At 48.2% G+C, this 69698-nt stretch overlaps 2 protein-coding genes across 2 annotated transcripts; both read left to right on the top strand.

The window, feature by feature from the left end:
* The first annotated feature begins 5056 nt into the window (after nt 1–5056).
* Nucleotides 5057–5605, top strand: Smf (small ribonucleoprotein particle protein SmF). Its single transcript, XM_077670874.1, has one exon. The coding sequence runs from the start codon at nt 5183–5185 to the stop codon at nt 5444–5446; it is 264 nt and encodes an 87-aa protein (XP_077527000.1). The 5' UTR covers nt 5057–5182; the 3' UTR covers nt 5447–5605.
* An 8514-nt stretch (nt 5606–14119) lies between these two features.
* On the top strand, nt 14120–21082 carry LOC144138536 (uncharacterized). The gene is made up of 2 exons (XM_077670873.1): nt 14120–14419; nt 20023–21082. Exons 1-2 carry the CDS (start codon nt 14269–14271, stop codon nt 20496–20498), a joined length of 627 nt encoding a protein of 208 aa, XP_077526999.1. The 5' UTR covers nt 14120–14268; the 3' UTR covers nt 20499–21082.
* The last annotated feature ends 48616 nt before the right edge of the window (nt 21083–69698 follow it).

Here is a 69698-nt window from a genome sequence, read left to right as displayed (position 1 = left end):
CTTGGACATACAAGTACATTTCTTGAATCGATTGCTGGATGCAATTTTCGATATTAGGCAAGCACTGGATTCTCGAATGGACACAACAGACATTTGTTCAATTCTTATTTGCAATTGCATTGTGCAGTTTAACCCGTACAAAACATTTCACCAAAGTCCAAAGCATTGGTTTAGGTAGAACCAAAAAAATGCCTGTGTGCCAAGATTTCGAAGCATGTCAAAGATTTATAGGTGGCCTGACTTAACCTATAGCCCTACACTGCAGTTACCCTTCATAGCTGGCCCAAGTTATGCTGAGCTTTTCCTCGTGAAACCTAAAAAGTTGAATTTTGATGTTTACAGCTACGCTGTGCAATGTATAAGCCTAGCATAATTTACTCTTCAGTATTTTTACTCTATCCAGGTTTTATGTTAATTACACCACAATAAAAGTTTGCAGCCAGTGTTCAATTGACGAGCGTCAACCAATTCAGGTTGAAAGCACAAAATGCTCTAACAGAAATCGCAGTCTTCACATGTGATCAAATACGTAGTTCTTTAACACTAAACAAGGCTACTGCAGAATGCTAGGAGCGTAAAATATACTCGAGGTGCAGTTGGCCAGTGTGTAATTTAAGCAGCATTGTTTTAAGACAAACGGGAATTGGTGAAACAGCCATGAGCTTCTGACAGCAGCTATCATCGTGACTGGCCAATTCACCTGAGTGGGGATGTTACGGCTATGTGCTGGCCTAATGAATTGCCAAGAAATTTAAAACTCATTGTATGTCGGGTTGCTTGTACCTGTGGACTTTTTTTCAGTTTAAGGTCATAATGCGCTCCCTGGGTCCACCTTTAGTCAGCTAGACCCACTGAGCTATAGTGGTGTCAAGGATGTGGTGCTGGACTAGCACTAGGGATGTCCTGGGTTTGATTCCCATGTGGTTTGAACTCTTCCCAAAGTTTTGAACTCAATCCACTCTTTGCACTGCCGGCCGGTTTAGGAGCTGTTGTGCTAGTACAGACAGCGGATAGTGGCTTCTTAGTCAATGGGCCACTTATTGCTTTCGCGTTGATAAGGTAGAGTTTTCAAGATTGTGTGTAACGGTCGGTTACACTTGCCACATTTAGGGTGCTTAAATCCGACCATGTGCAAATTGCAGGCCTGTGATAAATGGGTACAGGTGATTATCTAGATGCATAAAACTGCGCCTACTGTCAAGGCATGCCGTGAATTTGTTGGTGGAATGGACATTTACAAACATGTATTCGCATGATTTCCACTGCAGCATAAAAAATTGAGGTAAAAAAGGTGCATTGTAATAAAAGGTGCATTGTAATTTTGCAGCTCCAAAGTAGTACACTACATAAGACCAGCACTGCTTCCCCTTGTGGTGCTTTGGACGGCTCACAGCAAAGTCCACTAAGCATCAGAATCAGCTAGTGCTTGATGTAGTTGCTACATCTATTCCCTTTGAAACGCAAGCTGCTGGACACCAGATTTCCCTACACTAATAACATTAGAATTGGGTTAGAAAAGTGAAATGAACTGGAAAGCTGTGGGTGAAAAGTATGATCAACGTGACAATTCCAACAGGGACAAGACCACCCTGTTTTGGGAGCTTTACCCCAAAAGACCAAGGCACTTGGCAACGAAAGGAGCCCCAGCTGAAAACAGAGCAAGGCCTCATGGCTTGTGGAGGGTGCTTCTCGTGGTAGAATATAACTGCCTGTCATCATGCGATTTCGACTGCCCAGGAGTCTTCACCACCACTGTGGTGACATTGAAGGAAGGTGACAGGAAAGTGTCCGCAAAGTCGCCACATCAAGGCTACTATTCCTGTTGACACTGGACAGATAAGAGCCAAAATTACAACTAAACTAGTTTTCTGCACAAGAAAGAGGTCACTTTCTTGTTTTGCCAAAGCTAAGAACATGCCCTTAAATAATCCATGCATGACATATGTTCATCACAGATGGGTTTGGGTGTACCAAATTATTTGTTATACGGAACCTTTTTTCCCCGCACTGAGCAGTGCGAACTCGCAGGAAGCAGTTTTATTTCGTGTAAGGCATTTCTAAGAGCAACGCAATCACTTTGTTGTCTGTCTACTTTACTCATACTATCAATTCGTAAATTTATACCAGCAAATAGAAAACAAACAGAAAGAAGAACACAATTTAGCGCACGAGATATCCCCAGCTGTCCATTGCTTTGACACTCGCTGAAAGATTTGTAATGTTCAAGCTGGCATAGATCTGTAGATCGTTTGGTTTTGTTTTCACTGGCATTTCCAGTACAAACGCTGCTGTCTTCATGGCTATCCACAGCTGTGTTAGTGTAAACACTCGCTTTAAAGGAGTACTGACACCAAATTTAGAGGCCTAAATAACGATATAATTGGCTTCAGTAGTTTGTACAGATTACCCACAGAAATTTTTGGAGCGATCCGAGGCTGGAAACGCATCAAAAATCGATTTTAATTGCCCTGGCCGCGAACTATTACAAATCGGCAGCACTAGCGAAATCGCTTAGGGTGTGACGTCAGGCTATCCGCGATTTTGCGGCCGATTCAGCATGACGTCATACAGTTGTTTCCGGAACCGGAAGCGATAGCCTGCGCTGTTGTTGTGGGCGGTCTCGCTTCGATAGGAGGTTTGGCTTGGCTGCGGTACCGCTGTGAGCAAGGCTTGCGAAGTGCGCACTTCACGTTTCCGCGCAGGTATTGCCATCTCTCGACCGGTCGGCGCACCGCCCGCCGCGCGCCGCGGGGGGCCGGTCAGCGTATACGCTTGCATCGCGGCAGATATCTGATCGCCGCTTTTAAAATAAGCCCTGATAACAATCCCAAGCACAATTTTTCACCACACTAACACCTACTTTCTCGCATGTGGAACTTCATTTTAACGATCAGATTGATTCAGAAGAGCAGCGACAAGCGGTTGCTACCGTCTTGCTACCGTGGTCTGCGCCGGATCGAGCCGCTGAGTGTCCGAGCTGGCAGGCGCGGCCGGCGTGTGCGCGAACTGTTTCCGAAGGCAGGAAACGCTTCACGATTGCCTGCTTTATCAATTTCTTGCGAACAAACGCGCGGGATCTACAAATTCAGCTCAGCGATAGTCGTAGTTGACCATGGAGCAAAAACGGTGGGGCGGAGCGACGCCGACGACGCATCGCATGCACGCATCGGGTCATGTGTCTCAAATTCACGCGTACGACTAGTCGTGGTGACAGTCGTAACGATCAGTCGCATGCGAATCGAGTGTACAAATCGTACATGTGTCCAGCGCTTTAGTGTGAACCGCGTGCAATCCGTAGCAGACGATGCAGCGAACGTCCCTGACGTCACGGAGACCATGACGTCACGGTCCGACGTCACGGAGACCGTGACGTCAGGCAGTCCGCTTGCAGGCTCTCCTTCGAACGGCCATTTTCCCGCGCGGCGACCGAATTTGAAAGTGGTTGCAATAAACGTGCTATAATTAATTATATGTTGGTGGCTGACGCCTTTCGGTTCGATTTTCGTAATTACTGGGACCATAGGTATTCTTTACAGCATAAAAACTGAAAGCGAGAAATTTCGTGTCAGTACTTAAATGTATGCAGAGAGAACGCAGCAGTGTATCTGAAGTATACCATCAATTATAAGCCAGGCAAGGGCGGGAACCCGTTAGGTCGTGACAAGTGGCCTGCGAACATCAGTTCCCACTAGAATGGCAGGATGAGTGCTGCACGCAGGCTAGGGGCACCGTGACTGCAGTCAGGAGATGCTGCAAGAGAAAAATGAAACGTGAAGAATCAAACAACGTTCACGCAACAGTAAATAATCTACGACGACTGAAAAGAAGGGCAAACGACAGAGAAGACCACACAAGCACTGCCCCTGCCCTGCGTTGTTATCGGGGTCGTTCCGCCTGCATTTACATCAGTTATAGAACGCTGAGTGGTTCACTATTAAATATGAAAACACATAACGAAGCAACCATCCCTTGGCAGGCACTCCTGGCAAGCAAGAGTACTAGATGCAGGAAAGAGGTTGCAAGAGGCCAAAGCAGCGTGTTACAACGCCCTCACGAACCACACGCGCCCACGAAAACCTTGCCAACAGCGTTCTGTCACGCTCAGTTCGCACAGCAAGTTCATTTTCGTTACAACATTAAGATAGGTTAGCCCAAGGATAACAAGCGATGTTAATGACGCCACATTGAAGAAGAGACAAAGAAGCGCCACGGGCGAGACGGGTTCCCGCGCCGTGCAACAAACCGCCAACAGCTTGCGATCGCCGACAGACGCGAACAGAGCAGCATAAACAGCAACAATAATGCAAGACGGTGAGAACGCGCCGTTAACAATTTCGTAAACGTCGCTAATATAACTGCTGCAAGCAGAAAGCACGCTTTGCAGTAGGAGATATGCGAACTGATTGCAAACCCGCCAAAAAACACTCACCTGGTCGGCCGATGGTAACTGGTAACCGGCCGATGGTAACAGATAACTGCAAAGCTGTTGTGCCAGAAGACGCTGGAGCTGTTGAACGACGACTGACAGGGCGACAGCCATCGCCAGTTTATGAATTCTTGCGTTGACCGCGTAAGTCGAACGCGACTACTTGAATCGCTACGGCACGTACGCCGTGTAGGCAGCACTCGGAAAAATGTAAACATACCGCGCGGGAACGCTGCGAGCAAACGTGACGTCACATCCGCCTAGCGATGCTCCTCACCCGCCCAAGAGGTTGGTTAATTCCTCTCCTGAAGGGCAGGTCATCCGGTCCGTATGCAAGAAACTCTATGCCGTATGCACAGAGTATGCGTGTTACATTTCCGACTATAAAAAAACTATTAAACTATGTAGCCTAACAAAATAGCAGAGGTGGAGTTGTAGTTAAGATTGTTTTTATTTGATACTTTTCCAGTTTCGGAACCAACTTAGGTTTCAAAAAATTAAAAAAAAATTACCTTTTGTGTTTTTTTTTGTCTCTACGTGGTAAAAATAATTGAGACATATAGTGTGGTTTTAACATCTAATTCACACAATTTCAATTCGGAATTGTTCAGCTCGTCAATCCACTACATGTCGAAGCCCAAGCCACTCGCGCAGCCACTTGTCGCAAGAAGCGAGCACGAACCCGGCGTCTTTGTGCGTTTCGCTGACGTTCACTGTCCTGACGCTTTACTCAAGCCCGCCAACCGATCCCGTACGATGGCCTCGTTGCCCCTCAACCCGAAGCCGTTCCTGAACAGCCTGACGGGCAAGCCGGTCATGGTGAAGCTCAAGTGGGGCATGGAGTACAAGGGCTACCTCGTGTCCGTGGACGGCTACATGAACCTGCAGCTGGCCAACACGGAGGAGTACATCGACGGCAACTGCACCGGCAACCTCGGCGAGGTGCTCGTACGGTGCAACAACGTTCTCTACGTCAGGGGCGTCGAAGAGGAAGAAGAGGACGGAGAGATGAAGGACTGAGCGAACGCAGTCCCAGTTCTCGGGCAACTTCGTCGGCGCCCGATCATCATTGCCGTGGAGGTGGTCATCTTGTACAGACGCGGTGAAGGCATCGAAAGAAGACTCTTTCCATTGTACTCACGCACATTGTGTCGATAAATGTTCCTTTTCGTATTGAAATGAGACCCGTGTTGCTCGCGCTGTAGTTTCTTTCGAACCCCATAGCCGTGGTTGGTGGTGTTTATCCCGTGGCTGTGCGTGGGATAAATCGTGACATGAAATCATTGCACGCTTGTTAAAGTCTTGGGGCGCGCGCTGGACGGCAGCGGACCCTTACGTGGTTTGTATCTCGGCAATAGCAGCTTGCATCCTTGTTACTAAAAGGCCGGTCAAAGTTCTGTCGAAAATGTTTGCATTCAAATTCTTGTAACACTATTGCAACTGTGTTAACACGAAAAAATTCTCATTTAACTACTCAGTGTGCTATCCGGCTGTGGTTTTTTTGTCGGTTGCTGGGAAGACTAATTTAATCATATGATCTGAGCAGCGCTCGAAAACCCGCAGTTAAGTGCACAAAGACAGCAGGAGAAGACTAGCAGGGATATCAGATAAACCTGATTTTTGTTCAGAATCGTCCGTACCATCTATTAGTAAGTATCTAGCCTACTGACACACCGTTACAAAGATGCATGCAACTGTGTATTTTTTTCGACCAGTGGGAGTTACATAAGCAAAAAGCATCCGGGAAGCCTTTGCTGCTGCTTTGGGTGAACTGCTGTAAAGCTGCTTAGGTTTCTCTGGGGGAGGGGGGCTGCCGCCGAACTGACAAAATGCTTGCTCAAAGGGCATGTGTAAACATCAAAGCAGCATTAGCAGCGATTGATGTGTTTGTTTTCTTTGCAAGCACACTTGCTAAAGCTGAATGCATACCACGTTTGTTCATAAAATTGCTCTCGTGCTCTGAAAAATCAGTCTCACAGTATAGAAGCAATGGACAGCTTGAAACTGCATCCATTTGTCAAAAAAAGTCTTGTCACAGGAGCACGTTTTCAAAAAGTTATAACAATTTTTTCTTCGTAGATGTCTAAAGGTGTTTGCTTAAGTGGGAAAAGTGCCTGTAACAACCCGGCTCAGTGGTTAAGGCATTGTGCTGCCAAGCCCAAGGACGTGGGTTCGATCCCGGCCGCAGTGGCTGCTTTTCTTGTGGAGGTGAAAAGCAAAAACGCCCGTGTGTCGAGATTCTGAATGTGCCTCATAGCGGAGGGGAAGCTTCGGCATGCTAAATCCGAATTATTGAAGAAAAGAAATGGTCCTCAAGAAAGGGTGCCCTTGACTTTGCTAATAGGCTAATTTACTTCTTGAGGCAGAAAGCTTTCATCTTATACCCGTGCCACACGTACGTGAAAAAAAAAAAAGCTTAAGTTTTAGTGCCATTACTTCGCCGCTACACGCAAATATCTAATGCCATTCGTTCTAATGTCATTTTTGGGTTTAAGGAGTTCCGCACAACGCATTTGCCTTCACGAATGCCTCAAATCTGGCTACTCTCGAATGCGATGGGCACGAAATGGAACCAACGAAACTCTTAGCACCAGAGTACTGACATGGAAATGTAGCTGAACTTCGAAATAAGACAATTTTTTGTGCCCTCTTGGTGGCAAAGTTCTGGAGAAGACGAAGTTCAGTAAACCAGCGGCAAAATATGGCTACCTCTGGCAGGCTTTGGCAGCTGCTGAAGCCACTTTGAGAAACGGCTCTCACCATTCGTTTAAAAAACACTCGTTTCCCTTTACAAAAACATTTTTAACCCTTCTAAAAAGTTTTGCTCTTCTGCTTTAATTAAGGGCTTCTTAAGTATTAGTGCATTTCTCTTTTTGGTCGTTATCACCGTCATGCCTAACAGATTTAATGCCTTTGTGTTTTGGCGTGTAGCACGAACTGCCCAAATAATGTCATTGGGTTTCTAAAGTCCTTAAGCACTTGGTCATTTTTTGTGCATGTGGGTCACAGGTATTACACCCAAAAGGCCGCACAGGTTTTCCACGGGCCTCGTTTAATCTTGGGGCACAATTATCTCGTTGGTTAATTATTTTAGCAATATATGGACCCACCTGGCTAAATTTTGCTCCGCACTGCATACATCCAGGCCCCGCTCATAACTGCTAGGATTATTCAAGTGAATGAACTAAGATGAGCGTCTTGCCCTTGTTTCGTATGATGCTGGTCCTTGTTTAAGGCTCTACCATGACATTATTGTGATGGATGGCCGTGCATTTGAGCCAGCAGGAACGGCGGCAACGAGGAGGTGTGGCAGGTGGAGATAGGCCGAGAAAGCTGAAACGAGGACGGCGCAGAAGCCAGGTGGCCAGAATAGGGCATGGTGCTATGGCAACTACCACGTTGGACGCCTGGTCCCCGGGCAACATTTGGGAAACACCGTCACTACCCGCCGCCAAGGCTCGATCATGGCGCTAGTGTGGTGACTCTGATTTGGTCCAGATGCTCTTGTCCAGCTTCTGCAATCTGGCATTCCGGACTTTGCATGACCGGGCCTGAGGCGCACCTGAATCCCAAGCTTTGCCGCTGTCGTACATGCACTGCTCTTTTAAAGCGGCCATGCAGACAAAACACATGTTTAGTTCATTCGAAAGGCTGCCTTGTTAGAATCACACTGACACCGCTTTTAACTCACACTTCTCTCAGATAAGCTATATAATTAGGAAGACAGGGAATGACCATGCAACCCACTAGCTCGTGCCCCACAACAGAACCTATGATGTCATATGTGGCAGCTCTGCGATTGGCTGAGGCCGGCAAAAGCAAACACAAATTACCAGGGCTTACAAGCTTGCCGAACGAGCTATGTGCACTTACATTTAGGGCACATTCTTTTTGCAGCAGTAAGAACAGTGTGGTATATAGTGGAAGTTACGAAAGTACATGTAAACAAAGAAGTACCGATGTGCATTGCTGTTGGTTGGTAGTGCGCACACTATGCTTGTTTTAGCTGCACACCACTGCGGCACTTTGGGGTTGTCTCAGACGACACTGGCCGATTGGCGTAAGCAACGGTGTCTTACGTGACCATATTTGTCGAGCGAACACCATGTTTCGCGAAACGATTACTTTCTACTGTAGCGAAAGCAAGCCAGGTGTAAATACGGTCAAAAGCGAAGCAACGGTGGACAGCGGTCTGCAGCTCAGTATGGCAGCACCATCTGGGTGGGCTGACGGTAAGCAAGGCTGCAGATCCTAACAACGCACTAGAAGTTCGTTTCAACGTTTGCTTCCTTATGACTTCATGGCAGACGTCATGAAAACACACGATTTCACGGGAGAATCAAAATTTTGACCTAAATTGATTAATGTCTCGGTAAATATGACATTGTTTGCTGCCGGATAAGCGCTGAGGGCACTATAAAACACGAAATATTTCGAATAAAACAAACTTTTATTTTGTCTGCGTGGCCCCTCTAAAGTGACGCTTTCTATTCCTCACTGATGGAGTTGACGTCCATGTAAAACACTTCAGGAAAGCCAACTTTACGCAAAGAGCTTGACAGCTTTCTATTCCTCGCTGATGGCATTGGCGTACAAGTACAATGCACTGCAGGAAAGCCAACCTTACGCAATGGGTTTCATAAGGGGTACATTAAACATACACCACATAACAAGAATGGGATGTCTGCACACCTAACAGACCTCTCGCAATATTCAAAATATAGTTCAGCGGTACGCACGGTCAGCGATTGTGATGATGAAATAAATTCTCCAAGCAGGGTTAGACTTTGACTTTGGATGCATGCTGAGTCAAGGAGGACTTCGGCTTTGACTTAGGTTGCATGGCAGAAAGCTTTGCGTTTTAATCATCTTTCTCTTAAAGGAGCAATGAAGAGAAAATACAACTTCGTTTAACTCGAAAGAACTAGGATTCAGTATCTCACTCAGCTCCATTACAGCCACAAAATATGTTTTTTTAAAGAAAAAAAAGCAAGAAGTATTTAAAAACTTTCAAATTTTCCGCCACAGTTGACGTGTTATGAGCAAGAATGACGTCATATGGGCTAACAATAAAACATAATTTTCAGTGCGTTAACTGCACGTTAGCATTCAAGTGATGCGGTCAAATGGAACTAGAGGCCCTATTACAGACATTCAGTCGTGTCGTCGCAACAGGTCAGTTAGGCGGCCGCCAATCGCACAAACAAGGTTCCATGACGTCATAGAAAAGTTGCGGAAAAATGGCTAGGGGGTCGCAACTGCTTCACACGTTTTCTTCCATATCTCCATTATTTGTTCGAAGAGTGCGATATGATATTGGTATCATTATTATCGGGATTAAGCAGTATTTCTAATAAACCCAACTTGTATTTTGTCTTCATGGCTCCTTTAAGAAAGGGACTTTGAATATTTTTTTTTCATGGCGCCTTTTATTTAGCTTATTTAGACATCTATTTCGAGGGGTGGTTTGGCGAACAATTAAGATTCGTCTCTCATTTTCTGTTCATATTCGACGTGATCCTGGTAGTCACTAATTATCTACTTCATGGGACCAGAGTTGTGTAACTTTGGTTACCCACACCGTGTCCTCGTGTGTTGTTGACGTCTCATCCCAGGAGCATTCTGCCTTTTTTACTGCTGTAACATGAAAGGCATTTGGCAGCACACTACACTTCCCGTTTTGTCTAGCTTTACAGCTCTCATTGGCGTGTTCATGGGAGGTTGAACCCTTTTATCACTAAAAGGGTTCAACTTACTAAATTGAGGCCGACTCAGCGAGCAATGGAACGGAAGATTATAGGTTTAACATTAAGGGACAAGAAGATAGCGGAGTGGGTAAGGGAACTAACGCGCCTTGAGGACATATTAGGACATGCGTCTTGAGAACATATAATACATTGTTACCTGCACCTCAAATACTCATGTATCAAATGGACTATGGCAAACGATGCAGTTTACTGAGAAACCCCTTTGAGTGCTTGGGTACTGTTTCAAAACCTCCGTTAATCAAGCTTTTCCAATATTGTATCCACCACACTGCTTTGTCGTCTTGGTAACATGAACGGGCATCGGAGAGCTTTCTCAGGCTCCCTCTCTTCTTTCCGTTCGACCAACATTTGCGTGGTGGTAGACCAGGTTTCAAGACATTCCGTTGAATGCCATTTGGTAGAGCTTCCTTTGACATTCTGTATTCGCTTCTCTATAGGGTGGCCAGACATCCCGCTTTGGCCGGGACAGTCCCGTTTTTCAGGTCCGCTTATGCTGTCCTGTTGTTTTGTCCCAATAAACAATCATGTCCTGTTTTGGGGCAGGACTGCAGAGTTTCAAAAGTGGTGCCAAGCAAGTTGATCAAGCTAAAAGTGGGCTGGCAAGTATATTTTAAAAATATGACCTTGAGTACTTTAAAATACATACCAAGAGAAGAAAATTTAGGTCTATTCTGACCGAAGAACGCTTTGGAGTTTCTTGGCAAAGACAACTTTTGAAGAAGCATTATTCCACCAGCGGACCATTGTCAAGAAGCCACTGAAAAGTAAGTGGAAGATTGGAACTCAGGTATTTCGGTCTCTGAGAGATGGGTGCAAGAGATGACAAAAAGGGATGGACGCTGCGCTGATATTTCTCACGTTGCAGAACTGACTGTGTGTTTTCCTGTAATTACGGCTCAAGTGGAGCGCATTTTTTTTTTTCCATTGTGAACTCGACATGGACGTCAAGCTGCTGTCAATTTCGCGTGTAATGATACTTGTGTAGCTGAACTTTCTGCACAAGTACGAATAATTTTACAACCGAGTCTTGCGGCATAGCGTCGGGCTTGAAAAATGAAATCGTTGGCAAAATACACCCGGTCTCAACTTTTCTCCCAGTATCAATTTTTTTCTTTTGTACCCCGTTTTCTACCTCCAGGAATATGGTCACCCTATGTCTCTACTGTTTCGACAATGCATTAACAACGAGGGTGCCGACGATTCGACTCGCATACACGAACACCATGTACTATTATGAGCAGTATGAAAGGGAGCACAGGAACGCGTGGCAAACAGCCTCAAACCAGACTCGGAGTGATACGCGGATGGTGCTGTGAAAAGTAAAGGGGGAAAGGAGGGCGCTTTTCCACTAACTGTTGGCACTCCCACCATGCTGGCATTTCTACAAAGCAGCAGCTAACGTCATTTCGCTGATAATACGGTATCGTTCGACAGCCGATAAAACTGTAATCGTCGCAGTGGCTTTTTTACATTGATTCATTTTCTTTTCTTTCCTGCTTTTTTTTCCTTTGCAAAACCACTTGATAGCACTCAGACCGGTCGTCCTGCAGTAGTAGCCCACTGCAGCAGCCCAGGCAGAGCAGCAACTGTGATTTTGTAGCCTCAAGGTGCCTAGAGTGCTCTCTTAAACAGAGGGAAGATATGATAGAAATGTCGAAAAGAGGTTATACACAGTGCAACATTGCTCCCGTGACAGGCTGCCCACTGAAAATGGTAAACCAGATTATCTAGGCTTACCAAGACGAAGGACGGATAAACAATGCGCCGCACCGCAGATGACCCCGATCAACAACGAACGACCAAGACCTTTGCATCATGGCTGCCGGCAACGAGCAGCTCGCCCAAGGTTCGAACGCTACAGAACACCGGAGCTGGAGTGAGAGTGAGTGCAAGTATCTGATGAGTCCGCGTTCTCGAGCTGCTGGGACCAACGAAAGAGAGTGTGGCAGACCGAAAACACCCGCTTTAGTCCGCAGAATATCCAGGAAGTGGCCGCCAGCGGACGCGTGTCTGAGAACGTCTGGGAGGCGATTTCCCATGAAGGCCTAGGTCCATTGGTGAGGATTGATGGGAGGTTCACCAGTGCTGCGTATTGTACTCTGCTCGAGCACCAGATGATCCCCTATATGTTGCATGGGCCGCACCAGGGTGGGTGTTATTTTTTTCAGCAGGACTTGTCTCCTGTTCCCACGTACCGAAGGACGTGGCGCGCCTTTTGGAAGAGCGAAAGGTAATGCAACTTTAGTGGTGCGCGAAGGGTGCTGACATTAACGTTATAGAGCATGTTTGGGGCCGTATGAAAGTGAGCCTTTCGGAGTTGTCCCTCGAATTGGCAAACTCTGACCAACTATGGGAAGCAATAGCACATGAGTGGAAGCGCCTTCAACGTGATACCGCATTCATCGAGGCCCTCTACGTGTGTCTGCGCCAAAGTATGGAGGCCATCATTCAAGTCAGCGGTGGAATGACGCGTAATTAGGCCACGAACGAACAAAACAAAGGACAATTATGGGCTGGGATAACGCTATTGCCTTACTTCATTACCTTTTTTTATACATTCGGCAAGTGGCAATCTTACAGACCATTTTTTCCCGCTTTGCAAGATTTACCATAACTCAATATCGAAGTAAAGAACCGTGCTACCTTGTGTAAAGGATCGGCGCAAGATGCTACCATTTGAGCAATATCTAACAGCGTTATCACTGTCTGCTGGCGATATATGCATGGCGGTAATGCGAGCAGTTGTTAGAACAGCGACCCCCTACCGTTGTCAGATGGTGGGGCGTTTGGCACCGAAGTGCCGCACCCCGGAGCAGCAAAACTCAACCACCGATCATCATTCAACTCTGATAACGCTACTCATGGTAGGGTCTCCCCTGGAGCGAGAAAGAATCTTCTGTTTTAGAGTGGCGGCCCTTCCCCCTTGGCGCAAGGCTGGCGATGCTGTTGCAATGGTTGCATGAAATAAAAATCGTTAGCCAGCCTGCAAACAAAGAGAAACATTAGTATAACACCGTGATGTTTCCCACAGCCTCCTCTAGAATCACTGCCGGATTGCACCACGTGGATGCGAAACCCCGATACCCGAGCCTGCACTGCTCCCTGCGCAGGTGGAACCAGACCTCCTTCCGCATTTTCGCAAGCACTTCGTGGAGACTTGGCCGTGCACCGCTCAGAGTTAGCTGTAGCGCAGCGGGGCAGCCAAACCTGACAGGAACACTTCATGAGAATTCAGACGAACTGATTTATTACTGCGCCCGGGAGCGGGTTGAGGAACCGCAGAGTTTCGTAAGGAATTCCAGGATGTCGAATAACTGTGCCGTTTTCCGGTGTAGCGCCTGCGGAATTGTGCAGTCCCGGTAGATGTGCAACGTGGACTCGGACGCCCCGCAGAACAAACAAGGTGCCCTGCGGTACGCCGGAACTAACCCCACAGGGGCCTGCCTTCGAGCGGGAAAGATAGGAAGATTCCCGCGCGCAAACAGCCACTGAACAGATGTTCTGCTGGGCTCTAAAAACTGTGCCAAGATGTTCCACTTTATTTCCGACGGCAGCTGTTGCGTATCTGAAGGTGTTTTCTCGGCGTACCTGCGTTCCCTTTCATTTTTGTGTATGTCCAATGGAGCCTCCTGTGCGAGCGCCTAACTTTATATTTCTGTGCGCGTGGCTTTGAATTTTTCATGAAATTATATTTTGCTGCAGTGCACTACGGAAGAACTTTACTGTGGCACCACGGAACAGCCGTAATGATACGGTTATGGACTTAACCCCTGCCGGCGGTTAAATTCGCGCCATTTTTTTTTTTTTTCAAGCATTAGCTGCTGCTGAACTACAAAAAAATTAGGTTAAAACAAAACAATTTAAACAAAACCTACTTCGCGCCTATTCTAAAACTATTTAAGGTTAAAAATAATGTTATAGACTAGTAATAAATTCTTAAGCACAATCATTTTTTAAACTGCGGAGTTGTTTGATCACGTGATACCGCTTTTCTGGGTTATTTGAACAGCTCTTGTCGCGTACGCGTACTGCTCAAGCTGCCAAGCGGTGCTTTGGACCTCGAAACCTCGAAGGATGGACCTCGAACAACTAGAGGCCCAGAAATACGCCGAGCTGCTCGCCCTGGCGCGCGAGCTGGGCTACACCTGCAAAGGGAACCCGAAGAAGGCCAAAGTGGTGAAGTTCATCCGGCAGTCCGTTGCGATGGGCTTGCCCAACGGCAAAGGTGCGTTTTCGCTCACACAGTGTTGCAATCACTGTTCAATTCGGTACACATTTCGCGTTGTGTAGGACGTGCTTTGAGTACACGTATTGTCAAGTACGCTCCAAGCTACCGTACCGATGGAGGCGAAAAGCAAAAACGCCCGTGTGTACGAGATTTCGGCGCACGATAAAGATCCCCAGGTGGTCAAAATTAATCCGGAGCCCTCCACTACGGCGCGCCTCATCGCCTGCGTTGCGTCGGCGCGTTAAACCCCCACAATCAATCAATCAATCAAGCTACCGTACCGGTGTTAAAACATCGCGCAACCCGCGCTGCTGCAGGGACATCTTTGGGCAAGGCCCTCGGAGGCGTTGTCTGCCTCCGAGGATAGCCGAAAGTCTGCGCAAGTCAAAAAGGTTTTCGTCACTTCAATTCGTCAAGCGTGTTTTTTTAATTCTCTGCACTTGTTGACGTGTAATGCAAGCCTGCGGTGCGTGTCATCGCACCCCCATCGCCTAACCATGCCCAGTACCGCCCCCCATTGCCACTGGTGCCAGTAAAGGGAGCTGAACTTGTAGGCAGTGTATCAAGTAACCTGCTTGCATGCCCGAGCAGTATCTTTTTTGTACACGGCCAACCAAATTTTGAAACCCTGCATTAACGCCCATACGTTTTAGTTCTGTCCATTCACCTCGCGCAAGCATCGTGTGCTTATCTGTTTACAGAAGTCTACCCTGATTTGGTGGAGGGAGCGCGAGTGTTGAGAAGCGCAGTAGGCCTAGCGCTTTCTGGCACAAGGCGGTGAAGTGTGCCGACTTTTAACATAGCGGGATAGCGTACGCAAACGCTATGGCGGTGGGTTACCGGGATCGGACTGTAGTGTTGCCACCTAAATGTCGAAGAATCCCGCCAGAACAGGTAAAAAAAAATTGCCTCGGCTTGCACTAGTGGTGCAGGGTTGAGAGACAAAACTGGTGGCCTTAGCTAGGAAGTTTTTCGGGCTCGTTGTTCGTCTTGCGTGCTCAAACTTGCTCCTCGGGGAAGCACGTGGGAAAGTAAACGACTCCCCGACTTTTCTCGAATATGTCCTGACGGGATGGAAACCACGTGGCTCTCTGGCCTGACATCTCGACCGCCTTGAGCCCTTTGGGGTAACCCATGTCCCCGCACTTTTCCAACGGTTTTGGCCACAGCCTTCTGCAGGTCAGGCATTCCGTGTTTGGCCTTGTTCACGTAGTCGATGACATGCAGTGCACAGACAGTGATCGCGAATGACCATGTTGTAGTAGAGCACGGAGGCAATGTAGGGGCTAAATGGATTGATGACCACCTCTGATCGCGGCACCGCTTGTACCAGATGCAGGGATGATCGACTCCGGCTCTGAGAAATTCCAAGTAGTGACCCTCGTTGTGCACGCTAAAGTGGCCCCGGAAACTGTTCGATGTCACCGAACTCCGCACTTTCCCTGAAGTCGTTCATCTCTTCGTAAAGGTCCTTTAGCTTTTGAATGTGTTTGCGACTGTCTTTGTCTCCTCCATCTAAATCTTTGTCGTTTAAATGTCGCTGACGGCCATCGCGAACGGCGTTGGGTGGAGAGACTTGGTGTTACGCTTCTGACCCAGGTATATCTGCCGAAACGACAACTCCACACCATTATCGCGAAGCAGAGAAATCGGGGGCCCTGCCTTCTCCATGACAAACTAGTGGCAAAACAATGTTGCGTGGCGGCTGGATGGAAGGTGCGAACCATTGTGGATGAAGGGATGATTAATTTGGTGACCATATTAGCTCGAGCACTTCGGTATGCGCTTTTCTGTTCAGCGGCTTCTGATACGTCGGGCTAACATGGCGCAGTGCACCAGTGCCAGCTTCTTTCTAGCATTTTGCGCTTGGCATTTTCTTGGTATTGTTTCTGAGTGCTCCTCGCTTGTGTGTGCTCTGCATGTTCTCGGTTCTTTTTTTTTTTTTTTTTTTTTTTGCCTATGATCAGTGCAACCAAGAGCTTAAGCAGCTCTGCTGTTAAAACCTTAAAATCTGCCAAATATTTTCTGGAAACTGACAAAAAATTTACTGGCCCATATTTGTGTTTAAAAGTGTGAACACGGGGAAACACGAGTAGACCGAGCAGCCAGGCAGCAATTAACCTGCTCTCAAGTGCCCTGGATTATTTTATCAATATTTCTACTCGAGGGGAGGGGGGTTTGAAGTCTAAAGCTGTTGCTGCGGACATGTAAAGCATTGGCCCCAAAGTGAAGTGTAAAAACAAGGGTGGGCAGAAGACGCTGCATAAAGCAATTTTTGAGAAGTGTATTGCACTTGTGTAGAACGAACCAATTGATTTTACACGTGCCATAAAGAATATCGCTCCTCACATGAATATAAAACCTCTAACTAGAAGTGAATATTGTTGCGGTGCTTGATCAAGCCTAGGAGAAATTTCACTACTGCAGACACGCAGCAGTTAGGCTAATCCCTCCACATCCTGATGTATTTCAGCCCAGCTCTGAACAAGGCGTAAGTGTTTAGCGCGAGCCTGTTTCCCAGCTTTATTCTCAGTATACAAATGTTCAACCTACTCAACAATTGTTAAACTTCCCCGTTCAAGTAAGTCGCTTAACCGTAATTCACACAAGTCTGTAGTCTTTTTCAATGAGCTCTTGCCAAACTAGTCTCATCTAGCTCATGGTTCACACGAGACCTTGTCGCGTCCGTCCGCCTAACAGTCATGATGCTCTGGAGCTATCTACCACATCTACTGTACCTTGAGGAACACCAATTTTTCCATTATAGGGACCAGGCCAAACTAAACACCTAATCATTAGGGCGAAAATGAAGTCAACTATGTAACTGATGCCACCTGACTAGTTTACGAAACTGCACTATTCCTCTGTGAATCCTCAAACCCACTGAACTTTGACTAACAAACTCTAAAACTTCCTAATGAGAATTTTATAACCCACCTGCCGTGGTGGCTCAGTGGCTAAGGCGTTGTGCTGCTGAGCACAAGGTCACGGGTTTGATTCCCGGCCGCGGCGTCCGCTTTTCTGATGGAGGCGAAAAGCAAGAACACCCGTATGTACGAGATTTCGGCGCACGTTCAAGATCTCCAGGTGGTCAAAAATTAATCTGGAGCCCTGCACTACGGCGCGCCTCATCGCCTGCGTTGCGTCGTCGCAGTAAACCCTACAATCAATCAATCAATTTTATAACCCACTAGAAAACCCGCTAGCTGCTAAACTGAAAATATCCCCGCTAAACGAACCCAAAATCCACTAAATTTAGTGGGAAAACTTTTGAAATGGCAACACTGCCCGACTGCGTGTGCACACAGGAACGAGGAGGTTTGCCCTCACTGGAACGAATGCCTGCTCTCAGCGAGGCATGGGTGCCCATCCCCCCACAGAACGGATGCACACCTGCCAGTTGGGTCACCCGCCCATTGTAGCATTGGCATACGCAGCCCCTATCCTAAACCTCTCTAGTGTGCCACTCTTTCATTTTGAATGTTTCATCGTTGATGCTTAGCGCACACAAACTGGGACCAGAAAGGAGAACTCGGACAAGCCCTTCTAACAGCTGTACACAGCGCTGTGAGGCAATAAGTCAGTTTTTTTGTTTTGTTTTTGCAAATGCACATTGCCCTTCTGGTGCCTTGATGTTCGAAAGTATGAAATGTCACTCCGAATTGCTAAGCATATTGCCAATCCAGTGCTGGTCTTCTCCAGGGACCCTTGCCATGTTGAGATTCTACAGGCATTCTGTCGCTGCGATTGCGTGGTTGCACATCCGTCTTATAGCGCATTTCAGACAATGAAACTTCCAGAAAATGGTGGCAGCTTTTTCATAAAATGAAAACGCGCATAAACAATAAGAGCGCGCATCCCAACTTTACTGGCGTAAGACATGCTTCCAAATCAGTGTTTGGTGCAAATTTACAGCCACAAAGGTAAAACTTCCGTGAAAGATGACGCCCCACATACGATGCGTGCAGTGGTCGCGCATACAATAGATTAAGCTGTTCGCAGTGACGCTTCTTGCTTGCGAACATCAAGGCAGCAGAATGGCAACGTGTATCTGAGGGAAAGACCACAATGTGTTGGTTTGCAGTATCAAACCAGTCTCTCCAGTATCAAATCAAAAGCACTTAACTTCTTCAGTAGCACAATATTATTGTGGTTCACGGTGCTCCAAGCTTCAGTACCGCTGTTAAGCATTGCGCAGCGCACACTGCTGCCGTGGCATCTCTGAAAGCGAAAACTCGGCGCGAGGCGGAAAGGCTTTCTTTTTTCCATTTTCAATGGTCGAGCGCATGATTGTTTCATTCTGTGCACTCGTTGACATATATTTCAATCATGTACTGTGTGTCATCATGACCCTTTTAGCCGTGCCCTAAGAGTACTCCCCCCCCCCCCCCCTCCCATCCTGTGCTGATAAAGGGAGCAGAACTTATTGCCATTTTGTACGGCATTTAACTTCTCATCATAAGACTGGCAACGAGAAATGCAAGACAAATAAGAGACCAGGGGAGAAGGGAATGCAAATGAGACCATCCAAACTGCTCCAAAGCAGCTTGAGGGGAAATGGTCTAATTTTTTACTTGGTTTTTCAGGAGGCTACTGCATGTTGTCTTCCTTGTTCCGCTCAACTCTTGGAAATGGTAGCGTACACTTTATGGCCTGTCTTAAGTGGTTAAACCCTTTGCCAGTGACTGTCTCTAAAACAGTGTTTTTAATGTTTCGAGCAATTGGTGATCTCGTTGACTGCATTTGGTACCCCCATGGTAAATACAATGGGCACCCAAACTGTCTCTCTTACATCACTCACTCGCTGTTTCAGTCTTGCAGGAAAAGTTGAAGCTTTACATTGTATTCTCCGAGTTTTTTGTGACCTGTACGACACTTTTCATACGTACTGCCCTCATAACAGGGGACTTCCGGTGGGTGGGGCCATAACCACAATTTGTTAGTCGTGGCATTCAAACGCAGTGTTTTTTGTCTAAGCAGGCGCTTTATCAGCACTCTCCTGTACGGTGTGTGTGTGTGTGTGTGTGACACTGATAGCAAACTGATATTGGTGGCAGGTCCAAGCAAAGGCACGACAATGCAGTGCAATTCAAGCCGACTTTTTCCTTTCGGATGAAAGGTAAAGATGTAATAATTGGAAAAATTGAGTGCGACTTGACAACGACAAAGGAAGAACAACGGGACAAGTGCTCTTCTTGTTCCCTTGTGTCTGTGTCAAAGTAGCGCTCTATTTTTCAATCGTAATGCACCAACTTGTCCGACAGCTGTGTTTAGTGAAGATGTAGTCATGTTAGATGCTTATCTTTGTTTTTGCTGCAGAAGTTGCTTTTTAGGGAAGAACATTTTCATGCATCTACCATAATGACTTATCTGGCTTTCTTGTAATGGGCCACAATCAGTGGTGACTTGTAGACTCAAAGCTTGTGCACTTCTCGGCCCATAATTCCCTGCAATTACCAGGAACGACCACTCCACACTGAGAGGTGTGGCTGCCAAGTTGGATTACTCCCATGATCTGTGATGGTGCGCCACAGTTACATGTTCTTTATAAGCAGAAATCAGCCCATTCTGTCCCTTCTTTTTTTTTTTTTTCACCTCAGAAAACTCCGTGCGCTTTGCCATGGCGCCGCCTGATGACCCGAGTCCTCCGGCCACGCCTCCATCGGCACCGCCCACAGAGTCGACTCCAAGGCCACAGAAGACTCCAAAGCCGGGTCCATCCAAGACACCATCCACCGCGGCAAAGTCGCGGGTGAAGAAAACTCCAAACTTCACCAAGCTGCATGCTGCGCAGTTCGCGAAGATGAAGTCTGTTGTGGACTGTGCGGCCAAACGCACCATCCTGCCCGGCGCCGCAGCCAAGCCGCAGACCCCCAAGCCGGTGGCGTCGCGGATTCCGCGGCTGCTGCTTGCCAAAGCCAAGACAGAGCCGCTGCGGAATCCGATACGGGCTCGAGTCGGGACCGGCGAGCGCACGACTGTGCGGCAAATTGAGGCACGCCGAATTCTGGGTGGGTCTCGGTCGAACCGCCGGTTCGACCTAGTCATGGCCCGAAGGGGCATTGTGTGTGACTGAGGGTTTATTTTTTCTGACACGGGTCCAGTGGCCTGGTATTTTATCCGAGACTGCAGCCTTTTTTATAAATCATTTTCTTTTTATGGTGGTGAAGTGTTGCCCGTCACTGATGTGCTAATTGTTGGCCCTGTAAATGGTAAGCATGTATAAGGGGTTCCAGATACCTGGGTGTGAATTTGTTCCACTGAGGCAAATGGTTTGTATAAGGAAGATTTTATTAGTGCGCATTGTGGTAATTTCACATTGCAGATTTTTTTCTGCCCATTTCTAACTTGCTCTGTAGTGCATTTGTACATAGTTCATCATAAGCATACATGTTTACGTGTAATTGTCTTGTGTGGTTCTTGCAATAAAGCAAAAATAGTAACTTGTCTAAGATGAAACGTTCTTGAATTTAATTCCGTATTGTCTGTTTTCAGCCTTTTGAAAGCTAATCATATAACTACACTCAGTTGCATCTACAAAATATTTTATTAAAATGTGACACAGAAGAGCACAGTGAAATATTTTGATCAGTATCATATGTTACGGTGGGACAAATGTTATTTCAGAAACTCGGCTTTTTCTCCGATGATACAGTACACAGAAAAAACGCGTAATTGCAGGGTAGAACAGACAGCCTTTTAAACCAGCATTTCTGGCGCTTTCATTATGGCAAAATCGGAGACGGCTATATCCAATGAAAGTACAAGGTGACTGGCAAAGAACATATGATAGCCAGGAAAACAAGGTTCCCATTCAAAAAGCTTAAGTGAAAGGGATTTTTTTTTTCTGGTTTTGTACTATAGCGCAAACATACGAGAACAAAGACAACTAGAAGACTGACAAGCACTTGTCTTGTGTTTCCGCTGTAACACAATACGAATGTAATCCAACTCTCCCAGATCACTACGTTGCTCAATTTTTTCCGCCAACAAGTTCAGAAAACAATTGCTTCCTATGGCATAGCTTGCCACATTGATGCTGACGCGTACCCATAATCCAATAAAAATGTTTATGAATGCGCTAACTAGTTAGTCGTGCAGAAATACTTAGTTAGTCTTGTCCTGTCGCGCAAAGATTCTCAGATATGTGGAAACGAAACCACTTCTCCTGAGAAGGTTGCTGAAAAGTCATTCCCGTAAGTTTCCACTAATCTCGCACAGCCATAGCCTCCGCATTCATATATGGCTGCCGATTCGAAAGCCCCAATATTCAGAGTACTTAGGTAATGGCCGTGTACCCTACATAAGCACAACATACAGAAACTCGTGAACAATTCAGAGGAAAGCGCCATTTAGCAAAGATTTTATGGTAAATATTAAGACAGAAAAGAAGGTACTGCCAAAATGATGTGTATTATTGATAGTGCGGCCTTTCGTGGTTTTTTCATGTCCTGAATTTCTTTGCAAGTGTCCACTTTGGGAGGATTTGATAAACATTCAGTACACGTTGGGCAGAACAAAAGAATGTTGGGGCCAGTGCGAAGGACAAGCAAGGTAGGCAAACCGCCTGTCCAGACTTTGTGACGTTGGATTATTATATGCATGATTGATTGCTAGAAAGCTCTTTTGCGAAGTTTGAACGGAACTTGAAATCTTGCTGCGTGGTCTACCATGGTGCAACAGAGATATAAGGCCTAACGGAATCGTCTCGCGACTGAATGCTCGAAAACCATAGTCTCCTGCAATTTTCTCGTGCCCAGTTAGAACCTAAACTGCAGCAAGATTGCAGCAAGAAAAAAACACTGTTGTACGAAATCGAACTGTTTCCAAAATTTTGAAGACACTGCCTTTACTCGGCCAGGTAAACCAATGTAGAAGCCGTTTGCCAATCATCTCTATGCCACTAGCGCCTTTATTTAGTGACGCTAATGCCACTCATACGTGGCGAAACTTTATAGTATTGTTATGTCCTGCTGAGTAAAGCGAGTGTATGGTCCTCTAATTAATGGGTAGTGTTATACCTTAGCGCACGTCATGGCTCTGATGTTTTACATGCCAGCGCTATACAGTTAAACCTGGATGTAATGAGCCTATATGCAACGAATTCCTGGATTTAACGAAGTTTTTCAATTCCCCGTTTCCAGCCCTGTTGGAACCCATGTATTTGCGACCTCAAGTAACGAAGGCGCTGCGATGGTAAACCTTGATGTAACGAATTTGGTACTCTGATGAGCCATTGTTTTATGCACTTTTTTCTGAAAAATCGGCTTGAGAAATTCACTAACTCAGCGAACTTCACCCGCACCACAAACTACGGTGCGTTTCCACCACTTGTGAGTTGCGGTGTCGGATATGTGCTAGGTCTGCCTGTCGCGTAGTCGCGCGTCTCCACTGCCATCTGTGGTGTCGGTTCTTCAGTGAGGAGTTCTGCTGCCAGAAAACGAAAAGTGTTATCTTTTCAAGACAAGCTCACAATGGTAGTATTTCGGCTGGCGTACCCGCAAATTTTCCCGCCATTTTTTCGCGGGACTACCATGGTTGCCAGACCAGGACTGCCCTCTGTTGATTAGCTCGCATCGTCCGTAAAGGCCGCGGATCTGTCAGCCCGCTCTGGTTACAAACCCCTGCGCGCTCGCCGCGCGGGCTCGGGCTCGTGCCCGGGTTTTTTTTTTCGCTTCGTCCCCACGGGCCCGTAAATGCCGCGGATCTGTCAGCCCGCTCTGGTTACAAACCCCTGCTCGCTCGCGCCGTGGGCTCGGGCTCGAGCCTGTTTTTTTTTTCGCTTCGTCCCCATGGTTGCCAGACCAGGACTGCCCTCCCCTTTACGGACTGCCTTTACGGGCCCCATACGTTTGTAGTACCTCCCGTGGGGACGAAGTGAAAAAAAAACCGGGCTCGAGCCCGAGCCCGCGCGGCGAGCGCGCAGGGGTTTGTGCGAACGCATCTCATTCACCCGCCTTGTCCCTGCATCCGGCGTTGTCGTCGTCGGCGTCCGCCCCTCCCCCCATTCTCCTCGCCGCGCCAGCTGCGCTCTCCGCCGCTCACCCCCTCTCCGATAGCGAAGACTCTCGCGAAAGGCATTGGATTTTATTCGATTGGATTGGCTTGGATTGGATTTGGATAGAAGTGGATTGTGTTGCGTCATAGCCGCGGCAGACGCACTGGCGCCGGCGCGTCCCCTCACCGTTATGCGCGCTATAAAACGCGGTGTCTACGCCGCTCCGCTCCATCGTTCCAGCGCCGTTCCTCCGCTGTCCAATGCTGCAACGTGAACCCCCTATGCGTTGCATCTACACAGGGGTTTCCGCGAGGGGAGGTGGGAGTTTTAAATGCCTCTCCGCCAGCGAGAATGAAGAAGGTCGGCGTACGGTACAGTATCCGAACTAGCACCCTCTCAACATTTTTGAGCTAGAAGGGGGGGGGGGGGGGGAAAGCATCAAGTTCGCAAAAAGGCGCTTTTTCAGCACAAGTTTGGTCCTTAAAACGGGTTAAATTAAGGCACCGGAAAGTGTCAAAAGGCGAAAGTTATACTTCAGCTACCCCTGTGCATACGGGGATAAGTGACCACCTTGCTTCTTTGAAGTGCCGAGTAGCGACAAAATTCATGGGAAAGCGGCAGACGCAAATCACGGAGTTTTTCAACATGAAATGAATAATTTAGGGGGAGTTCAGCATCACTTATGTGTAGCATCTTGGTTTCGTTCCTGCTTCATTCACGCGAGCCTTAACTCGAAACCTGCATGTAACGAATGCCTGGATGTAACGAAAAATTGGGGAATTTTTGTCAACTTTGTTCTATCCAGGTTTACCTGTACACCTACTATTTGAGAATTCAAAGTTGGTCACTACACACAGAACACAAATTAGCTTGAATGGGAGTTTTTTGGCTGCTATACTTCTTTGAAACTCCTCGTCTCAGACGGAGGGTCTCGTGGGAGGTACGAGCAAATTTTGTTTCTCTTGAGCGTTGGCGGCGGTAATTTCTAAAGACACGCATACATGCACACACTTTTATTTCAACTCTACTGATGTTGAAAATGGCGCCTATTGATAACCAACCTGCTCAAAATGCCTATCCAAGTGATGATATGTATAAGCTTCAGGTCCAAATCACGTTTCCAGTGATGTGCGGCTCTGGTGGTTGCCGTGCATCACTCACACCAAAACGTTTCTTTTCCATGCCTCGCTCTTCAAGGACACGGGAGCTTCGGGAGTTTTCGTTCGTGGATATGAAAAATACATGGAACCCTAGCAGTAAAAGCTTCACTTAGAACTTGCTTCTGTAATGGTTGTGGCACCCATAAAATTGCGAGAAGATAGGCAATTGACATGTGTATAAAATTTTTGATTTGGTTCCTTGTTTACGCTCTTACTTTTCCTTGTTTTTATTGTTGATTTCATTTTTTCTCCCTCCCTCCGTGTCCTCCTCCTCTCCAAACCAGGGAATTCATGACCCCTCGGACAATATAGCTATTCCTCCTCCTCCTTTCAGGTTTTCCCTGTTTTTTCCTTGGTTTACACCTCTTGTCATATAAACTACTGCTCCAATGAGCGAAAGGGTGGTAGGGTCGGTAGGGTTGCACTGTATTTTTCTTGAACGATGCTTCGTGTTAGGCTAGTAGGTGAAGCGTACTGCATATGATGACTCCTAGATAAAAGGCGTACGGGCACGATGCACCTGTATTATAGAGACTGTGAGTGCGTGTTTTTTGTAGCATTGAAACTGTGGGTAGTGCATATTTTTAGTTCATTTGTTCTTCGTTCTAGCTCTACTTTGGTACAGTTAAGGCAGAAAGTTGGGCTAGTTGGTTATCTGACTGCATTTTACTACCGAAAAGGAGACTCGGACAAAGCAGAAGTACACATGACACTCGCTAGACTACAACTGTAGTCCAGCGAGTGTCCTGTGTACTTCTTCTTCGTCCGCGTCTCTTTTTCGCTAGTAAAATGCACTCTACTTTGCGCTTGCATAAATTGCTTGCTATGGCGATGAACGAATTGCTTTAGCCTTCTTGAACCATTTCCTTTCACAAACGAATTGTTCCCCTTCCTTATTTATGGGCCCTTTTTCAACTGCACAGCTCAAGCCAAGATGATGGTCATGAAAATGGTACAAAAATTCTGAGAATAGTTGTCTGCTACCGCATAAAGATTTCTTTCAGCCACGCTGGTACACATTTAGCCCCTTAGAGGTCGGCTTCGCTACTGTACGAAAAATGCATCGCTGGGTAGATATTTTACATTGGGAATGTCAGCAGTATTAATTTCGAAGTATGGAAGCCCCTCGAAAGTTTACTCACCGATGATGATGATGATGATGATGATTGCTATTGGTTTCCCCTTGTAGCGGGGTGATGACATGTCATCTTACCAAAAAGGACTAATATACCCATGTTTTATACTCTTGGTTTAATACTAGCGCTGCTTAGAGCAGGCACAAAAAGCTTATTAAGCACAAAATACTTTTTTCTTCTGTTACAGGTGGTAACTGTCCTAGGCAATATTCCCCTCTGCTTTTCTTCCACCAGCATTCTAATCTTCTTTTCGTCGCCTCGACAGCCTTGGAGTTAATATACCTTTAAATCCCAGGGCTTCTGGCAACCGAATATTTCCCTCATGTAGATTTGGATGGACACCCTCACGTTCCAACACTATGTGCCGCATAGTTTCTATGTCTTTTCCGCAGACCACGCATACCCCATCATTTTGTGAATACTTCCCGACAAAGCTCTTAGTTCGCAAGAAACCTGCTTTAGCCTAAAAAAGCAAAGCACTGCCCTGGGAATTACCGTAGAAATTTTCCTTCCTGATGCTCAATTTCTCAGCCCTGTATACCTCTCTAACGACGTTTTAGCTTCCATTTTTTTCTCCATTTATTCGTTTCAATCTGCCTTGCCTCTTGTTTGGTTACCTTGGCTGTTTTTGGATTCTCCACTGTTTCCGTATTTCATCGTTAGCCTTCTAGTCTTCCTTAACCACTGCGTGTCAACGCTTTTCAAGTATAGGTACAGGTGCCGTCAGAAGTAATTGGAGCACGGGAGCTGTGGCCGAACTGTATCGGAGCGCCGTGTGGCTGCACCGACTGTGAACTAAAGGAGCAGAACACGCATGCGTGCCTGCCGACGCCGATAGACCCTCCATACTTTTCAACCCACTTCTTTTAACGCGGCTTCGAGCGTTGTTCGCAGCATACTGGTCTTGGCGATGACGCTGATAGCAGACCCACCTAAAAATATTAGAGAAGAAAAAATTTGGGCCAATCCACCCTGTGAACGTGGTTGGAAAGCAAAGCTGTAAACGGAACCCACAACTTACCCATGCGACATCACTCAAATTCACTCACGTCGCTCTACAAATAGTGAAACCAGAGAAGTGAAATGAGATATTCTTGATAAGGTTAAATTAATGCATGGTGCATGAATGGTGGTTAGTTGAGTTGTACTGGTGTAGCACATCAGGGCCGGATTAAGCAAAATGGGGGCCCTGGGCTACTGCGCTAGTGTCGGCCCTCGACTCCCCCCCCCCCTGCATCCCCTACGCCTTTTTTTACCCGAAATAAAAATATCTCTCTTCTCTCTCTCTCTCTCTCTCTCTCTCTCTCTCTCTCTCTCTCTCTCTCTCTTAAAGCCTCCGTCCCCACCCTCCCCCCGCTCCACTACTAAAATGTACCATTTTGTTTTATTTTAGCTAAAAGCAGTTTTTTATTTTAAAAAAGGTATTCCAATTACAAAAGAACAAAGTAAGATTAATGGGATTCATGCGATAGTGATGCATCAGATCTGTTTTTGCAACACACAACACAAACGCAGTCACTAACACGACCGTCGGAACTCGCGATACGTGTCCGTTCCGTGGCCGTAAACCACAGAGCGGCCATTGGTACAGTTTGGTCCAGCTCAAGAAAAAAAGAAAAACACCCAGTGAAAACACCAACAGCTATGTTTACTATGTGAATTCGCTTTATCTAGATATGTTTTCTTAAGCGTTTGGTTTTATGTGGGCCCCTAAATCTATAATCTCGTGAGGAGACATGCCGTTGTATCAAGAACAGTGTTTATTGGAATTCAACGGAAGCATCACAGTGCGGAAATTGTTATTCATGTTATGCAATAAGTACATAGTAGATTCGGTATATATTCATTTTAAGAGCTTGCAAGCACAAGAAAATGGACAATATACTTCAGATTAAATGACAAACTTTAATTATAAAGCATTTCTTTGATAATGGCTCAGTTAACAAACGAAGAAAAGAGGACACCAAATACACGTGGTGCGAACGAACGCCATTTGTAATGATTCGAGAGAAGAAAACAGACTACTATGGATGATTAAAAGCGGGAGTTACATTGCAAGAACAACAAACAAAGATGAACAAGAAGACGTACCCTTTTCTGGGTTACAGTTCAACGTTTACTCACGCAGGTTGGGAGAAGACACAAGAAAAAATCTCACGGGCACTCATGTATAGCGCTAACAGTGCTCTTTTAAAACGGCATCTTTCTGGCCTTTGCCTTGGCAAAATCCGATATAGTTTGCTCGAAAGATAGGTCTCTTACAAGGTCACATTCAATGGACATGATAGCAAGCGAGTTCAACTTGTCGTCCAGAAGGTTTGAACGCAGGCAATTTTTTATCAGTGACAACTTGGAAAACGATCGCTCGCTCTCACAGTTCGCCACGGGTATGCTTAGATACATTCTTAATGCAATGGAAAGGTTCGGGAACACGTTAATAAGTTGTCTTTCGTGTAGCAACTTTATTATACCCAGGGCACTCGTGTCTTGGCACACAGAGCTTTGCAGAAAGTTCGCAAACTGAACGATTTCAGCCGGAAATACTGGCTCCAAATCGTTTGGGTAGGTCTCCACCAATCTCTCCGCTTGCTGTGCAAGAGAGATCATGCTTCCATTTTCCGTCAGCAATTTTAAGAATCCGAACTTCTCGCAAAGATCAGCGTAGGCAGCCTTTCGCACTCGCAGAGCAGAGCCTAGACAGTCAAGTACTACATTATAGGTCTCTACAAGAAACTTTTTTCTACCACGCAGCGTACTATCGCTTTTCCCGTCCGGGTACTTACTCAAAGCGATACGTTTGCTTTCATCCTGATAGCACTGACTAGAACTCAGCTTGCGTGCTCTCGCCTCGAAGGTATCAAAAAGAGGTCGCAACGAATCAACAAAGCCTTCCAGGGAGCTCAGAAGGTCTACAGCGGTTGAAATGTCTAAGCCTGGTTTCTGAAGTGCTACGCTCGTCTTGTCAAAACGCTCCAAGATTTCACACCAGAAAATCGCCATGAATGCCGTCTCCAGTTTTGCCATTTTCTTAAGGAGCGAGCACGCTTCACTCCTAGTGTCACCGTTTTCTTCCTCGTTCTTCGCGATGTGTTCAAGGCAACGCAAAATTGCACTGAAATTTTTCATAATAGCCTTGCATGATTCAGCATGTCTTGACCACCTGGTCTGAGAAAGGCTTTTTAGTACGAGGTGTTCCCCAGTGGAATCCATGCTGTCTAGAAGACATTTCCACCGCTTGGGGGAGGCAGCAAAGAACACGTACAGTCTTTGAGTGACACTGAAGAATTTGACGGCCTCAAGGCAACTGTCAACGCTACATGCGCTAACTAAGTTCAGTGAGTGACCAGCGCACGGGACGTATACTGCCAAATTGTTGAGCTGTTTGATTTGTGCTTGCAGTCCTTTGTATTTGCCTGACATGTTACTCGCGTTGTCATACGCTTGCCCTCTACAGTTGCCAATTGAGATGCCGTTGGTTGTCAGTAGGGACATCACGGTATCAAAAAGGTACAAGCCAGTGTGGGATTCAATGGGAACAAACCCCAGAAAGCGTTCGTTCACTTTCGCATTTAAACAGTACCGTAAAACCACCGACAGCTGATCAACGTGAGTAAGGTCTGGAGTCGAATCAACAATTAGAGAGAAGTACTTTGCCCTTTTTACTTCGTCAGTGAGCCTGTCCTTGACAGCCTTGGCCATGAGCTCGACGAATTCGTCACAAATTGTTTTTGACAAGTAAGATGGGTGGCCTTTCGCCTTGTTCCCATAGCGTTTGATGTGCTCCTCTAGGAAGGGATCAAACTGGGCAATGGCTTCAAGTACTCCCATATAATTGCCATTTCTCGGGGAGCCAAAAACCTCCTCGCTGCCCCTAAACGTTAGGCCACGCTCAGCTAGAAGCTTGATCACTACGACTACGCGCTTCATCACCTCTGTCCAGTAAGCGGTCTGAGTGACCAGGTGTTTAACCAGCTCCTTGTCAATTGTGCTGCTCGAGTTAGAGCGGGTTAGCCATGCTGCCACGCAGTTCCGGTGTTCGACACTGTTTTCATGCGCGGAAACCTTTTCTTCTCCTCTTTTCCAATCAGAAAATCCGTGCGTGGTGAAAGAACTCGGGTTGCTCGAAAAGAGTTTACACATGAAACAGTAAGCACAGCCTTTGGACTTCGAATAAATTAACCAATGTCGCTCGTATGCCTCCCCATTGACAGCCTTTCTCGCGAAAAGATGAGGTGACATATAGCGTTTCTGAGTTTTGTATTGTCTTTCGGAAGACGGAAAACTTTCTGCCCGATTTTGAAATTACAACGGCCCCTTCTCAATGCATTCGCCCCGAAAATTATCGGTAATAATGTCCGGCCACTTAGCTGGGTCACTTTGCAGAATCTCGGGGCCTACCTCTTGCTGCTGTGGGTCCTGTAGTTTGTCGCCACAAGACGCCAGCTGATCCGTCCTGTCGAGGCACGCGGGAAGATGATCCGCAGTCGAGCTACCGTAAAAAAAGTTAGCGGGGTCTTTGAGCGTCGTTTGCTGGAGCTCGTCATCAGCGGGCTGATTGGAGAGGTGTGGCGCCAGTTGATCAGAAGCAGTAGAAATCGGGTGGGGCAGAACGCACACGTGGAACTCCATGGCAGGGGTTGCACCGAGTGGCATGGATGTTGCTTGCGTAGGGACAGGACAGGGCTTGCTTGACGTCGGTTGCTCACAGGTAGAAACGGAGGAGGTTGCCGTCCTTTGCGCAGAACCCGGTGAACCAAGGGGAGTGAACTCTTGCTGCTCACCGGGGAATCGTTGTGATGGAGTCGATAAGTCCTCCACAGAAGCACTCCCGGCACACTCAGGATTTTGAAACGAACTCGTACTGGAGCAATGACACGACTTCACGGAAGCTGCACTCAACAGATATTTCGTCATCTTTGGCAGCTTCTTTTCACGCTCTTCTATTTCCAACTTTGCCTTTCGTTTGGACGCACCACTTTGATGCTTTCGAGTGGACATCTTCTCTTTTAGCTATTTCCTTTCGTTCACCAAGCTGGTGAAATGAGACTTGGATCGTGCGCCAACGCTAGGCCAAGGAAAACTCGTTGCTTCTATCTGTTGGCATCTTAACGAGACGACAGCGGCGAAGTCATTTATGTTACACCAGAAGTAACGCTATTTCCACTGACTTTACATACTATGTACATGACGTTACAAACACTTTGCAACATAAATAAACAATACTGTCCTGTCCAATCGTAATGCGAGGTTTTCCCTCTTCCCTAAAGTCCGATTGGTTGATTTCAAGATGTCCAGCCCCGGTCCAAATGCACCATTCACCTTCTGCGCACCCGTCTCTCCCATAGTGTCCGTTGGTCTGCTTTAACCACGCCTTTCACTACGTGCCTTCTCTCACGTAAGTCCCAGGGTTCGCGATGCCTGGCGCCAACCTGTCGGGGGAATGCGACGCAGGGTCTAAGCTCGCGCCGTCAAAGCGATCCGGCCTTGAAACGAATGGCTTGCCAATAAATAACGCAGCCGTCGCTGCCTTTAAATTGTTTCTCGGTATGAGCAGGGTGTCTATTCATGCCATGTTACTGGTGCCCCAGAGCCGGGGCTCGGGCAGTCCACTGGCGATGTCTATCGTACGTATCGTTCCTGCTTTGTTCCTCTTGCAGGCCGCCTTTTTCGGTATTTCGGGCACAACTGACGCGCCGCCTCGACTCTGGGCTTCTCGAATTTCGAGCAGCGGCGCAGCCGGCGCAAACAACCGTCAGATTTACACAGTCAACGCATCGGAAGCGTACTCACAGTGGTTGGCCGCCCGATGGATTCGGTAACGCTGGTCGGCCACCCGCTGCGACTTTAACGGCTTCGCGGCGCCGCGTTATCTTCAGCGCGTCTAGGTTTGTCCAGCCTGGTGAACGGTGTACCTTCCGTACGACGGACGTTTCAAGTCAAGACGAATGCGGCTTGCCGATGGCAGCTCAACGCATTGCAGCTGGCGGTGAAACAGAAAACAGACGCCGAGAAAGCAAGCATCCTCTGGAACGATGTACACAGGGTGGGCCGACCCAGCTCGCGGCTTTGGCACTGTTAGGGCCCATCCCTTCAGAGGAGCGCTGCGTAATCGGAAGCTACAACAGGAACGTGTGTGCCTCCTATGCTCCGACTCTCGCACGGCGTGATGAAAACTGACGAAAGACCCGCAGAAGCTGAATTCTGCGAACACTGAGAAGCAGCAGCCGAACACCGCTGCAAATCTTGCTTGCTTAGTTCGGCCCATTGAATTGTCAACTCGGCTGGCTGCGAGTTCGGACTCCACTTCCTGGGAGGCTGAGCCGTTCCCTTCCGCCGTCTACGGAGAAGAGACACACGAAACGGGAGACCCAAGCCCGCGCGCAGCGGCTAACCCATGTTTTTTTTCTTTTTTAATAGCGGACGCCCCGAGACCGAACGATCCCCGCAGGGTTCGAAACAAACTAACAACACGAGACACATGGCGCTTTTGGCAACCTGAACCCCCTCGCTCGGAAACAAGGGGCCGCGTCGAAACTTCGGCGGACAAGCCGCCGCGACCCCCCGCTGCTTTCTTGGGGTTGGCCGAGCGAAGTGGGGCCCCCTTTCCTCGTTCTGCTTTTCTCCCTGTCACGCGTGTCGCTCGAAGTTTCATTATCTGAGGTTCCGTACATTAGGCCAGTTAATGTGGCCCCCTTCCCCTGCCCTTGGAGACGAGGCCCTGGGCTGCAGCCTCCTTAGCCCCCCCCTTAATCCAGCACTGTAGCACATGAGTGGAAACGTTTTTTATATAAAATTAAAGCTCAAACCCGTTATTAGACGACCTCACTCCTCCGCCTCTGCCGTCGCAGACGGAGGCGACGAGATCGGCGGCAGAGACAGAGCAGGAGAAGGAGGAAGCGCAGAAGGAGGAAATACTTCTATTCAGATTTCTGAACGGCCAAGAGTACGGCCCAGGGTAGTGGATCCTTCTTCAGTGTACCCCATTATCAGTCCGCGCCTCCTGTGCTCTGTCCACCTGCTGAAGCTGGGTTGGCCGAGGGGGGCTGGAGAGCAGCATCTCCCATTGCTCTTGTTCGGTAGTTGACGCAAAGAGAGGAGGGTGCTCAAAGCTAAAGTCGCACATCCCGATTATGTGGCAGTGTTCCTACTTCTGAGCAAAATTTACACTCGGCGTCGTAGCGATTCGGGTGCATTAGGTGAAGACGCGTCGAGTGTGGGAAGGAGCCAGATTGTATGAGCCGTAGTGTAGTTTGTTGTTCTATGGAAAGGTCAGGGTAAGGCGAAGGTAAGGTCTGTCTCAGAAGGCGACAATGTTGGGTTATGTCCCTGAACGAGACAAGCGGGTGACTGTACTCGTACAACTCCATAGCACGGGGGGTAAAAGTGCAGGCTTGGTAGACGTATTCGTTGCCCTCTATGGAAGCGTGAACGGGTGTCCAGATGAGCTGAATGGAACCGTTTGGGGAGTGGTTTATTAACGCAGTGCAGGTCGGGACACCAAACGCGGCAGGTAATTCCGGTAGGCTTGTTGGGAATTGGTGACTACCTTACGAACCCCTGTTTGAGTGAGAGCCAAGGTGATGGCTGCCTCTTCTGCTGCCATCATGTCTTCGGTCTTGAGTGAGGTACAAGCAAGGACGTTGGTTCTGGAGGTAGCCACGATGATGGCGTACTGCTTCCCTCAATGTTGGGAGGCGTTTGTGTAGATAACTGCATTATCCCCACCGAGGGTGGTGTTGAGCGCTTGAGCCCGTGCTTGTCGGCGACCCTCGTTATGTGAAAGGTTCATGTTTCTAAGCAAAGGGAGCATCTTTATTTCTTGTCGCCTAAAGTCCAGGAGTACATCAAGCGGAGTGACATTCTGTGCTGCGCAGCTAATCTGGTGAAAGATGCGGCGACCCACTGCAGTTCTGCTCATTCGGAGCTTCTGGATAGAATGATGGTCCTCTATCAGCTCTTCCACCGTGTTGTAGATCCCCGTGCTAAGCAGCGTCTCTGTGGACGCACTCATGGGAAGACCAATGACTTGCTCAACCGCCTTTCTAATCAATATATAAAGCATATTTATGTTCTCCTTGCCGAGAAGAAGGCGGTGGTTGACGTAAGTGATTCTCGAGAGGACAAAAGCTTGAACTAATCGAAAGGTATCGGGTTCCTTGAGGCCTCGTTTCTCGATGGCAACTCGCCTGATCATGTGTATGATTTATATTGATGCTGTGTTTGGGGCGCTGCAAGGATGCGTCACTCTTGGTGTTGGCCTGAAGATGTAGGCCCAGGATCTCGATGCTTGGGCTTGGATTGATGGCCTGGCCATCAAGGAGTATTTGAATGTGTTCCTTAAGGTATCGTCTGGTGTGAGGGCGGACGACAAAGAGCTGAGATTTTTTACGTGAATACTAGAAGCCACAGGCCTATTAGCGTAGTAGAAGTGACATGCCATAGGCTGGTGTGAGCTTCCTTTAATCGCTATCGCGTGGCATTTAGCGGCAATGCCGGGGTTAAACTCGTAGATGTGATGCACAAGTGGTCAGTGCATCACTTGTCTTCCCCGTCTGCGCGTGTGCTCGTAGCTAAATCGGTAAGAGAACGGGCTCTGGATTTGTTACTCTATTAGTTCCAGGTTGGATTCCTGGCGGTGCAGTAAATTCTTTTATTTGTTCGCAGGAGTTTTCTGATGACACCAACGGTCGCGAAAGAATTGGGGGGTAGAGGTAAAAAGCTTTGCTTGCTTTAAAAATCCACAGACCGCGCTGTGCGAATCTGCGCCCGTGATACAAGACGCATACTGAACGCAGGCATTGCACTAAATGGCCATAGTTTCATGTGATTACTTGCTTGATTTCAACGTGTGCAGTATGGGGAGTGTGACATCCGGAATAAAATTACGTAGGTTGTAGAATGAGATTTTTTGTTTAGTTTTGTTGTAGAAAATGCAGAAGAAAATGTTTTGCTGAAGTTATAATTACTCTACGCCCGTACAGCAGCTTCCAGCGTAAGGCCAATGGAACTCAGTCTACATCAAATCTATGCACTTACGTTACATGTAGCGCAGGTGTTATCTTAAAGAAATTGGCTGCGTATCTGCTCCTTTCTTCGCAAATGTCGACAAAAGACTCATTGCGTACTAACTGCGTATTCTAATGGCGTACTCAACTGTAATTGCGTGCAGCAACTAATATCATACTGATTTACGGATGTGGAAACCCGCGGAATATGGAAAATACCACGAGATGGCGCTCCTGCCCATCTCGTAAAGCAATGCCCTCAACAGACTGCCTACGAGATAGCCAGAACAAAATAAGGAGAAGAAAGAAAGAAGAAATAGCGGCCGAGTTTGTGCCTTATGTGCCACACGCGTCCCGCGAAACATGCTGTTGCTGCTACTTGCTTACCCACCATTTTAAAGGTGATGTGAGCTCGAAGTAGGTGAAGGTTCCTCCGCTGTGTTTTCACAGTTCTCATCTGTCTTCTCATCCTGGGATGCAGATGATGGCACTATGACCGAAAGAAGCTCACGAAAATGTCCATGTTCAGAAGAGAAGGGGTGAGCCCGGGTGATGCAGCTTTTCCCAGTTGATGTGTCCCTTGCGGCTTGTTGCGCAAGTGCGTGGGCCTTGCCAATGCCTGCGATTCTCGCGTGAGCCGGTATCCAGAAAACGGTCGCAAGACGACCGTGGGTCCGCAGCGTGCTGACTCGTTGCCGGATATTTAAGATTACCTCGGAGGTTTCATCTGGTCGTTTTAGACGGCGAAGGACCTTGATCGCGTCTGTAAGAATCACCGATTCTTTGAAACGTTCTTGCGTCTCTAGCCATTGAACAGGTCGCTGAATGGCTATCAGCTCGGCCATCCCATGTGTCGTGTTGTCGAAAAGGTGTATCTTACGCTATTCATCGCATTCTGGGCACACAAAGGCAACCCCCCCCCCCCCCCCCCCCCCCGCCCAGTGACTGGGTCGTCAACTGAGCCGTCGGTGAAAACCCTGAGAGCCGGGTTAAATCCTCTTCTAGCCGTTTAAGTGCCAAAGATGCTCGGGCCAGTTTCCGTTGTTCGACCCTCCAGCCATGAAGGCCGGTGCGGTTTCCAGGAATTGGAGCACATGCGGGCACGTCTGCTATCCACGGTGCTTGCGGGAACTGCCTTCTGGGTCCTTGCGGCTGCTGCTTGAGATGTTGCTTTATGATGCAACGTCCGGCTGGTGTCATAGCTAGGCGATGATGCTGTGCTAGATGCCTGTCGGAGGTGAGGTCGGCAAGGGTGTTCATGCCAGCCTCCGTGTAGAGGTGCAAGCTGGGAGTCCGGGCTAGAAGGCCAAAGTCTATTTTTGTGCCCCGCCTGTTCAAAACCTCGAGCTTATTACCTTGGGTCTTAGTAGGGCAGAGGTGCGGTAGGACGTATAGTATCCTAGATTGAATGAGACCTTGGTGTCCGCGAAGGAGCATCTTGGTAGAACAACCCCACTCATGACCTTCGCACCGTTTGAGTATGTCGAGAAGTCGTAGGCAAGTATCTCTTAGCGCGCTAACTTTACTTTGGTTGCGTAGGTTCGCGTCGACTATGAGGCCCAGTATGCGGGCTGTAAAAACTGTGCACAGCCTGGGCATGAAGGTGGAGTTGGATGTCCGGGGGTCTCCGCATACGTGTACATACCATGTAGGTTGTTTTTTCTGGTGAGAGTTCAAGACCACGATTGCGTAGAAATTCCACTGTAACGCCAATGCCTTGCTGGATGGTTCGTTGTGTTATGATATCACCTTTTGTCTTCCAGAGCGTCACGTCATCGGTATAAATAGTAGTTCTTAGCCACGCACCCTTGCAAAGCACCCTGGGAAGGTCAGTGATCAAGATGTTGAACAGTACAGGGCTTAAGACGGCACCCTGGGGGACACCTCGCTCGAGTACTCGAGGGCTACTTCTCCCACCCATACCTTATAGGAACGTTCAAGCAGAAAGCCCTCCAGAAACCTACTTAGCCTCCCTTCAATTTCCCTTTTTCTCAAGACATTATTGTTGCTGGTGGGGCATTATCGAGTGCTTTCTTAACGTCCATAAGGATCAAAATGCCGACCCCACCTGGTTGCTTTGCAGCTTCAAGGTCATGAGTGATCATCAACAGGCTGTCGGAAGTTGATAGGTGTGTCTGAAAACCTGTTTGAACAGGAGTGAATACATGATCCTTGTCTAGTTGCCAACTCAGGCGGCGTGCAACCATGTGCTCGAAAGTTTTTGCTATGGTGGATGTCAGAGATACAGGACGAAGGGTCGCACGACCATTTGGTAATTTGCCGGGCTTGGGATTTGGTTTGACCCATGCTTCTTTCCATGTCAGTGGGACGTCTCCTGTAACCCATATGCCATTGTAGTCGTCCAGCAGAGCTTCCTTGCCGTTATGGGGAAGGTTCTTAATTGCGCTGTAGGGTATCCCGTCTTGTCCTGTCGCACGTTTGGCATTGCAGCGGCGCCGGGCGTCATCTAACTCCGCCAGGGTAAATAAAATGTTGAGGGGGACCTTGATCATCGGGCGGCGTTGGCGTGTAGTCCTGCATGTCTCGTTTTTGAAAAGAAGCTGTCAGCTAAAATTTCCCCAAGTTCTTAAACCGATACGTCCATGCTAATCATGAGGGATTGCAAAGCAGTGTGATAAGGCTTGGCACCAGCCATTGTATTAATAAAATTTCATACTTTTGCAGTAGGGGTGGCACCGTTCAGAGTAGCGCAGAACTCGTGCCGTTGCTCCCGTTTCAGGCCTTTTGAATAAAGCTGTAATTTCGCGCGAAGCCTGATGTGCTCTGGACGCCTAGCCGGGTCTGTAGGATTTGATTTCAATCGTTGTTGAGCTCGAAGACAAGCAGCTCGAAGGCCGAGATGTCGTAGGTTGGGAACAAGATCTTGAGGACGTAGTTTGATAGCCTTCGTAGCTTTGGCTTTCGCTTCTAGGACCCTATCTGTCACTGTTCCTTGCGCCAATGTGAACTATTCACGAAATTTGTCCCAATTAGTTACTCTTCGTACAACTTTGTACGTGTTAGTATAATTATCCAGAGAAATTATAATTGCATGATGATCACTTACCATAAGGTTTGGTTCCACATCTCATGAAGCGCTGATTTCCACGGAAGCCCAGGTGAGATCAGGCGCCATTTCCTAGTTTCGCTGCAGAACACACCTCGTAGGCGTCCCATCATTCAGCAAAATAAGGTTTGCCCGGTCAGTTACTTTGACAAGATTATTTCCTCGTAGAGAAGAATCAGCATAAGCCCACTTTGTATGCCTCGCATTAAAGTCACCTCCTATCAGCAGGGGGCCAGGTACAACATCACGGAGAGCTTCAATCCAGTCCATATTGGCGGCTGCATTGGATTCCAATAGAAGTCTCCCCCGTGGGCGTATATAGACTGACACCACAGTGAGGCGCCGTTTTTCAAAGACCACGGTGACAGCAACAACTTCGCGGTCGGGGGAAGCCAGATGAGACGTGTCCAGTTAGGAAGCGGGCAGGTGTTTTAGATGCAAAGCATCTCTTGCTCTCGGCTCCGTCGTCCGTCGTCCATCCATCCGCCGGCCCAGGAAGACACCGGCAACACTGCCGCTCCAGGAGCCCTTTAAGGCGAAGCGTGCTCGTCTCGTGCCGGCCCAGGAAGACACCGGCAACACTGTCGCTCCAGCATCTCATGGTCGGGGCTATGTCCCTCCCTTGTTGTGGCGCCGTCCACACCCCAACTGCGCATGCTCGGCTCATCTCGGGCCGGCCCAGGAAGACACCGGTAACACTGTCGCTCCAGGAGCCATTAAAGGTTAAGACACCACCGGGCGTTCAGCAAGCCAAGCATGCGCAGCGGGGGTGTGGACGGCGCAACAACGACAAGGGAGGGACATAGCCCCCTCGCATCTAATAAAATTACACCATCTTCCCGAAGGGGAACCCTGAGTAGTATGCGAAACAGCCATGGGCTCAACGCTATTTCCCATTTTGTAGTTCCGGTAAGTGAAAAGTGTGGTAGTTACCATGGAAACCAAACTGTAAATATAACGGCAGCTACGTACCTCAACCTGACGGAAACGACGAACTGAAAACTAATGGGCACTCGAATCGACCCCATGGCTGCTTTGCATACTACTCAGGGTTCCCCTACGGGAAGATGGTGTGATTTTTTTTAACGAAAACCACGGCTGACCCTCTTGAGGAGTTGTGCAGTGATGGGCATGAAAACGAGTTGAGTCCTGACGAAGTGCGCTGCTGCTGAAGGTTCGTTTCCTGCGTCAAAAGCACTGAGGCAGATACATTTACGAAGCCAGAGGCTGAGCTCGGGAAGTTTCTGCGTTAGTCCTCGACAGTTCCACTCGATGATCCTAAGAGGAGGATCCATGTCTGCTTGTGCCGTGGGTTTGCGTGGATGCAAGCACAGACTCTACGATCTGGGGTAGTAAGTCGAAAATGGTTGCGCAGAGCGCCTTGATAAAGGGATGTTCCTGCAGGATGTCGGTGTTGGCCTCGAAGGCGATGCGTGCCAGCCTAATGGCCTCGTAGAAATTTCTTGAGCATAGGTTAGACTCGGATGTGTTTTGACGGTGCGAGGTGTCATTGGCTGATATGGGGTTGCTTTGTTTTAGTGTTTGCTTGCACCTAATAATGTACTTTATATTTTTAGCAGCGTTTTGGCTTGTGCTACGAAGGTGTTCAGTCTGCGTAATGTCTGCGACTGTTCCAATGTTGCATGTTTCCAACTTTCACGCACTGCAGATGCATACGTCCTCTGAGTAGCCTCCTTAGCTTCTTCTCGCATAGCGTTGGTATGCATGGCCCGAAATCTGGCAGGTTTCCATCATTCAATCGTTCACGTCTACGTGCTGAACAATGAGGATCTTTGGCCCCGTGGGACCTCTTGCAATTGACTCACTGAGGTTCTTCATGGCAATCTCTGGAGTTGTGTTCACCGTCATAACGTTCGCAGCGTTCTCATCGGCTACAAAGATCCGCCGTGTGCCCAAACTTATGGCACTGACAACACTCTATAGCTCGCGGCTTGTATTCGTTCACTTTGTGGCGCATCGATCCGATTTTTAAATCTTCCAGAAGCGATATTCCTTCGAACACAACCCTCAGTTTCTGATGAGCGACCTAACCGGCGAGCTGTTAGAACCCGGGCGAATTTCGCTCGAAGAGCGTTGACGAGTTCTTCATCTGAAATGTTAGTGCCTACGTATCGCAGCACTCCAACGCAAGTATTTTCGGGGCGAGGACGCCGGCTGTAGACGGGTCCTTGTGATATAAACTTTTATTTGCAGAAGTGCCTGAGCCAGCGATTTTGACAGGGCATCCACAGCGAGGATGTTGTGCGCGCGATTAGCTCTGATGTCGTCAATCTGTCCTGGATGCAGGCATTCAAGTTAGGTGCTAAGTTGCATAGTCGATATTTCTGTGACCTTGCGCCCCGCTTGAGGCGTGAACAAAACTGTGTGCACTGATCGTTTAGGTTTTTTTGACGTGCCAGTAGTCCTACGTTTTGCTTTTACAAGCTCGAAGCCGTCTTCGTCAACTTCCGCATGTCGACGTACGCTGCGACCTGCAGATGCCGCGATATCCGAGTTGGTGACGTCCCTCTGCAGCGTCTTCTCTGGTGGCAGATGATGCTGGCGGCACACCCCGATCTTGGCGCGATTCGGGGCCTTGGAAGTACGGAGGCAGCTGTGCAGGTGGTGGCGCCATGAGAGACTCATGCGCAAGGAAAGTCGCTGGTTTGAGTATAGGATGTATTGGTGGAGCCAGTGCCAACCCAGCTGCCCCGTCAGAGGGGTAGAGCATTGCAGGGGCTTGAGAGCCCCTTCAAGGGTCGCCCGGCTGGTCTTCGAAGAGAGGCCTATCTAGAAGCCTGGTGAGTGGTCGGCGTAAAGCGTTCCGAGGAAGAAAGAGCTCCTGGAACGGGAAAAAAACTGCAGAGCAGCTAGAGCAACTAGGCGGCGAAGCCGATCTTCGTCGTCTTCCTCGTAGCCTTTGTGACGGCCGTTATTCTTTCCCTGGGTGCTTCCGTCATAGATGATGATGATGATGTCCTCAATATTGCCATAGAGATGTTGTGATCGCTATTCATTCCTTTTGTTGCGGCGACAGGCCGGATGCCCTGCTAGGTAGCTATGTCTTCATGCGCAATTTTTTCCCTGACAATCCTGTTCTATCCAAAGATTTCCTTTTCTACTCTCAATATATTTCTCGTACTCATTTTTTTCTCTCTCTAAAATAAACCGGGTCACAGCCTAATTATTGGAGGCAGCTTCTTGGACAATCCCCCGTGTGGGTACGCGCCATGACTTAGGATCCAACCAACCAACCAACCAACCCTTTCTCTTGGGGCGGGGTACAGCCAGGCGAAGCAGTTGTTTTCAATCAGCTTATTTGAGGGCGCTGCTTTACGAGGCGGGCGGGAGCGCCGTCACGTGATATTTTTCATATTTCGCGGGGTTTCTTTATCAGTCAGAATAAATGAGTACGCAGTTAGTTCGTCGCTGAAAATAGCGCAGTTAGGTGCGTCTCGTGGGTATCTACAAGTGCCTCATTGACACTATAAGGATTAGTAAAGTACTTCTAGAGTTAGATAATTACTTAAAATAATTAACTGAATCTCATTTACGGAAAAATTACTGTCTGCTTCTCCACAATACTGAAAAAGATTATGCAATATTGTTTCATTCGAGTAACGCCATTGTTCTTTTTTAAAACCCTGGTGCATGATAGCTGGGACACCCTGCATATCTTTGACGTCACAAATCGCGAATCGTGAATGGGGATCGGCCAAGCTTGTCTACGCAGCTACCCGAAGCAGTCATGGAAGAAGGTACGTGTAAATTCAAAATAATGTATGCGGAACTCCTGTTGAGCACATGTATATCAAGATATGGCATATGCTGTAGCGCTGAAAAATGATTATTTAGGTTGTTTTACAATTACTGGAAAAATTTTTTGCTTCGAGTTTGGTTTAATGTTTTGGATAGTCGCGTGCCTTCACCTGCATGTTTTGCAATAGAAAACTTGCGAGTGAACGAGGAAGCCATCGTCCCCTTTGAGTGCTCGTGCCTATTTAAATAGGTCAACCAGCTGCAAAATTAAAACATTACTAGCGTAACCTGCTAAACGACGTGTCTGGCACTTAGCCGCCATTGTGGTAAATAGCTTGATTAGTTCCTGCTGCTTCTCCTGGGCGTAAGTACGTACCTTGTGCAACTGCCTTGAATGCCTTTGTAGGCAGTCCCTACTCAGGATGTGTGACGTGATCTTTTGCGTCAAGTAAAAATAACTTGAAATGAAAGCATGAAATATTTATTTCGGAACAGATAAAGCCCCGTTTTCCCTCGAAGAAAAGTCGAAACAGCCTTAAATAGTGTGACCTTTTAGTTAAAACGCAGTCATTCAGACGTAGCAACCCTCCAAAATGGCCAAATAAAAAATTACGCCCACCTCCCCTCGCGGGAACCCTGGTGTGATGCGACGCTGAAGGGGGTTCCATTGTGCGTTTCCGTTGGGTCGATTACTCGAATTGCGTGAAACGTATGCGCAGCGCGCCCGAAGGAGAGGAGACCGCGGAGAGAGAGGGCGCTGCACATGCGCACAGCGTAGAGTTCCTGTATATAGCTCCCGCAGGGAGCTAAGAGTTGCGCGACCCTTTTCCACGCGCCGCTGTGATGACGTCACTCCGGTTATGCACGCCGCGCAGAGAAGCCCCCTCTACGGCTGCGCCGCAGCCGCCAACGCGAGCGGCACCGCACCCCGCCCAGGAACAGCAGCAGCAGCAGCACCGTGAGCGACATCGCAGGAATCCAGCGTAGCCCAAGAGCGTAGCCGCCGTAAGGCGCCGCCGACCGAAGCGCCCCCACCACGCGTCGGCCGCCGTCGGAAGCGCGGCGGCGTGGCTCCTACACGCGCGACGGGCGGCTTTCCCGCAGCAATCCGGATAACAAAATGGCGGACGGTCGCGCAACTGTTAGCTCCCTGCGGGAGCTATATACAGGAATTCTAGCACAGCGCGCTTGCTCCACGCGCAGCACCGCCCACCGGCGGAGTGAAAGAGCGCGCCGCTAGCCACCCAGAGCCGCACTGCGCGCGCCACATATGTTGGGGGAGAGGGCGCGCTATCACGGTGAGAGGAGGAGGGGCGCAGCTGTGTGGACAACGACGACGACGGACGCATGCAGGAGTGACAGAGGCGCCGGCAAGAGATGCTCTCAGCGTTGCATCTAAAAATGCATATCGCCTGACCTGGGCGACTACGTGAGGTCACAAAGGCGATTTTAGTTTTAATCGACCACAAGAAGTTCTGAGACAGCTGTTGCAAATGAAAGGGGCCCTGAAAGGCATTTTGAGCACACTAAATGAACTAGCGCAACCGTTAGATTGGGTCGTCAACGTCCTCTGTGCCAAGTATTACTCTTTTTCGCGGAGCGGAAAGCTCACACTTTTGTTGCAAAGTTTGTCGTTTTTTTCTCACCCTTTCCTTCGTGTTTTTGGACGTCGCCATCTTCACATGTCTACATCATCGATTCCCAGATGTTCGTCATGAGCTAGACATCCTGCTATTGGGCGGCTTTTTTAACCAACTTCCGGCAAAGAGATGAGTCGTCTGCTCAGCGTCGGCTCGCCGGCTGATCTGCCAGCAGAGTGCCGGAGTGCTTGGGCATTTTACGACAAACGAAACAAGTGTAAAACAAACGCTTAACCGTTTGTATTGAATGCAACACGGCCATAACACGACATGGATATTCTGTTACCTGAGTACGTTCCATAAAGCGTTGAAGCCCCGTGGCACTTCTTTCGTGCAATCGCACAGAACGCCCTGAGCCGAAGGCCCGGGTTTGACGCATACATTTTATTCACCTTCAAAACAATCCAAAGATGCGTTTCTAACGAACACAACGTCACAACATGCGTTGAAAGTCTGAACCACGATTGACAGAGGATGGGTTGCCTCCTGCCCGTCGTAAATTCGGTACTCACCTCGCGCGCGCTTTGCGGGGACGAACAGCAAGTCACTTAACCCTGGCGCCCAAGACGAGATGGCTTTTAGCCACGCACACTGCACATACCCCATGCGAGGTTGAGTCGTACGTCGCTCGAGAAAGATAATCCAGACCATGGGAAGCACTATCCACCCGCAGAAGCACAACGTCGCATTTCATCGCGAAACAAAGGCGTCCACAACACACACACCATCGCCTCCTGTAATGCCAAACGCATCTCGCACTTCCCAATGGGAGTGAGTGGTACGCCTGCAGTGCCCACATGTCGCGAGGTGGGGCCCCGAGCTGAACCGGGATCGCGGAACCGTAACTGACTTCTAGAGCGGTTTGTGCATTGTTACCAAGGCAACCGATGTTTGATATTGTCAAAGAAATAGCGCTCGGTCCAGCGCTAGAAAGCTCAGAGCCGCGGAGGAGCATGTTTTGCCAACGTTGCCGCTCTCCACCACGCGTCGCCCCAAGATAAACTGGTCACATGATTGAAGCGTTTTGTGCACGGGTTGTGTATTGGTTTAATATGACTTTTTCACATGCCGCCGGCAGGAATTACCACCACGGCAAAATAAGACCCGGCACCAAGCGGGGCCACATCTGATACGGCGTTTTTTGGATAAACAGTGCGCGGTGCATCAAGGGAACGAGCGCAAGACCCTCCCCGTGCGACTGCGAGTTCGCCGCCGATAAAAAGTCATGTGCCGCCAGCAACGTATACCGCGAAAGGGCAAGGCCAGGCCGCCGCATAAATGCGGCCAGATTGTTCGTTCGCTTTTCCAGCCTTGATCGGAGTGCGGGATTCATGGTGTCAACAAAGCTTGCCCGTAGCAGACGACAGTCTGGGCAGCGCAATAGCGGAAGTACGTCACCGCTGCGGAGCGCAGCATCATGGGAGGCAAGGCTCCTTCACCGTCAACAGCGGAGAGTAAGTCGAAAGGAGGAGGAAACGCGGAACGACGATAATACCGGTTTTTGATTTACGATTTCTCAACTAATACTCATCGCTTTAACAAAATTCTTGCGGGAGGAGATTTCAAATACATTGATTTATTTGGGTACATATACATCCATGCATCGGCGGAAGGTATTTCAGGACCCCTTGAAGTCGCAACGTCGAGGCTTCGGCTACATGGTATTTTTTTTTGTGTGCGAGAAGCCGAGTGAATAAAAACTGTGGACGTTTAAAAGAAGAGCCTTTTAAGCTTGAGCTTGATCCGGTGGCGCTCGCAAACGCGTTCGCAAAAAAACACTAAGAAAAAATACCGAAAGCACGTGAGCGTGCGCCTCGTGAGGAGCGCTCGACGTCATCCAGGCTTGTGCTACGTGAGGGGCTCGCAAAAAATACCAACAAAAAATCCGAGTGCACGTGAGCGTTGTGGGGAGTGCCCGGCGTCATCAATATCGTCCTTCGAGAACGCTCTGCCCAGCGTTCTCCCGCTGGGCTTCGCGTGAGCTTCCGCGGGCTCTTCTCCTCTCCAGTTCACGTGCGTTCGCGCCTGAAGTTGCGAACACGGACGCCGAGTTTGCGCTACAGACACCGAGTCCGCGAAGTCAGTTGCCGCGGGTTCCAGCGCGTACTAAGGCGGTCCAACTTTGGGAGAGATGTGAATGCCTTCGGACAAAACGGTCGGGGCCTGCCAGTCACGGAGAACTTTCAGTGGCAAGTTGAAAAATTTGTTCGAGATGCGACAGCCGGGTCTGGCACGAAGGGAGAGGGGCCGCCAGTCCTGCTGTTTCTCCAGCATTGCACGACTAGTGCAAGCTGCGCCATTTTTTTTTTCACTGACCGATTTACCGTACTACTGTTTCGTCCTCTGTGCGTCAGGGATTTCCATAAACTTCGTGCGGTGAATATTATCTGGATCACGGTATGAAACGACAAAAAACGAATTGGTGCCTGAAAGGGCTGCTGAAGTGTTTTTATTTTATCCTCTTCGTATACCCTGAGCGCTACCTGCGTAGATCGATCGGTAACCTTCATTTGAAAACAAAGTGGTATTGTCGAAAACATTCAGCAGCTCATCCGACATAGTAAGAAAAAACAGTATTATCTTGCTGGAAGTTTTGCACCGCCTACCCGTTCATTGTATTTTGGGACAAACGAGAACAGCGGAGATGACGAATCAACGTACAGCCTTTTCTTTCGTTTTGTTTTTTGTTCACTGGCGTCTTTACTTTGTTTCCCCACTAACGTAATGTTTACATTTCAGCCTTGAAAAGATGTTCCCAATAGCAACAGACCCCACTGTTAAGATTAAAAACAACTTGTACACAGCAAGGTATAACAATACATCACAATTTTTTTTCGCAGACCAACATGCCACACTCATGCGTGTCGAAACTTCTGTGCAGTTAAACAAGAGTTTTAAAACAAGCATTTCGCCTTCAGTGACATTATGTTTCCCCCCGTCATTCTCTGTCGAAAGTTTCGTCACGCAGTTGTTATGCCGTAAGAAATTAATTGATTGATTGGCTGTTTATTGGAGGAGGTCATAAGACCCTGAAGGGGATGGGGGAGATTGGGAAAAGGGAAAAAGTTATGAAAATAAAAGTTATCAAAACCATATTTGTACGTCTTGTCGCATTCGAAAGTCAGTTCGCACTTTTCACAACATCACAGACCCATACAGAGCTTATTCAATCACGAATGAAACGGCTTTATAGAGACCATTATGGAGGGAGAATTCTACAACTGTGTCTAATAAAGAGGGCTTAGCGCGAATTTGACGAATATGGTCCTGTCCATCACACGGGATGGAGTGTAGTGTTGAAAGTTCCGATCGTCCTTGTGAAAAGGCAGAACACGTGCAGGTAAGATGGTAAAGATTGGAGACGACTAATTCCCCACAAAATATGCACTTTAGATTATATGCCTTACAAGGATGGGTCCATTTAAAAAGAATGTCGGGAGTATATGCAGAGTTTGCGTAGATCTTGTTTGGAAGAACTCTTTTTCTTGGGACGATCAACGCCCGAAAGTGTCACCCCCACCCGGGGTAAGGCATGAGTAGGTGACGGAAGCCGAGTGGCCGGCTGACACGACGTGAGGCCGCGTCGCGTTTGCAGGACAAATAAAGATGTTTTCTCTCTCTCTCTCCTTTCCTGGGGAGACGTTTTAGAGCTGTGAGGAAACCAACAGGGGAGGATCCATGGAAGCGGTGACGACTGAGGATCTTTGCTTTGCGGTAGTTTTCAGGCCAGGTCGCGTCCTGTGGGGGTGAGTCTGAGAAAACCATGGGAGGATGTGAGAGACTCTCCCGGGCATCCATGTGGGCTAACTGGTTCCCTGTGTAACCCTCGGTGTGCGCCGGGGCCCAAACCAAACGAACGGATACGAATTCTTGCTAGCTCCTGAATCTTTCGCAGTATTGTAGTGGGAGTTGCATTTGGGGTGAAAAAACGATTTAATTCATGAAGTGCCACGTGGGAGTCTGTGATTACACGTAGTTTGGTTTGAGGAAGTGACGGGTGATTCTCTTGGATGCTTTGAAGGGCACCTAGAATTCCGAAAAGTTCGGCTTCTGCTACTAGGCCATGAATTTGTGAGATATTGCAGGACCCATTCAGGGGTGGAAATTCAGGGCAAGTCCAATCTACCGCTGCGGCATTGTTGGCCACTGCTGCCTTTGTGAAAACATCTAGTTCGTCAATGGCTTTGTCTTGCTGTATATGCCTAACGAGATGCTCTCTAGCCGCCGGGTTGGAGCGCCGTATGCGCCGTCGTCTGATAAGTCCAAGCGGTGGACGTTTCCACGGGGGGATAATACCTTGAAAGGGTGCCCCCTCTGATACCTGTGACACACGGCAACACTAGATCTCCTTTAAACTAAACCCTTTTCGCCACGTCAAAGGACATTTTGAGGAAAGGAGTGACGCTCCTGACACACAGCAACCCCCGATCTCCTTTATGTAGTTGGTGTAACTGACACACCAATAAAGTGGCGCTAGCAGTTCTGTTGAAAAAGCATACAAAAATAAAGTGCGGCTAAAATACCTTTTTTATTATTTTAGATAGGAACTGTGCGTTTTATTGTTGTCTAGAAAAAATAAATGGCTAATTTCACATATTTGTATTAAACAGCAACGATAGAGTGCTTTTTTCGCCTATGTCCCGTGCCTAATCTGGCAACAGTGGGTAGATGTTTACAAAAATACATTACGATTGGGCTTGTTTGGTGAAATTTATTTCAAGAGGCCCTGAAAGGCATTTTGAGCACACTAAATGAAGTAGCGCAATCGTTAGATTGGGTCGTCAAGGTCATCTGGGCCAAGATTACTCTTTTACGCGCAGCGGAAAGCTCACACTTTTGTTGCAAAGTTTGTCGCTTTTTTCTCACCCTTTCCTTCGTGTTTTTGGACGCCGCCATCTTCACGTGTCTACATCATCGATTCCCAGATGTTCGTCATGAGCTAGACACCCTGCTATTGGGCGGCTTTTTCACGCACTTCCGGCAAAGAGATGAGTCGTCTGCTCAGCGTCGACTCGCCGGCTGATCTGCCAGGGGAGTGTCGGAGTGCTTGAACATTTTACGACAAACGAAACAAGTGTAAACAAACGCTTAACCGTTCGTATTGAATGCAACACGGCCATAACACGACATGGATATTCTCTTACCGGAGTACGTTCCATAAAGAAAGCGTTGAAGCCCCGTGGCCCCGTGGCACTTCTTTCGTGCAATCGCAGAGAACGCCCCGAGCCGAATGCCCGGGTTTGACGGATACATTTTTTCCACTTCAAAACAATCCAGAGATGCGTTTCGAACGAACGCAACGTCATAACATGCGTTGCAAGTCTGAACCGCGATTGACAGACGATGGGTTGCCTCCTCCTGCCCGTCGTAAATTCGGCACTCACCTCGCGCGCGGTTTGCGGGGACGAACAGCAAGTCACTTAACTCTGGCGCGCAAGCCGAGATGGCTTTTAGCCACGCACACTGCACATACCCCATGCGAGGTTGAGTCGTACGTCGCTCGAGAAAGATAATTCCAGACCATGGGAAGCACTATCCACCCGCAGAAGCACAACGTGGCATTTCATCGCGAAACAAATGCGTCCACAACAAACACACCATCGCCTCCTGTAATGCCAAACGCATTTCACACTTCCTAATAAGAGTGAGTGGTACGCCTGCAGTGCCCACATGTCGCGAGGTGGGCCCGAGCTGAACCGGGATCACGCAACCGTAACTGACTTCTGGGGCGGTTTGTGCCTTGTTGCCAAGGCAACCGATGTTTGAGATCGTCAAAGAAAGGCGCTCGCTCCAGCGCTAGAAAGCTTAGAGCCGCGCCGGAGCATGTTTCGCCAACGTTGCCGCTCTCCACCACGCGTCGCCCCAAGCTGAACTGTTCACATGATTGAAGCGTTTTGTGCACGGGTTCTGTATCGGTTTAAAATGTCTTTTTCGCATGGCGCCGGCAGTAATTACCACCACCGCAAAATAAGACCCGGCAGCAGCGGGGCCCCATCTGATACGGCGCTTTTTGGATAAACAGTGCGCGGTGCATGAAAGGGACCGAGCGCAAGATCCTCCCCAGCGGCTGCGAGTTCGCCGCCGATTAAAAGTCACGTGCTGCACTGCAGCAACGCACACCGCGAAAGGGCAAGGCCAGGCCACCGCACACATGCGGCCAGATTTTTCGTTCGCTTATCCATCCTTGAGCGGAGTGCGGAATTCATGGTGTTAACAAAACTTGCCCGTAGCATACGGCAGTCAGAGGAGCGTAATGCGGAAGTACGTCACCGCTGACTAGCGCAGCATCATGGGAGGGAGTGCTCGCGCGCCGTCAACAGTTGAAAAGAGGAGGAAACGCGGCGCGACGATAATGCGCGGTTTTTTATTTACGATTTCTCAGCTAATACTCATCGCTTTAACAAAATTCTTGCGTGAGGAGATTGCTAATACATTGTCTTATTTGGTTACATGTACATCCATGCATCGGCGGAAGGTATTTCAGGACCCCTTTCATTGCAGTTTTAACAATTTATGAAAGTATTATGAAATCGCATTTGGTCTCACTAAGTTCTGAGAAGCTTATGATTTGCTAGCGCCTGCTTACGAGGCTGCGCCGCTAGCTGCTCCTTTTCGTCCGGGAAAGGAGATAGGCGAACACCCCTTACGGGAAATGCCCGTTTCGGTGAAGGACATTCTCCTTTGTCGTGTGTCACCCAGGCGAACGCCGTTTCGGTAGCAGTCTTTCTCTGCAAAGGCCTTTTAGGTGCCCGTGTGTCAGGGGTGTAAGACGCTGTTGAACGCGTCCCATTTTAAGAGTTCTTGTCTTGCGGCGAGCATTCCAGGCGCATTTGAAAACGTAGCTGAGTTTCCTCCATGTGTTGTCGTAGCGGGGGAAGAGGAACTGCCCATTCTAGAATATCATTCCTGGTTTGTCGAGGGAGACCCGTGATGGAGCGGATCATAGAACGATTTAGTATTGCTACATTGCGCAGATGTCGGGGGCTAAAATTATATATTGGAAAATCGTATGTTAGCCGGCCATGGGCCACTGCTCTGGCTAGAGTTTGACATGAGGCTTGTTGTGAACCACCGTACTTGCTTGAGATGCGAGTAATCAGATGCATCGTAGCACGCCAGGTGATACGAAGGCTCCGAATCCATGCTTGAGGGCAGCTGCTCAGTTGGAGACCGAGAAGTCAGACTGTTTCGTTTTGGGATGAGAGTGATGTACCGCAGAAATGAAGGGTCAATATATGAGAAAGATCAGTTTTGCGTTTGCCGTTGATGCTGTCAAATTCCGTCTTGTGTGGTGAGAGTTCCAGGTTGAAGGCAGACAAAGAGCGTTCTAGGCTAAAAACAGCAGCCTGAAGTTCTGACTGCATGGCTTCCTTGCCATCGTAGTCGACCGCTTCTGTCCAGATGACGACATCGTAGGCGTACAGTGCGAATCGAGCTGAGGTGTCCTTTTCAAGCTGTCGGGCCACACGGTTTATAGCAAGGTTGAACAGCAATGGTCCGAGTATGGAGCCTTGAGGGACTACTCAGTCTTGGTGACTTCATGGCCTGCAGAGTTCAGTTGTATAGGGCGATGTTGCAGGAAATTTCGGATCGAGGCTTGTGCTTTGGCACTGGGAAAAGCCCGGTACAGCTACTGTAGAATGCCGTTTTGGCAAACATTGTCAAAAGCTTTGCGTATGTCTAAAGAAACTGCGTTATCTGGGATGCATTTTCTGGATTTGCGGTTGATGACTCGCCGCAGGAGCCATAGGAAGTCATGTGTTCCGACATTCGGGTGCAAGCCAGTTTAAGCTGGGTGGAACCAGCCTGTGCGTTCCAGATGATATTTGAAATGATTAATTATCAGCCTTTCCATTATCTTGCTTAGAGTAGGAGTGAGTGCAATGGGTCGCAAATTTTCAGGTTTTCTAGCATCCTTTCCTACCTTGGGAATACGGTGTATGATCGTTATTTTAAGATGTTCAGGAACTTCGCCTGATTCCCATGACCGATTAATAAGCTCGTGAAGAATAGAATCTGCCCTTCGGGGGGCTGATTCCGGAGGTCCTGCCAGATGACTGCATCGTGTACTGGGGCAGACTTGGGTGGCTTCCCTCGGTTCAGTGCAATTTGGAGTTCCCCACGTGTAAAGGGACTATGTAGAGAGAGGTCAGGTTCTGGATTCTCAATAACAGAAAGGGCTTGCAGGCAACTGGCATCGGATGTCGCATGGAGGAACAAGGTTTTCAGGATAGCCTTTTCAACATCCGTGTAATTCATGTGTAAGCAGATCTCTTCGACGATTCAGAGCTTGGTCTTATCCCTGACACACAGGCCGCAAAAGGTTGCCCAAATGCGCGCAAGCCCTCTCTCCTGACCTAGTCGTTAGCAGTGATCGTACCATTTTTCATTTTGGAGAGTTTTCTGGTACTCGTGAATAATTTTATACTTCTTTTTGAGCTTCAATAAATCGCAGTGTTTTTTTCCCCCGAGATCTGTAGCGATTAGTAAGTCGCTCCGCTGTTCACAAAAGGTTATGCATGTAGAGGTCTGGTTAGGAAATCTGAACAGGGCTTTCAGCAATTTCGATAGCATTCGCGCGGAGCAGTCGTGATATTGGCAACGAGTTAAGGGATGTCGGCAATGTCAGTTGGCGTGAATAGTTCCAGTTAATGGTAGAGTAGTGACATTTAGGTCGGCGTTTCTTGGAATTCAGATGAAGAAGAATAGGGCAGTGATCGCTACCCCATGTACAAGTGGGAGTTTGCCATGACTTGACTATACCAGGTGTGGAAAAGCTGAGGTCTGGCGTTGTGTCTTTTTGGGAGGAGCGTAGGCCCACGCGAGTGTAAACAAAAGGCTCGTTTCGCAATCGTAGATGGCTAAACTCTATGCTTGCTCGAGAAGCTTCCCACGGAGATCGCTAGTGGGGTATCCGCAAAAAGGGGCTTCGAGCATTGAAATCTCCACCAATATGATGGGTCCAGAAAAATTAAGAGAAAACATGAGGCACCCAGTCGTATGTGCCCCGAACGTGCGAGGTACAGTGAGGGCGATAGTAGGCGCAGACTAGTAAAAGTGCTTTGCCACCGGGGGGTCGACTCGGACAAGTATTACCTCTCGAGATGAATCGCTAGCTTTGTCCAAATTATGCTGGACAGCCTTGCAAGACTTGTGAACAAGAATAGTGGCTGGACAACTAACGATGGGTGCTTTGTTGGGGTCTTTTGACTTGTGGGGTATAATAGGGTCCACAAAAGAAACATAATTAGGAATTTTGCATGCACCTCTAGTTTCTTGCAACAGTAAGGCCAATGTCTGTAGAGAAGAAATTTGGTGTTTAAGAAGAGAACCTGTTTGAGCAAAGATGCGACAATTCCACTCAACTATTAGCCTTTCGGGGGAAGCGGAGGGCGAGAAGGACACCTACTGAGTTTGTTTTTTCCTCCGTTTGGCTTCCTCCGGCGTCATCATTCTAGTGAATGCCTGCATTTGCTGTGTTACTTGGTTGGTGGATGTATTCTTCAAGGCTGTTGAATTGTTCTTGAAGGGCCGTAATGCCGCTAAAAGCCCTCTGACTCTGACACTATTGGTTGTTTTGAAATTTCAGCTGCGCCTCTCGTTGCTCAAACATCGGCTCCGTGATGTACGCGGAGGGCGCGTCAAGTAAGGCCTGTTTTTTGGCGCTGAACACGAGAACGGATTCGGCGTTCGAAACTCTTCGGTGGAGGTGGAGAATTTGCGACGCACAGATTTTCGGAGAGACCCAAGTTCCTTCTTCAAGTTTTGCAGCTCACTGCGTAACTCATGAAGTTCTTTTTTAAGTTGCGCGTTCTCCACCATTACCGGGTGGCTTGGAGGTAGGGAATGCGAAAACTCTTCGTTGTCCTTATTCACGCCAGTCACCGCAGAAGCCCATGAGGTGCCAGTAGAGGCTGGGCTGGAGGCACTCATAGATCCGGATGCTGGAGGAGTGTTGCGTACAGTTTGGGTTTGAGCGGTTTTCTCTTAAGCTTTCGGGAGACGACTAGGACAAAATTTCCTAACACATAAGTCGCCAGTCTTCTTGCATGCCACGCAGAATTCAGCGTCAACGCAATCATCAGCTTCCGTATGAGAGCGGCCACATTCTTTGCAGACATTGGGAGAGGGGCAAAATGTTGCCATGTTCCCAAGTTCATGACAGTTAAAGCAGACTACGTGTTTTGGGCGATATTCTGCTACCCGAACCAGCTCTATGCATTGTTTTACCACTCTAGCTAAAGCAGTCGTGTCAAAAGTTAACACAGCTCGGTCAGACTTTCCGATTTTTTGAATGCGAAGGATTTCCGCCTGTTCGCAACGAACCCATTTCATAATGGCCTCGTTGCTCTCCGCCGGGTCTACTTGTATCACACCTCGTATGGTGTTTTTGTAAGTAAGGGGTTCGATTACCACTTCACTTGATTCTGTCTTGCCATCCTGTCGAATGGTTAGTCTATCTACTTAGAGTAGCGTGGCCGCGTGGTTTTCGTCGTGCAGGGCTATATGAGCGCTATTGGCTGCGTCATCAAAGGTCACTGTGGCCATTTCAGCCAGTTATGACGAGGGGGCAGTACAACCGATAGCATTGGCTATAGCGTGCCGAAGAACGCTTCTGATTCTAATTTTATCTAGAGGTCTCAGCTGCAGATTGATTCGTGATCGACTTACCCGGTCACTGCGTGTGGGTCTCTTCTTTGGCTAGAGGAACTCGCTGCCAACCTTCTTCGTCGTCAAGAACATGCTGCATCTGGTCCTCTTGTGAGTCGTTGTCTTCATCTTCGTCCTGACGGGTACGTGATTCGATGGCATGCTCAAGGGTCCCGACGGGCCGTTCGCGTCTTCTTGCAGCATTGCCGCTTCATGCGTCTTGAAAGAGACGTGGTGTCCACTCGATTGCTACAATGGTGCCGGTTGAGATCTCGCAGCCACCCCCGCAAGCACAGCCGCCGCCAGGTAAGCGGCCGCCGCAGCGCCGGTAGCCGCTGTTGCAGGAATGCAAGTTTTGTAACGCCGCTGGTGCGTTAGGCCTAGCCGCCGTACCGAGGAATCCGAAGCGGTTTTAAATGCAGAGCATTGCAGTAACTCACGATGTCACCCGCGTTGACGTCCGTAGTCGTAGTCCGCACCGTCGTTGTCCGCACCCCTCCCCCTACACTATATAAAAAAATACTATCCGGCGCCTGGTTTCGATCCCTCGACCCTGCGGGCGGAACGAAATGTACATGGTGCTCTACCCACTGCGCCACAAAGCCGACACAGAATGGGAGGCTACGAACGTGCCTTATATCCTTGACTCATTCACACTATATAAAAAAAATACTATCCGGCGCCTGGTTTCGATCCCTCGACCCTGCGGGTGGAACGCAATGTACATGGTGATCTACCCACTGCGCCACAAAGCCGACACAGAATGGGAGGCTACGAACGCGCCTTATATCCTTGACTCATTTAAACTACGTCAAGAAGCTGCTGATACAACGCATTCACTACCACCAACTCCCCAAACACTAAACGTTAACGCAATACACCCACCCCCTATGCGACGCATTTACTCGAGTCCCCCTCGCGGGGAGATGGGCCCAATTTTTTTGAAGCACTCGGTTGTCCTAGGGGCCGAATCTTGGTGTCCATGTGCTCAGCACATGTTCACGAAGACTCGTATCCACTTTAAAATCCAGGATTCTAAAAAGTTCGCAGACCCAGACATAAATTACAAGAGCCCACACACGAGACGATTGAACGCCGTGGCACCCTGGCGAGAATGCCCTTAGAAAAAAAAATCAGCTAGCGATAAAGGCTAACGCCGATCATTTTGTTTTATATCGACCAGCTGGATATATTATTGTCGCAGTGAAAATAGTTAAAGTTCACTTCACAGTGAACCCGGGGTTCAAGCTCTCGTCGCGGAGCTCGTTACTGGGGCACTGGTCTCGTCGCACTGTGCCGCGGGTCGAGGTGGGGTGCTGGAAGGGTACGCTAGCATGATCTGGAGATGAATATGATTGCCTGCGCCCACTGCTTCGGCTAGTTGTTGCAACGGCTACCTGGAGGTCAGACCTCGGCGGTCGCTGCTGCTTGTTTTACCGCCCACAATGATTTTTGGTTTTTAGGCCAAACGGACGAAATAAATCCGGTTGGAACTGTCGTTCAGTGCGTTTGGTTGCCCTGAAAAGAGACGGGCACGCAAGGAATTCAGCCAGTTGGAGTCTGATCTCATCTCCTTCCGCTAGTTCGACACCTGGATGTAATATAAGCATGCGGGTACTGCGTTTTTCTTCCCTCCCCCACCACCTCTAAAGGCTAAAATTTCAGTCGCTATCAGATTTCAGCGGAATTTTGCAGCGCCACCTCCATCGAGAGAGGACCGGCAGCCCCCGTGCTCACGATGCACCTTCGGAAAGTTCCCCGATGTCCCCATCCTCACCACCCTATCACAGCTGATCTCAACCACCTCATCTGCCACTCCCCGACGCTTTGTCGATTTTGTACGTTCAATTCTTACCACGACACCACAACTTACATTGACCCTCCATCCCTGTCACACGACAACGTCTACGACATTATGCTTTCTGCCGCGTAAAGCGGCCCAGGACGGGCAGTTTAGTCGCCTTCTGCATAATTTAAAAATAATGCCTTTGAAGATGGCCTCCATGTAGACTGAACCCTTTTCCGTTCTTCCCCACTTTTACCCCGTTGGTCACAGGTCTTCCTTTTCATTAAAGCTCGCAAAAAGAAGGGGAGTTTTTGATGGAATGGCAGACTGGCTGGGGGTCTTCCTTACGTTATGCTGTCTGCATTGACCACAGTATCAATGTTGGGACGCATGAACACTTGCCCTAGGTGGGGATTAGCATAGATAACAGAAGGGTTATTCGTTTAACAAAAAACGATCGCCCTCCAGTATCACCAGTATTATCTGAGTTATCTGAGGTTTGCTCAATTAATTTGATGGTCACGTCTGATTTGTGACCATCAAATGAATTGAGCAGGAAAACAAACGGGATGCATGTGGACAGCGAGTACATGCTTACTTGGAAATACAGCTGCTCTTGCTTTTATAGCCAGTAGAGGAAAATCCTCCGATAGAGTCGGTGGGCTTGTCGCAAAAGATATTTTATGGCACTAATTTTAGGACTATGCATTTTAATGTATGAACATACAAATCAGCATGCGGATGTGCAAAAACTTTTTAATCGTGAGGTAGTTATTATGTATATGTTCAATAAGTCATGGAATTTTAATAAATACCAATAAAATGTTCCCGCCATCTCAACACCCTTCAGGAAGGGTGTTCATTACTTCAACACCCTTTTCCCCAAAAGGGTGTAAACCTACAAATTAGGGTGTTGGAAACTAAGAAAATCTGTGTAAAGAAAAAGGGTATAAGAAAAAAAGTGTAAGGAAAGACCAACGACTAGAAAAAGGGGGTAAGAGACCTCCCATTTAGGGAGTATTTCATACCCTTTTACAGGGGTAGACAGGACATTTTCTAGAAGCGGCGTCTGTTTTGGGCCTCGCGATGTTTCATAAATTGGCAGAATTTTTTACATGTGAAGCTGTGTAAGCTTGAACTAGGTTCGGTGGCGTTAGCAAAAAAAAAGAGAGAAAAAGAACTGCGCCCTCTGTAAAGGGTGAACCACCGCAGATAAGGTATTATAACAGTGAGGCCAGCTTTGTAGCCTGTTCGAGTGTGATCACAGAAGGCGCAAGCGTGTGTGAACCTCTTACAATACCATTTAAAACGTTGATTTGATTTGATTTGACTTGATTGATTGATTGTAGGGATTAACGCGCCGACGCAACGCTGGCGATGAGGCGTGCCGTAGTGGAGGGCTCCGGATTAATTTTGACCACCTGGGGATCTTTAACGTGCGCCGAAATCTCGTACACACGGGCGTTTTTGCTTTTCGCCTCCATCAGAAAAGCGGCCGCCGCGGCCGGGAATCGAACCCGAAACCTCGTGTTCAGAAGCGCAACGCCTTAGCCACTGAACCACCACGGCGGGTGCATTTAAAACGTACTAGTCTCGTCGGGATTCTAAAGCGCAAAAACAATTGACGCAGCTTGTAATAGTGGCGCAAGGCTGGAGAAACAGCATAGCTGGAGGTCGACCTAGCTTGTTTCCCCCTTGAATTCGCTGCCAGTGTGGGGAACACACTGGAAACGCGTTGTAAAATCCGGATAGACTTGGTCTCACCCATCAGCGCTTATCGTATATCTTAAAAAGAACATCGCAAAGCCTAGCGAACTCCGCAAAACTTAGCAACACCAAAAGGAACTGGGTCGACCCACAGCTCTGTTGTTCTGTTTTTGGAACTGAACACCTATTGCACACCATTTCGACACCATACAGAAAGCCAAGCGTGTTGCAGTTGGTCAACACCCTTTTGGCCGCACAACTATAGCCTTCTTAATTTCAAAGGTTGAAATTCATATTTTACGTGACAAAGCTAAACTTGGGGCATATGGGGCGCACCGTATATGGAAACAAGCGAATATTGCAGCCATCAATTTTTTTTCTTCTGAACATTTCTTACGAGTAGAAGAGGATATGAAGATGTCTTGTTCTTTACAGTGCAGGTATACATGCTTGCATGGCCTTTTTCAATGAACAGCTGAACACATTTTCCACGACTTTTGAACACCCTAAGAAAAACCAAGGGTGTTGAAGTTGATCAACACCCTTTTTTCACACAAAAAGGGTGTAGAGCCAGGGAAAGGGTGTTGAGATTCAAGAAAAAGGATGTAATGAGCTCCCAACACCCTTTTTCCACTTATGATACACTCTTTTAGCCAAAAAGGGTGTAAAAATGTTGAGTGTATAGCAAACGTAGCAAAACTTAGCAGCACAGGAAGAAACTGGGTCAACCCCCAGATCCGTTGTTTGAACACCAATTTCACACCGTTTGAACACCCTACAGAAAGCCCAGCGTGTTGCAGTCGGTCAACACCCGTTTCGCCCAACAACTGTTGTCTTGTCTAATTTTAAAGTTTCAGATTGATATTTCACGTGCCAAAGCTAAACTTAGAGCATGGGGCGCACCGTCTATGGAAACAGGCGATTACTGCAGACGAGCAATTTTTTTTGAACATTTATTACGAGTAGAGGACGATATGAAGATGTCTTGTTCTTTACTGTGCAGGTATACATGCTTGCATAGCCTTTTTCAATGAAAAGCTGAACACATTTTCCATGCCTTTTGAACACCCTAAGAAAAACCAAGGGTGTTGAAGTTGATCAACACCCTTTTTTACACAAAAAGGGTGTTGAGATTCAAGAAAAAGGGTCTAATGGGCTCACAGCACCCTTTTTCCACTAACGCTACACCCTTTTTGGCCAAAAAGGGCGTAAAAAAGTTTAGTGTTATTGCAAACGTAGCAAAACTTAGCATCACATGAAGAAACCAGGTCAACCCCAGCTCCGTTGTTCTTTTTTTGCAACTGAACACCTATTTTACGCCGTTTTAACACCCTACCGAAAGCCCAGCTTGTTGAAGTCGGTCAGCACCCTTTTCGCCACACCACTGTAGTCTTTCTTTAATTTTTAAGTTTCAGTTTGATATTTCAATTTAGTGTGTACATACAAGTGGCTCACGCAGCTGCTGTTGCAATGTCTCCGTTCGCAGGGATATTCCAATTTGTGATGACTCAAAGGCAGCGGACACAAAAATTGGAGGTTCAGCTTGTTTCTTTATATAGTTTGTATATCGGCTCCTAGTATTTGTTTTACTGCCAGGGTAATATACATGTAAAAAACTGCACTTTTTTCAGCCTTCAAACGCATCATTGTTTCCCCTTGTATTTTCTGTCTTGTAAAAATTTGGCTACGCAGTTGTCGGAGGGTATAAAAACACTTTTCAATAAACTGGTGGCATGAGATTTCTCACTCTTTTATATAACTGCTTTATATGAAACAGCTAAGTACCGCAACGTCGCCTTGACGATATGACATGTTTTCACTTGACCCGTGGTTCGAACTCTCGATGAGGATCTCGCTTCTGCGGCTGTGGTCGTGTCCTTATGTGCTCAGGCGCTAACTGACGCCTATTGTGCAGTCAGACCTGCTTGCCAGGAAGAACACCGCAGGCACTCTGGGTGCGCTCCAGGATGAACAACGAGTTCGAGTTAATTTATGCAGGTTGTCCGTACTTAAATTTTAAGATGGTTTAGCATATTGTCTGTAGCTGAGCTCCAGGGCCACCAAAAATCTTCATTTGAAAGTCTTAGTTCTGTATGGTTCAAAGACGCATGCTCTGAGGTAAAAAAAGCTTGCTACGCACTAAACTTTTTTACACCCTTTTAGCCAAAAAGGGTGTAGCATAAGTGAAAAAAGGGTGTTGGGAGGCTTTCACACCCTTTTTCTTGAGTCTCAACCAGTGATGCCAATTTAGCGGATTTTCCGCTAAATCTGGCGGATTTCATTTTATTCTGACGGGGAAAAAATTAGTCTAGCGGCTAGTGGATTTTTTGACGGGCCATTTCCATACATGGCGGATTTCTGGCGGATACGTCACGCAGTGCGCCGATTCAGAATCGCCCTGCAAGAACCATTTCCGTGTCCTCTAAAAATGCAAAAATTGTTTGACTTCAGAGGGTAGGAAGGCTCCCGTTCACCAGGTCTGCCTATCTCAGATAAACAAGCGGCACCAAGCAATAAAGACAGACTTTAACTTTACACTCCTTGCCTTCGCTTCTCCTTCATTCAATAAATAAGAATAATAAAGACGAAATAACAATTAAGAATTCCCAAACCATACCCAATTACGCAACATTCACGCGATACCCCCACCACTCTGCGACGCATTTACTCGAGTTCCCCCCGTGGGAAGATGCGGGCGGGTTTTGTCAGTGTTTGCTTTTTTTGCGTTCGAAGGTGCAGAGAACAAAGAAAGAGGTCCGACTGATTTGTGTCGAAAAACGGTTCTGTTTATTCTCCGTGTAACATGACTTCCCTTCCTCTTGAGCTATGCCGAAAGTGGTATATTCGCAGAAGTTCAGGACGGAGTGGTTGAAGGATCCCATGCTCAGCAAATGGCTGCAATGCAAAGCGTCTGCTGACGGAAAACAAGTTGCGGCGTGCAAGCACTGCGGCTGTCAACTAGGCAGCAGATATTCAGACCTGAAACCTCATGCGAACAGCAAGAAGCATAGGGAACTGGCTGGCTGTTCTTCAATCCAGAAGCAACTGGTCTTCACTACAAAAAGGCAAGTCCAACCAGGGAATGCAGCTGAGGGCAGAACTGCTCTATTTATCGCCCAGCATTCTTCAATTATGACTGCCGATCACTTGTGCCAACTCTAAAAGAAGTCATTTCCTGGCAGTGAAGCTGCAAGAGCGTATCAAATGCGCCGCTCCAAGTGCGCTTCCCTGATGAAGAACGTTCTTGGCCTACACTTCAAGGCAGATCTGGCACAGGACATTGGGGACAGCTATTACAGCTTTATCATTGATGAGTCGACGGACATCAGTGTCACAAAATTCCTTGCCATTTCTAGCATCTGTCACAGTGTCACAAAGTCAAGGATCGTGACCGCACTCCTTAACTTTTGCACCTTGGAAGTGTGCATGGCAGATGGAATTGTGGCGGCCGTGAAATCCACTCTGATGGAGTACTGTCTTAAACTGGAAAGGATGAGAGGCGTAGGGACAGACAACGCGAGAGTTGTGACGGGGATCAATACTGGTATTCATCGGAAGTTGAAAGCTGAGGCTCCCCACCTCGTACTGATCCGCTGCGTCTGCCACTATTTTGCAGGTAGCCACGTCGGCTGTTACGGGGGAAGCATTGCCGAGAAAGTTGGAATACCTAATAAGCGAAACGTATAACTAGTTCTCAAGATCCCCTGCCCGGCAAATTGCGTTCAAGAAGCTGTACGGTCTGATGAATGACGGCGATGAACCACTGGAGATTGTGCAAGCGTGCAGGACACGGTGGCTATCCCTCGAAATAGCCGTATCAAGGATCGTAGACCAGTGGACCGAATTGAAGGCGCACTTCAAGATGGCAAGGCGGACTGAAAAGTGCTATGCGGCAGAGGGGCTGTATGGTATGTACGAAAACCAGCTCAATCTGGGGTACTTGCTTTTTTGACACCGATTCTGGCAGATGTTCAGAAGGTTAACAAGGCATTCGAGGCGAAAGATGCGGATCAAACAAAGCTGCTTAAAGACCTCATGACTTTGCTTTCAAGCTTGGTTAAAAAAGTCGTAATTCCGACAGAGCAGGTTGACGTTCCGACGTGCAGACTTGAGGACCACTTGAACCCCAAGCCATATCTGGGCCACCTGTTTGACACCTACGTTGACAACGTGAAAGCTCAGAGACCGACGGGTTCTCTTTCGCAGATGAAGCTGTGATGCGAGAAAGCCGCATAAGGTTCATTACCACGCTAGTAGATCAAATCAGACAGCGACTTCCCGACAACATCATAGTTCTCCAGAAAACATCAGTCTTATCGGTCGAAAACGCTTTGTGCATCGTGAAGGAGCCATTGATTCCTCTGCTGGAAGCAATGACAGTGCCCTCTGAGACAATACAAAAAATTCAAAACCAGTGGAGCAAAATCATCCTCCTGGTCTGGAAGCAAATATCGTCCACGAAGTCGTTCTGGTGTGAAGTTCACTCCTATAAGGACGGCTGCGGCGAAAACCCTCCGCCGAGCTGGCCGGATTTGCAATGTCGATGCTCGGGCTACCGTATTCAAATGCCGAAGTAGAGAGGACGTTTAGTCAGCTTAACATACTAAAATCCAAGCTGATGAACAAGCTGAAGCCTGAAACACCAAACGCCATCCTCGTCGTAAGAGCGGGGCTGAAGCGATACCGGAAAAGGTGTTTTGATTACGAACTTCCCCCGGCAGTTGTTAGTGCAATCGGGACATCTGCAACGTATCTGCAACCAAGTCACCTTTCTGGTCCCTCAACAAGTACCAGCGGTCTTGTGGAAATGGTGTCAGGCGACGACAGCGGCGACGAAGACCTCGATATGTTTTTCGTTGACCTGTGAGTTCTTTTTTTTCATCAGTGTGAACATTTATAACTTAGCCTCATCTGTGATGAGGTTGACCAATGACAACTACGCCAGCACTGAAGCCTCAAGGGTTCTAGTTAGACGCCTTGGAAGACTCTTTTATATGTTATTTCAGCTTTCGTAGTTTTGGGGAGCTTTTAAGAATGATAATGGTATTTATCATACGAAATTGCACTGTTTTTTTAATGAAAATAGGCCCTAGTGGGAAATTTAGCGGATATATTTTAGAATCTAGCGGAATCTGGCGGATTTCTCATTACTTTTTAGCGGATGTTTGACGCCCGGTGATGGCAAAACTGGTCTCAACACCCTTTTCCTGGCTCTACACCCTTTTTGTTTGAAAAAAAAGGGTGTTGATCAACTTCAACACCCTTGGTTTTTCTTAGGGTGTTGAAAGGGTGTGGAAAAGGTGTTTAGCTGTTCATTGAATAAGGCCGTGTTTGGATGCATAATAACGCTATGAAGAATAAGACATCCCCTCAAATACTCCTTTACTCGCAAGAAATTTCCAAACGCAAAAAAAATAATTGATCATATGCAATGATCGCTCGCTTCCTTATTCGGTGCACCACATGCCCCAAGTTTAGCTTTGGCACGTGAAACACCAATTTGAGAGAGAGAGAGAGAAGAAACATTTATTAGAGCAGACGGTGGTGGTTGAGCCGTCACTCGGTGGGGTGGGTTCACCTCAGTCCAGGTACCCTTGGGCCTTGGCTGCAGCCCTGGCACGGGTGACCAGAAAGATCTGGTCAGCGTGACGGGAGCTGGTCAGCAGGCCCTCCCACTGCTCTGGGGAAGGTCTGGGATTGGGGGTAAGCGATGGGGTGGTTTGACAGGCCCACACCATGTGGTAGGTAGTATTAAGAGAGGGGCAGAATTGGCAGGTGAGGGTGTATTGGGTAGGGGAGATAGCGTGGAGGATGGGTGCGTTGTAATATGTGTTTGTTTGTAATCGACGCCAGATGACTGCTTCCTCCTTGGTTAGTTGAGGGTGAGGTTGAGGCAAAGTGAGGCGAACGTTGCGATAATGGTGCAAGATGTCGTGGTAGCGTGATGGAACAGCGGGAGTTGGAGGAGGCTGGACCGTAGGTTCTGTTCCTGAGGGAAATGCCCGGTGTGGAAGGGCGTGGGCAGCGGCGTGAGCCGCCTCATTTCCCTCGAGGGACGAGTGGCCAGGGGTCCAGACGATGTACAGGTCGGGGAGGGGATTGATTGAGGCGAGTATGCGTAATGCAGGAAGTGAGATGCGTCCACGTTGAATGTTACGGCAGGCTTGCTGGGAATCTGTTATTATTGTAAGGTATTCGGAGCCAGTTGTAGCGGCGATGGCTATGGCAATTTCTTCGGCAGTGGTGGTTGATGTCGAGGGAGTTGTGAGGGAGGTGAGAAGTGTGCCTTCTGAGTTTACAACCGCCAGAGCATGAGCCTGGCGTGTGGGGTAGAGGGTGGCGTCGGTGTAGCGAGTATCGGGGTGAAAGTGGAATTGTGAACGCAGATGCTTAACCCGGGAGAGCCTTCTACCTTGGTTGAATTCTGGGTGCATATTGTTAGGAATTTTGGATACAGTAATGTGGGACCGGATTGAAGATGGAATGCGCTGAAGGGCTTGTGAAGCAGGTGGGGTCGGGTATCCGAGAACCTGGAGGACGTGTCGGCCGGTGCTGGTGAGGAGGAGTCTGGTGAGTTGGCTGTTGCGTTGAGCTTCCAGGAGTTCTTCGAGGGTGTTGTGGATTCCGAGTTGGAAGAAACGACAGGTAGAGGTTTGAGCGGGGAGGCCAAGTCCAATTTTGAAAGCTTTTCGAATTAGTATATCGACTTTCTCCCGTTCTCTGGGTTTGAGGGCGATGTATGGGGTGGAATATGTGATGCGACTAATTAAAAGTGCTTGAATTAGTCGTATTGTATCGTCTTCTTTGAGGCCCTGACGTTGGTTTGTGATGCGCTTGATGAGATGGGTAAGTTGGGTGACAGTGGCTTGAAGGTGGGGAAGAACTGCAGCGCCAGAGCCATCTTGATGGAATTGGACTCCGAGTATATGAAGGGTGTGTACTTTAGGAATGGGTGTGGAACCGATTGTTGGAGCAGGATCGGGTGTGGGAACTGGACATCGCCCACGAGTTCGGGAGCGGAGGATGAGGAGGGCTGATTTGCTGGGGGCACACGTGAGGCCCCGAGGGCGGAGATAAGCGAGAATGGTGTCGATGGCTTGTTGTAGGGTATCTTGTTGTGTGCCAGGAGATCCGGTGGTCGTCCAAAGAGTTAAATCATCAGCGTATAGGGCATGGTGGAGGCCAGGAATGGTTTGAAGGAGAGGTGGGAGCTTGAGAGCGATGTTGAAGAGGAGGGGTGATATAACTGATCCTTGTGGGGTTCCCTTGGGAGGAGTGCGAAATGTGTCAGATCGAAGTGGTCCAATGCCAAGGGTGGCAGTTCGGTCGGTTAGAAAAGCCCGCACGTAGTTGTATGTACGCGCACCGCACTGGGTTTCTCGAAGTCCTTCTAAGATGGCCTGATGGGTGACGTTATCAAAAGCGCCCTTTACGTCGAGGGCTAAGATGGCACTGGGATGAATTTTGCTCAGGTGATCGATGACTTGCTCTTTGATCTGTAAGAGAACATCTTGAGTTGAGAGGTGTGAGCGAAAGCCGAACATGGTGTGAGGGAATAGGTCGTTGTCTTCAAGGTGAGTAGTGAGGCGGGTGTGAACCATGCATTCAAAGAGTTTACCGAGACAGGAGGTGAGGGAGATGGGGCGAAGGTTGGAGAGCTGGATTGGCTTGTTGGGCTTAGGAATTAGTGATATATCTGCGTGCCGCCATTGCGGAGGGAGGGTGCCGTTTGTCCAATGGTTGTTGAAGAAATCTAGTAAAGCAGTTAGAGGGGTATTGCCCAAGTTACGGATAGTTTTGTTAGTTATACGGTCGTGGCCAGGAGTGGTATTTTTAGTGAGATAAGAGATAGCTTGGTCGAGTTCTTGCAGCGTAAAGGGAGCGTCAAGGGCAGGATTTGGAGCGCCAGTGTAATCAGCGTGGCAGAAAGGAGAGGTATTGCTGTCGGTACCAAAAAGGGTGCTCTTGAGCTCTTTTAGTAGCTGATCATTCGAATGGGGATAGTTGTTAAGAAGACGGCGGACGTGATTGTGGGTGGCAGCTTTGGCAGGTTTTGAGCCAAGAAGACTACGGAGGAGGTGCCACGTGCATTTACTGCTGAGTGTTCCTTGGAGCTGGTCGCAAAAGGTAGCCCAGTTTTGTTTGTGAAGGGTGTGCGCGTAGATAGCAGCTTCTTGGGTCAGGGCAGCAATTCGACGTTTCAGGGATCTATTATATTTCTGCCTCCGCCATCTACGAACGAGGCCGCGGTGAGCCTCCCATAGATGGAGAAGATGGGAGTCAACTGAGGGGTTCTCCACCGTCAGAGGAATTGTCTTGGAATGCTTCTTGACAGCCGTGATTAATTGCGACGTCCATTCTTCTAGGTTGGTGATAGTGTCTTGAAAGGGTTCAGGATCTTTACGAAAGGATTCCCAGTCGGTGAGTGTGGCTTGACCGATGCGAGGTTTGAGGGTGAGGCGGGGTATAGTGATACAGATAATGTGATGATCGCTGCCCAATGTGTCGTCAAGACACTGCCATTCCAGGTAGGAAATATTATGTGAAAAGGTGGGGTCGGGGTTCGTATCTCGTGATACACTGTTGCCCAGCCGTGTAGGGGTGGTAAGGTCGTTGCAGAGAGTGAGAACGTGCTGCTGTGTGGCGTTGAGTAAGGTTGCCCCTTTTTTGGTTGCGTGATGATAGCCCCATGCTGGGTGCGGAGCGTTGAAGTCACCTAAAACAATGAGAGGAGCGGTACGAGCACCTAAAACAATGAGAGGAGCGGTACGAGAGGTGCGAATTGCGTTGTGGATGAGGTGGTCGATGGTGGTGAGGGAGTGCGTTGGAGGGCTGTAGATGTTGAGAATGAACAGGCTTGTGCTCTTCGGGTGGGAGGGAAGAATTTCCAGAAAGGTATGAGCGATGGGCGATGCAATGTCGTGTAGTTGGGCGGCGAGAGTCTTGGATACGAGCGTGGCGGTGCGGTGACTCGGATCTTGAGTGTAAGCTTCGTAGCCTCTGAGTTTTGGTGAATGGGTGTCCGATTCTTGTAGGACCAAAATGTCAGGTTGGTGTTGCTGAGTATAATGGCCGAGTTGAAAGCGTTTGCTGAGGAAAGAGCGGCAATTCCATTGGAAGATTGTAACAGTGGAGGCGTTAGTCATCTGGAAGGGGGGTTATAGAGGCAAGTTGCTCGTCGCTGCTCTGATCGATTTTAGGCTTTTTGGGGTTTTGGACGTTCAAAAATAAAAAGACTGTAGTCGTGTGGCGAAAAGGATATTTACCGACTGCAACACGCTCGGCTTTCTGTAGGTTTTTGAAACGGTGTGAAATAGGTGTGCAGTTGCAAAAAAAAAAAAAAACCGCGGAGCTGGGGGTCGACCCAGTTTCTTCCGCTGTAGCTAAGTTTGTTATGTTTTCTAAGCTTTACAATGTTGTTGCTAAGCTAGGATGACCGCTGAGGGGTGAGGCCAAGTTTAACCGGATTTTACAAGGCTGTTCCAGTGTGCCCCCCTTCCCTCGCCTCCCCCCCCCTCCAACTGCCAGGGATCCAAGGGAGAAACAAGCTTGGTCGGACCCCAGCTATGCTGTTTCTCCATCCTTGCAATACTATTGGAAGCTGCGCCAATTTTTTTTGTCTTTTAGAATAAAAAAAGACTAGTACCTTTGAAATGGTACAGTAAGAGGTGCGGATACGCATACGCCCCTTGTGCTCACACTCTAACAAGCTCGAAAGCCGACTTCACTGTTAACCCGCCGCGGTGGCTCAGTGGCTAAGGCGTTGCGCTGCTGAGCACAAGGTCGCGGGTTCGATTCCCGGCTGCGGCGGCCGCTTTTCTGATGGAGGCGAAAAGCAAAAACGCCCGTGTGTTCGAGATTTCGGCGCACGTTAAAGATCCCCAGGTGGTCAAAATTAATCCGGAGCCCTCCACTACGGCGCGCCTCATCGCCTGCGTTGCGTCGGCGCGTTAAACCCCACAATCAATCAATCAATCAATCAATCAATCAATCAATCAATCAATCAATCAATCAATCAATCAATCAATCAATCGACTTCACTGTTATAATACCTATCTGCGGTGGTGCACCCTTTACAGGTGCCTCTTTTTTTCCCTAGTTGGCGGTCTTTTCTTAAACCCTTCTTCTTACACCCTTTTTTCTTTACGCCCTTTTTCTCAGTTTCGAACGCCCTAATTTGTAGCTTTACACCCTTCTAGGAAAAAGGGTGGTGAAATAATAAACACCCTTTTTGAAGGGTGTTGAGGTGCCGGGGAAGGATTTGTATGGTATTTAATAAAATTCTATAAGTTATGGATCACAAAAACTACCGCGTAATTAAAAAGTTTTTGCAAATCCGCGTATTGATTTGTATATTCCCATAGTAAAATCCAGATTTCCAAAATCAGCGCTAAAATATTAGTTTTTTGCGACAAGCCCACCGACTCCATCGGGAGGCTTTCCTCTGCGGGATATAAAAGCAAGAACAGCAAATGTATTGCTAAGTAAGTATGCACTGTCTGTACTGCTTGCATCCCGTATTTCAACTGTAACTTGTGCGTATTGGCTGTTTGTGTTGAATGCTGCGCGCTCCGCCGTTTGACATTGCCACTGCGCATGCCGTCTCCTCAAAAAAAGGGTGTGAGACGCAACACCCTCTTTTTAGGGTGGTGAGCATCATCAACACCCTTTTGTAAGGGTGTTGAGCTCAACACCCTTTTTTCATCCGTACACTCTTTTTTTGCCAAAACACTTTTTAAGGGTGTTAGCCATGGGACAAGATTTTTACACCCTTTTCGGCCAAAAAGGGTGTAAAAAAGTTTAGTGTGTAGGTACCAAAATTACGGGGGTTGCTTGAATCGTTTCAAGGATGTGAAAGCGGGGGCCTATTGGACCGTTTGATAATTTGCTGTTGAACGTTCTGCTGAAAGTTGGGACCACGCCCGTCACCACTTGACCAGCAACCTGAACATCACCGTCTGAAGCTCGTTCTGCTAGCTTGCCATCGGCCGGAGCATCCTGCTTGCGGCTGTTGCCACCGTCACCACCCAAGACGGCTCGAATCGCACGTTTGGCGCGGCGGCCAACTTAGGCGTTCCAGTGTCTGCCCCAAGGCGCGACAGATCACGTCCGCTGGTAGATTTTGCTGCTTTTTGTATTGTTTCACCTACCCTCCACCGGCGCTGCTGTTTCTCTTTCCTGGAGCGCGCTCCATCGTCCTTGCTAAGAAACTTCTTCCAGCGGTACGATTTTCATTTCCCCCATCACGCTACCAAACTGGAGTTTCTATTTTCTGTACCCATCCATACGTGCTTAAACAGCACGTTTCAAATGTCTGAGGTTTACCCTAGTTATCACAGCGAAAGCAAAGACTATGCACACAGTGTTTCGTGAAAGCTGATGTTTCGCACCCTCCCACCTAGATATCTCTACTGCATGGTTTTTTTTTAAGTTCGAGTTTTTGCCGCACGGCTTATGAGAGGCGGTTTAAAGATGGGAGGAAAGAAGAAAGTAGGAAGGAAAGAGAAAGAGAAGAAAATAGGGAGAGAGGGGCTGCCAAGAGCACAGAAGGTCGCGGAACCGACAGGTTTTCAAGTCTACAGGTATGCATGCAGTCCAGTGGCGTGCAGAAATTCCATCAGTGACCTGCAGTATTTATCGTCCTGCACCCAGCGGTTGTGGTCCTCCGGTTTATCCCACCGGAGACCAACCTTTCTGAGCGCATCGTCTCGAGCTGTCCTTGTTCCCGCGCACGTCCACAAAAGATGCTTGGCGTCAGCTTCAACCGCCGGAGACGGACACTTGGGACACGTTCCTGGATTCATCCTTCCGCCTGCGCTGAGGGGCACGCACACGCCGCCCAGCCGGCGAGCAATCAATGGCGAGACAGACAGACGGACAAAATAAAGGGCCATAAAATAAAATAAAAGCCCTACCCGTACCACATACGTATCACGGGTGACGCCAATTAAAAATAAACAAACTGGACCGAAGTCAAAACGAGTTTTTAAGAGACAGGAAAACCGAGCCAAGGGAGGGGAGGCAATCAGCGGTATTTTTTTAAAAACTAATATGTGAAAGCTCGCTTATGAATAAACATGTCGTTCTTCATACATGTGATCTTGATATGCAAACATGTATGCAGTTTAAGCGCTTCCTCGATGGTGCTTCCTCGATGATACTTCCTCATGCTCGAGGTTGACTCCTCTTGATCAGTTGATCCTTTTTCCGTCTTGGTTCTCTGCCGTGATCCGATCTGCATCTTCCCCTGTCCTGCTGTCCCTTCCCTGGTAGACATCCTGTAAACTCAGAAAGTGATTACTTCCCCCAACCCCCCTTCCCCGTGTTTCTCCCTCCCTTTACTTGATATTAGTCCTTGCTGTTACTGA

The sequence above is a fragment of the Haemaphysalis longicornis genome, unplaced genomic scaffold, assembly GCF_048455015.1.
Source record: "Haemaphysalis longicornis isolate Haplotype H1 unplaced genomic scaffold, Haemaphysalis longicornis Haplotype H1 scaffold_5, whole genome shotgun sequence".
Classification (NCBI taxonomy): domain Eukaryota; kingdom Metazoa; phylum Arthropoda; class Arachnida; order Ixodida; family Ixodidae; genus Haemaphysalis; species Haemaphysalis longicornis.
The sequence above is the reverse complement of the archived record's forward strand: the minus strand, read 5'-3'. Positions and strand labels throughout refer to the sequence as shown.

What these genes read in the sequence shown, in the direction of transcription:
- Smf (XM_077670874.1), top strand. Translation starts at nt 5,183, where the DNA reads ATGGCCTCGTTGCCCCTCAACCCGAAGCCGTTCCTGAACAGCCTGACG.
- LOC144138536 (XM_077670873.1), top strand. Translation starts at nt 14,269, where the DNA reads ATGGACCTCGAACAACTAGAGGCCCAGAAATACGCCGAGCTGCTCGCC. An exon ending in GGGCTTGCCCAACGGCAAAG is followed by an intron (nt 14,420 to 20,022) that starts GTGCGTTTTCGC and finishes TTTTCACCTCAG; the next exon opens with AAAACTCCGTGCGCTTTGCC.